We start from the raw sequence: 71,840 nt of genomic DNA, 5'->3' as shown, positions 1-71,840 counted from the left end.
TATGGTCCTTGGTTCCAGCTCAACAGAAATATATGATGGAATTTTTAAAAGTTTTAAATCTGTTTAACGATACGCTATAATAGCAAAGGATAAGAAAAAATAAGTTTCTAATTCAAGTCAATTACAAGATGACAGAGTAGTTATAAAAAGACAAAATTAAAAAAGTTGAAATTGCTGAACATTATATGTAAAGATAAGCTCATACTGACAATCTAATAATTACATCATTATGTTCTTCTAAAATATTTTCACAGTACAGACTAAACTGTCTTTACTTTCTTTACATTTTCAACCATAAACTGGTAAGTGGCAGAGAATTTTAACCACATCTCAGCAAATTTGCTGGCTCCCGTTCTTACACACTGAATGACCTGGAGCATTCTCTAAAATCAGGAATTCTTCAAACAAGGTATCTTGTCTTTGTAATATTTTCCAGCAGTTCCAACTTTTCAAAGATAAAATTATCAGGAGTGCAGACTGAAAAGTTACTGGCTTCTTTGGTTTTGACCGAGGGGAGGAATCTCTGCAGAAATCTGGTTTGTTGAAGGAATCAATGACTGTCTGATCCCACCCTTCTGCTGGGGGAGCGATCCGCTTCCTGGACTTGTCAGCTGTCTCCTCTCTCAGTTTCTAGTTGTTGACAGATCACTTCTATATCTCCCTGAATTGATCCCTATCCAAATATTTTCCAGAATGCCTCTTTCCTCTATCTTCCCTATCCCCTTACCTGTCCTGAATCTTTTGAATATAGGACACCCTATACATCCATCTTCCAGGCATGGTTTTCATCCCACCAAGTCTCTGTGATATCTCTGAGATCAAACCCTAATCCTGATTTCTCACCTTAGGGCCAATCCTGTCTTCTTTGTTTCTTCCAATTACAACCTCAGAGTTCACATTCATTATTTTCTCTCTCTCTCTCTCTCTCTCTCTCTCTCATCCCCTGTATCTACTCAGTGGCCAAGTCTTGACAATCCCTTCCTGTTCTGATCTTCCTATTTCCAAATCTTTTCTCCCTCCTCAAACTATTTTGCACTTTCTTATCTATTATTTCCATGTTATTGCCCTAGGGGAAGAGAAATTCCGGAGGGTCAGTGACTTGTCCCATTTACAGAGTAAATGTTTGCCAAATGTAAGTGAAATGGTTGGTCAGAATAGCCATCTTGGATGAGTGATGCAGATGGACAATGAGCCGGACCCAGAAGGGAACAGGGGGAAGAGAGCAGGTTCTGAAGAATTCTGCATCCTAAGAGTCTCAGTATGCCAAGAGACTTCTAGATACAAGAACTTCCTAGTAACTCAGCCCTAATCACACAAAGGACAGAAGGGGATCACCGAATATACTGGCCTGGGGGTCCAGAGACTCAGTTTCTCCTTCCAATCCTACCATAATTCAAATGCAACTTCCACTTCTTGACTCTGATTTCTTGATTAAGTGAAGATGTTTGATTAAATGACCTTCTAAAGATGCCCTTCCCACTCCCCAGTATAAAATTCTCCAACTTGGAGTGTCCTATGTTGATTAAACACTTCCTCCCCTTTGAATCTATAGTCATTATGGGAGCACAGCAACTGTCTGTAAAAGACCAGACAGTGACACTTTGGTTTTAGCTAACCTGACATCTCTGTTTATGTGGGTAATGCTAAATTAAACATATTAAGACTCTCCATCTGAATTTGCCAAGGGTGACGTGAGGATCCCATGAACACTTTGGTGGATTGGTTCTCCATAGTCCTATACAGGCTTCATGGCCTTCTGCCCAGAAACCTCAGTGTAAATCATTTGGAAAATCTTGTTTGTCAACAGTAAATTAAAATGCTCTTAATGGCAGCTGACTAAACACAGTCTCTTGCACTCGCCATGACCGCTTTTCCTGTGGAGAAATGCTCAAATTTGTCATTATTATCCTCTCTCTGAAGTGGCTTAAGACAGTTGTTGTATGAAACATAAGCCATAACACAACAATAAACTTTCAAATCGTATGTGAAATGTTTGTAAATGGAAGCAGCATGTAAACCACACTGGGAGAAAAACTAGAAACAGAATTGTCCGCTCCCAGATACAAACCTCATTATCTAGATTCCCATGACCATGTCCACACGGAGCAGACTCCATCTTTTCCAAACTGTTATGCCTCCCTCCCCCCCCCCCCCCCAGCTGTCTGGCGTGGTGAACTGCCCTCTACATTCCCCTTCAAAGCCTGGCGTGGCAGGACCAGAGATCGTTGTTCCCTCAGAGGAGCTGGGCTTGGGGAGAACCAGGTAAAGCCAGTGCCTGAGTGAGGATGGATGCCAGGATCCCAGACATATGGGGATCGGATTCAGGTTATTCAGAAATCTTAATGTTTTTTTTTAAGGTGGTCTTTGAAACAGATGGATTTAGATGAATGACTTCTGGGCTTTTCATTGGGAGTCCTGGGTTCAAATTCCATCTCAGACACTAGCTATGTAGTCATAGGAAAGTCACCTAATATCTCAGAGACTCACTCAGTTTCCTCATCTGTAAAATGGAGCTAATAGTACCTGTAGAACATACTCCATAGGCTTTTTGTGAGGAAAGTACTTTGCAAAAATTCAAGCGCCCTCAGAAATTCATCTTATTATCACTTCTGTTCAATTCACGTCTCGTCTCTTCCTAAGAAGAATCGATCACTTTGTTTAATAGATGTACATCCTGGACTCTCACACATGAACAACTCCTAAAAGTTAGTCCCAAGTTTAAGACACACTCAAAGTCATAGTTCACAAGCCCCCAACCATAAGCTTCTCTCGCCTTGGAAGACCTGCATGCCCCTGCAGCCTCTTTCTCTCATTGGTGAGCTCCTCCTAGAGCCTCCATTCTGAGGAAGGACTCAAGTCAGCCTACCTTTACTGCTCTACTTCTGACTCTCCTTGCCCTGCCTCCTTGCCTCAAGTGTCTTCTCATCCTCCTGTGGCCTCCTTCTCTCATTGGTGAGCTCCTCCTAGAGCCTCCATTTTTGAGGAAGGGAACAGACCAGCTTCTCCCCTTACTCTCCAGACTTTATTAACATGCCCTTGCAATTGTACCTTCCCTCCTCAAACCCTGACACACCCCTCCACACACACACACACACACACACACACACACACACGCTCTACGACTCCACATTAGAAGCTAAGTTCCTTTAGGGCGGACATTGTCTTTCTCTCCTTTTGTATTCCTATTCCTAAGGATTAGCAAAGTGCTTGGCGTTTGGTAAGAGTTCAAGAGATGCCTGTTGATTTGACTTGACCAGCTTCCATTTTATGAGAACAACTAGTGAACAAGTTAGTTAGGAAGACTTTCCCATGTGTTTGGGGAATAGCAGCTAATCCCCACACAGTTCCTGGGAGGGAGACACCTGGCCTGGCTGTCCTTGTGACCTGAGAGAGCATGGCCAGGGCTATGTAGATTCCTGTAGAGGCACCTCTCTGCCTTCACATGGCCTCCACAAAGTATTGGCATCATTGGCCGGTTTAGTGATGGCATCAGTATTGCATTTATTGATGTCCTTGAGCTGGGAAGTGCAGGACTACAAGCCCATCATGTCATCCTTGAGGGTGCTTTTTCCTCTTGGCCTCAGCTCCTCAGGTCCTTTCAGGGGCTTTGCTCCCTTCCTCTGTCATCTTCTGGCCTCCCTTTGGAGTCAGGGATCTTGTGTGCAGCTTCTGGACATGTCAGCTCTTTCTGTGACTTCAGTTCCACAGCCACACCCAGCCAGCACAAGTCCTTAACCTTAAATCACCTATCTTTGGATCCCCTTTGTTTCTGCCCCAATTGCTACTCCACTACCCCAGGCTCTATTTGACTTGGGATGAGAAATTTCAACTCTTTTCAACCTTGATCATGCCTCTCACGATTCATGCAAATTGCCCCAGGAGTTTCACTGGCATGAGTTAAAGAGTTGGGGGTGGGGTGGGGGAGAGCTCCTGCATGTGGTTCAACAGGATAGGACTACAGTGGTGGTTGGGTCCTGTCTCAAAAGGACCAAAAGGTGGCCACCAAAGGTAAGAAGAAAACATGCCTCTTCCAGATGTTGGTACCTGAACCAAAACTACAGTCACCCAGTGATAGTTACAAGTGCCAATTGTTGATAGACATTGAGGTTAGCACTATTGTCTGCTTCTCACTTGGAAATTGGGGCAGGGAGGTGGTATGGTAGATAGAGTGCTCAGCTTGGAATCAGACAGACTCAGCTTCCTGAATTCAAATCTGGCCTCAGATACGTAGTAGCTGGGTGACCCTGGGCAAATCGCTTCACCCTGTGCATCTCAGCTTCCTCATCTGTAAAATGAGCTGGAAAAGGAAATGGCAAACCACTCCAAAATCTCTGCCAAGAAAAGCCCAAATAGAGTCATGAAGAGTCAGCCACAACTAAAAATGATTGAACAACACTTGGAAATTGCCCCAGTGTGAGTGGGGCTCCATGTACCTTCCTCATTGTTCTAACTGTCAAGAAGGCAACTGGAGGTTCCTTGGTGCCATGCATCTGCCAGTTCCATTCCTACATATAACATCTGCTTATCCACATGTGTTAGGACTGGCTGAACTATTTTCTCATGCTCTATCCTGTGCCACAGAACGTATGGCCTCAGCTGGCCATCTGCCCCATTGTTTCTCAGCTTGCTCACAAGGTAGCCCTTGAAGGGAATGTCACATGCCATCAATGTCTGCACAGCACTCTGTTCTGTTGGGCTTCTCTCTGCCAGAAAGCATGAACCACAAGGAAGGAGGGGAAGGTTCCCCAGCACCCTGGGGAACAGGGACTTCAGTTGTGGTCTCTCAAGCAAGAATGCTTGTTAGAAGGAGGAAGGAGCTCTCATTGGTGCTGTTGAGGCTGTATGGGACTCAGGAAGAGACCATCAGATGCCTCACAGTGGCTATCTACCACCCTCCTTTTTGTCCTTTGGTGGGGAAACAGAAGCAGTAGCAGCCTCCTACTGTAAAACAGGCTCCTGGCAAAATAGCATAATGTTCCCTGGCCCCATGTTTATCTTCTAGTAGTCCCAAAAGTACAGTTCTATAGATTGGTGAAGCCTTAACTTGGAGAAGCTAGAAGCCTGCCCCAGGGGTGACAGTAAGAAAGAATTTCCTCCTCAGTCTTGCTTTGGCTGCAGGCCAGTTCCCCTTCTCGAGGACTTCTCTGGTGATGGCCCCTCCTTTTGCTCAGGTGTCTTTTCTTCCCCCATCGATAGTAGGGCCCCTGAGGACAGGAATTGGTTTGATTTTTCTTTGTTGTATGTCTCCTGCTCTTAGCCCAGTGCCTGGTAAAGTAGTCAAGTGAGTAGACAGAGCTGCCTAAATGGGGACTGAGCCAGCTGGGTAACTCTGCTTATCCTCTCAACCTAGCCCTCTCCTCTTCTTTCTCCTCTCCAAAAGAAGGTAAAACTTGGGGTACATTGCTAGATTCCTTTCCTTTCTTTTCCTTTCCTTCCTTTCTTTCTTTTTCTTCCTTCCTTCCTTCCTTCCTTCCTTCCTTCCTTCCTTCCTTCCTTCCTTCCTTCCTTCCTTCCTTCTTTCCTTCCTTCTTTCCTTCCTTCCTTCCTTCCTTCCTTCCTTCCTTCCTTCCTTCCTTCCTTCCTTCCTTCCTTCCTTCCTTCTTTCATTTCTTCCTTTCTTTCTTTTCTCCCCTAAAACCTTAGACCCCATGCACTCTGAAGCCCATGGATTGAGTGACAATGGTCCCTCCCCAACCTCCACTCAGTGGTTGGTTTTTGACGCTCCTCACTCACAGTGAATGTCAATAGTAACAGTTTCTCTTCTAAACAATAGCCCTGAGACTCCTGCCCCTCCCAGCATGATTTATCTATTTTTTTTCTTTTCCATTAAAGGGGTAATTCTCCAACTACTTTTTAAAGTAGCCTATCCACTGACTAGGCATTACCTCACTTTACGTGAGTACCTGAAAAGGCCTTAGCCTAAAAGGCTAAGGTCTCCCATTGCATCCTGGGTCATCTCCAGTCATCCTGATGAAAATCTGGTCACTGGATCCAGATGACTCAGGAGGAGAAAGTGAGACTGGTGATCTTGCATAGCCTTCCCTCACTCAAAATAGTCAAGTGCAAGTTATGTCATCATTTCTCGGATGTCACGGTCTTCTTCAAAAACAATGTACAAACACAATTGTCCTTCAAAGGGAAGCAAAAGAAATAGTCGGAAGGTCCTAGAAAGCCCTTTGGGCAGGACTCAAGGCCAGAGGGCTGTTTTCATCCCTGCTACCAGTCAAAGATGAGGGTTTCTGAAGAGAAAGGCTGCTGAGTTTAATGGCGTTTGAGAACAGGGCTTGAGTTGGTGCAGCAGAACCTAAGGAATAAGAAGGAAGTGCTTCAGCATAGGAGGAGTGCCTTGAATGTCATCCTTCTTATTGCTCTGGGACTCCAAATAATGGAGCTTTACACTTTAAAGCAGAGAAGAGAGAGAAAACACAAAATGCCACCTCACCCATCGAAGTGGGGGGAATATCAATAATAGAGACCCCCAGATGATCCAAGGGACCAAATCTAAGGGAGGGGCTGGCAGTCCAGCAACTAGTCTCAGATGTCTGCAAGAGGGCATGATGCTCATAACAAGGGGGAAATCCTAATAAAAGGAGATGACACTGACCTCACTGACACTAGCTGGGAGGAGACCTAGGACTGCAATATGGATCCAGGAGAGTTCACCTCATTCAAGAAGAGGGGAAGGGCTGAGAAAGAAGGAGCCCTACATGTGTAAGGAAATAGGTGGCCCAGAGAAGGAAGCAGCTCAGCAAACAAGCATTTATCAGCTTGTCAAAATTGACCAATTGACTATGTATCCAATGCTGGGTATAGACAAGGGCCCTTGATGCAAAGCACAAAGTGAAACTCCTTGGCCTCAAGAAGCTTCCATTCTAACAGAGACAGCCTGAAGAGCTAGATGAATGTATACATGATGAATACAAGGTGTTTGAGGAAGCCTGATGAAAACAGTTGAGGGGCACATAAGGCTTCCTGGAGGAGGTGGCAGGTGAATCAGTTCAGGAAGGGAACTAGGAATTCCAAGAGGGGCAAGGGGAGGGCTGCATCCCAAACACTGGGAGCACACAGTGGTGGCAGCAGGCAGAGATGGGAGACAGAATCAGAAGAGATGCTGCTGTCCAAGAACACTAGAGATGGTATGAACAGGAAAGGGAAGTAGATGAGGAATCCAGGAAGCAAATCACAAAGCTGGCCCAGAGGCCGAATACAGGAGGGACTGGAGACTTCAGTTATGCAGAAACCTTGATGCTCCTGCTGAAAGCAGAGCAGTTAATCATTTCTTCAATTACTTTAATCATAATTTCATCCTTCAGAACAAAGAGGAATCAACCAGGAAGAAGCAAAAGAAAGACAAATTCCTTTCAAAAGAACCACATATGAAAACCACAAAATAACCACAAAATACTCAACACATCTGGGAGTTAACCCATCAACACCCACATAAGATTTTTTTTTTATTATTTATTTTAAATATTTTTAGTTTATTTTAATCTTTTTTTTTTCAATTTTGAATTCCAAATTCTCTCCCTCCCCCATCCCTCCCTTACCTACTGAGAAGGCAAGCAATATGATATTGATTATACATGTGAAATAATGCAAAACATATTTCTATATTAGCCCTATTTTTAAAAAAAACAAGAAAAATAAAGTGAAAAAGTCTGCTTCAATCTGCACTCAGTCCCTCAGTTCTCTCTCTGGAGGTGGCAGCATTTTGTCATCATGAGGCCTTTGGAATGTCTTGGATCATTGTCTTGATCAGAGGAGCCAAGTCTTTCACAGCTGATCATCATTACAACATTGCTGCTACTGTGCACAATGACCTCCCACTTCTCACTTCATTTTGCATCCCACACAAATGTTAGACAAATGTAGGTACAAAACACAAGAAAGAAAGAAAGAAAAAAAGAAAGAAAGGAAGGAAGGAAGGAAGGAAGGAAGGAAGGAAGGAAGGAAGGAAGGAAGGAAGAGGGACAACTCATTGCAAGACTATCCAATAGCTATGGTCAGGCTATGCAAAAATGGCATGAGTAGTTAAATTAATTTACAAATTTAAAGCTATAGAAATTAAGTTACAATGGGCAGTTTGTGGTGCTGTGGATAGACTGCTGGGCCTGGAGTCAGGAAAACTCATCTACCTGAGTTCAAATCTGGCCTCAGACACTAGCTGAGTGACCCTAGACATGTCACTTAAGTCTGTTTGCTTCAGTTTCCTTATCTGTAAAATGTGCTGGAGAAGGAAATGGTAAACTGCTCCAGTATCTTTGACAAGAAAACCCCATGTGGGCTCACAAAGAATTGGATATGACTGAAATGACTGTACACCAACAGAAAGGGAGATCAGTGGAACAAAAGTGATAACTAAGAAACAGAAGTTATAAAAAAAAAAAACCATCACCCAGTTTTGGATAAATCTAAGAACCCAAATTAACAAGGAAGAGGTTCTCTCATAAGAACTGAAGGAAAACTGGAAAGTAGTTTAGCAGAAATTAGGGTTAGACCAACATTTTACACCATATCCCACAAAAAGCTCACCATGGTCATGTGACCAAAATATAAATGATCCAACCATCTACAAAAAGGAAGGTGGGGAGGAGCTCCAGTACTCTTCATAGCTGTGGAGAGACGGGGCATGATTAACTAAATCATAGATAGAAGGGATCATAAAAAATCAAATGGCCTATTTTAATTACATAACATCAAATAAAATCAATGAATCCATATCGTCAATAAAAACCTGATCTCTGAGATGACAGAAACAAATCCAGGAAGCCTTTCCCAACTCCTTTTCATTCTGTGCCTTCCCTCTAGCCAGGATTTCCTGTTTGTCCCACCCAGGGCTTCTTTGCACAAAATTGTCTGCTTGCTGTCTCCCCTTGAACACAGAGGCTGCCTCCTTTTTGTATCCCCAGTACAGATGCCTGATAAATGCTTATTGGCTGACAAGGTGCATATCAGAAAGAGATGTTTCCAAAGGATGTGAACGAGTCATTTTCTCCCCCCAAAAATTTGCAAGCTATAAATGACTCTACGAAATTACAATTCACATCACAAATAGGAAGAGGATTATAGCTTACAAAATTTATGAAATTTTGCCTAACACCATGCAGATCAGCATCGATGACATGATAGGAGAGTGGTCTGTTGGAGAGGACGTGGGGAGGCAGGCACCCTACTACCCTTGTGGTGGGCCTGGGGATGGGGTCACCTGTTCTGGATATTAAAGTGGAAATATGCAAGCAACGTGACAAAACCATCCCTACCCTCTGACCCAGGGATCTCACCAGCCCCAAGGAAGTCAGAGTTGGAAAGAAAGCTCTGAGACATGCGTAAACGTCCATACCCCAGTCCGCATGGCGGCAAAGAACCCACCAAGCAGGGGTCCACATGTTATTGTGCTGTAAGGAATTCAGAGAAAAGGGGGAAGAGTTGTATGAACTGAGACAAAGTGGAAGGAGCAGAAGTAAAGGGCAAGAAATAAGGAAACGAAAAGGTCACTTAAAGGGAATAGTGTGGCAGCAGCAACAACAGCTGTGTAGCAGCTGTGGCAGCAACAATAGTGGTAGTAATAACAAAAACAGCAACAGTAGCAATAGGAGAAGCAGCAGCAGGAAGAGTAGTAACAGTAGCAATATCAGCAACAATGTAGTAGCATAGCAGTCACAATGTGGCTATGGTATTAGCAGTAACAATGTAGCGGCAGTGTTAGTAGTAACAATGTAACAGCAGTGTTGGTGGTAACAATGTGGCAGCAGTGTTGGTGGTAACAATGTGGCAGCAGTGTTGGTGGTAACAATGTGGCAGCAGTGTTGGTGGTAACAATGTGGTAGCAGCAGAGCAGTCACAATGTGGCTGTAGTATTAGCAGTAACAATGTAGCGGCAGTGTTAGTAGTAACAATGTAGCGGCAATGTTGGTGGTAACAATGTAGCAGCGGTGTTGGACGTAATTGTAGCAGCAGTCCCAGTAACAGTAGTAACAACTAGCATTCTTATCTTGCTTTCTCTGTGCTAAGAACTTTTGACAAATATTCTCTCTTGATTTTCAATCTGTGAGGTAGGTGCTGTGATGATCTCCATTTTACAATTTAGGAAACTGAGGCAAAAAGAGGTTAAGCAACTTATTCAGAGTCCCACAGTTAGTGAATATCTGCATTTAGATTTGAGCTCAGGCCTTCCTGACTCAAGACCCAGTGCTCTATACACTATGCCACTTGGCTGCCTCTAAAGCGCTAAATAACTTTGGGGAAACCTAATGAAGGATCCTCAAGACAGAGAATGGCATACTAAGGGCAGAGATGGGGATAATACCTAACTTTACCCTACTCATGATCACACCTGCTCACTTCAATGGATTTTTTTTTGTCTAATTATCTTTCTTTGTCACAAGGGAGGCTTTCATTGGGAATGGAAAGTTATTGTGCTTTCCCCAGAAATGACCACAATTTTAAAATAGAAAGGATCAAGGGCGAACTGTTCTCTGGGGTCCAGCAGGGAGAAGGAGCTAGTGTCGGAACTGGAGGAATTTGAGAGTGATAAGAGCCAAACCCAAGTGCAATTCATGGTTCCAGGTCTGATTAGAAGAAGGTCCCAAGTGAGGGGTCCCTGGGCTCTGCGTTCTTTCACATTTTTTTGCCCAGTGACTTGGATGCCAATAGAGGTGGCACTTCTCTCAAGTACGTGACTAAGACATGAGGGAGGATGGAGCCACAGGGTGACAGCATCAGCACCCAAAAAGGTCTTAAGTGCAAGAACCCTCATCTTCATTGAATAGGTTGAAAATGAGTGGGGAAGATAGTAATATGTATTTTTCAAAATCAGCAAGGTTCCCAAATCTAAGAAGGGAGGTCTAAGAAGTATAAGAAGGTCTAGAATGTAGTTTGAAAAGTGCTTGGGGCTGTACTGTAGTGGGTCAGTCAGGCTGAGACATTGGTGTGATGAGATGCCCCCCAAAACTAGTCCAGTCACAGACTGTGGCCAGGAATGGGTGACTGTACTGGAGGAGGTCCTGATAGGACTTCTGGTTAGTTTGGGGTGTTTCACCTTAAGAAGGATACTGGAAAGTGTCTAGAGGGGCCCCCAGGGAAGTGAGGTATCTTGAACTCATGCCAAATAAACACTTGTTTGTGAGGTGTTCCCAGCCCTTTCTATCTCACCTGCTTCAGCCTTTCCGGTCTTCTTACATTTTACTTCCTGACTTGTCTTCTTCCTTCTCATGACACCGGCCTCCTAGCTGGTGCTCCATCTTCTGTCTCCAGGCATTTTCTCTGAATGTCTTGGCCTATGTCTGGAACTCTTTTCCTCCTCATCCCTGCCTCCTGGCATTCCTGACTTCCTTCAAGTTCCACCTAAAACCTCACCTTCCCAACTACTCAATACTGAGGCCTTCCCTTTCTCAGTGATTTCCTCTTTATTCTGTTATCACTTGTTTGTACATATGGGTTTGCTCTTCTTTCCCCCATTAAATGAGGAGATAGATCCTTGAGATCAACACCATCTTTTGCCTCTCTTTGCATCTCCTTCTCTTGGCCTGGCCCATGGCAGGTTCTCATAAATATTTTTTGACTGACTGACCAACTGATCAGTTCAAAGAATTGTGGGTTTGTTTCCTTAGCTCAAGAAGGGAAGGCTCAGGTAGGCAGAGGATAGGGCCTGGTCTTCAAGAATCCTGAGAGTAAAGGGGTTAGATTGGTTCTGGTTGACCCCAGAGGTTGGAGCAATCAAGACAAAGCCTCTTCTTGAACCTATGAGGGTGTGTTAATAACTTGCATTGTATTCAAATATAGCCCAGGCAAATAGAGGATATTACATGGGGATGCACTAGAAAATGCACCTAATTTTGTGTGACTTTCACTTAATGGGATGATATACAAATAGAATTCTGCAAAACCCTGTCTCTATGGACAAGGCACAGAAGTACCTTGGCATTCCCATGTGAATGCAGGGTATTGGTCACAACGGGTGAGATCCAGGAAAGAGGCCCCAGTTCTGCCTTTCAATGGGAACATGGTCTGTGAAGTTTGGATTCAGTCAAAGGGCTGTACTTGAGGACTTAGAGGGCCACATGTGGCCTTGAGGCTGAAGGTTCCCAACCCCTGGTTCTAGGCTGCCATCACACATACACACACACACACACACACACACACACACACACACACACACACACACACACCCATCAAGTACAGCTCTTTGATAAGCTATGGGATATTCTCCACCTGTGTACCCTGTGACTTAGTGAGTGACACATCATTAAAGATGAGGGATTGAGTTTCAGCATTTGGGAGACAGAAAGGAGGATTAATTAGATTAGGATGCTTGGAGCCTGGTTTATAAAAGGGAGTGGACATCTCTGGGAAGGGGAAGCAGATGAGAGATCCAGAGTCCTTAGACCAGCAGGCAGATCTGGGTCCCTGAGGAAAGTCCATTCATCTGTGCTATATCTCCCAGGAAACCCAGACCAAGCAGCCTTATGGGATAGTGATAAAGCAATAAAGAGACTTGGAGGGGCCCCAAGAGAAAAGGGAGCTCCACAGCCCCAGATCTGACCAAGAGAGAGCAGTAGAAAGGTCAAGAGTCTTTGATCTGGGCTCTAGGAGAGAGGAGGTCAGCCAACACCAATCTCTAGAAGGAAGAGGAGGCTTGCAGGGCACAGTCTTTTAAAGAGAAGAGGAGTCGACCTGTGAGCCTAGAGGAATAGGAGCGACTGTGCCATGTTGTGAAAAAGCCTTGGCCTGAGTTCTGCTCTATGGCTGTGGGTTACATGGATGACAAAGGTCAACTTTAGAGAGAAGGGGACTTTCTCAAAACCCTGCCTGCCAAATTCCTTTCCTGGGGAGCCTTGGACAGCACCATGAACCTGAAGGACTGGAGAAGTCTTCGGGCAGGAGGATAGGTGCAGATGATAAAGGATCACATCTGTCCATCTCCAGTCAGAGAATCACAATTGCAGGCTTGCACTGTTATGTCAGAAGGGGCATTTCAGTTCTTGGCAAGGAGAGGAAGCACTGGGACTTACTACAGAGGAAAACGGAGGTGTTGTATTTTTATTGGGGGATAAAGTAAAGGCTGTCCTGTATCTGATATGTGTATTGTTGGTTTGAGGGCATCCATTAGTCCTGAGGGTCTTTTTTTTTACCCCAAAGTATAGAGATCCAGAAATGAACTCCATGGTAGCACTTCCAGGGCATACCTCCTCCTAGCCTCAAGTCTGAGGCAACTCTGAGGCTCCTGGGAGGTGGAAAACCCCAATCTGACACTAGACTCATGGAAAGATTACTGCCAAGACTCAGGGCATCAAAGAGAAGGCTGGAGTCATGGGCTCCACTAACGGATGCTCATACAGGTGTCTCTTGTGTCACTGACAGTTATAGCCATATGACAAATCCAGGCTCAATTCATCCCTCATTTGAAATCTCTGGTGAATTCCTTAGCTGCAAGGTCTCTGAAAGATGTTTGGGGCTTGACTGGGACATGACCAGAGTGTGGGCCATTCTCCATCTATATCTGAGATGGAGAAAAGGAACAGTATCTCACTATGGGCCATTCCTGACTAATGGAAAGCTCAGTGCCAGAGCCTATGGCCTGCAAGACCCCCTGGTCCCAGTACCCAGAGTTTGGCCACTCAGAAAAGCAACCTAACAAAGAGAGAATAAGGCCTTGGCAGCTATAAAGCATCATGCACCTGGAAGTTTGCAAGAGGCCCCCCTGGAAGAGCCACATAGTCAGTAGGTAAAGGCTAGACCTGTGACCAGGAGAGACCCAGCTCTGACTATCAGCCCAGGAACTTCCTGCCTGCCTGGCAAGTCTTGGATGGAGATTATGCTTCTGTTCACCTGACCTGCTTGACTCACAGGTTCCTCCCCACCTCAAATGCCCACTGAGCAGGTGCCAGCCATGTGCTCAGTCTGGGTCCCCCAGAACCTAGACCTCCTCCTCAGGGAAGCCCACCAGGCTTAAGTGGAGCTTCAGGGACCTTGTTCTCCTTTCCTCCTCCCAGCATCTCCCTGATAAACTGCTGCCTTTCCACCTTGCTTCATCCTGGATCCTCTTCCATATATAGTCCTCACTCCTGGTACATTTATTTCAGAAAGCAACTTGACTCACACCTACCTGCCTCACTTGATGTTTGCATCGCAAGGCCCCTAAGCTGTCACGACAGTTTGTGAGTCAAGGCTCTCAGCCAATCAAAATCCCCAGGTCTTCAGAAAAGTCTCTTCTCCCACAAACTTCGGCACAAGCTTCATGTCACTATTCTAGAAGAGAATCCTGTCTCCTTGGGATTCTGTCCTTGAACAGGATGCTCGAAAAACAAAGAAAGAAAAAGAAACCCCCACTTCCACTCCTGCCATAGCTTCCACAATAGACCTGGATCCTTCTGGGTCATGCAGGAGATATCCCCAGCCCCAGGCCCTGGGCCCCTACCCCAGGTCCTGTTTTGGGGGCTCTTGGGTCAAGCTGGAACTCCCAAAAGAATAAGTGACTTCTCCCCATCTTCAGTGGCCAGCTCTCTCTCTCTTTCTCTTCTTTCCTCTCTTCTGGTCCCATATTTGGTCCTGTATCTGGTGAAAACCAGCCTTTCTCCCAAGGGAGTCAGTCCTGAGCTGTCTGTGTCCATGTATCTGAACTGAAGGGTCAGGGTCTCAGGGCCTGCTGTTCTTCAAGATAATAACCAAAAATGCTGCAGATCCACCATGGGATGTCTACTTGAATTAAGAAAAGGAAACCTGTGGGGAACTTGGTTAATCAATGTCCAGCCATCATGATTGCTGGTGTAACTGCTAATGCCAGGATTGTGTGCTGGAATGAAATGGGCGTTCTTGAGATATCAGCCTGCCTGTCTATCAACATAGACATCTGGAGCAGTGGGGGCAGTGGGGTACACATGTTTGTGGCATGTATGTGCATTGATGGGGGTGGTTTCTCTGTATGTGGGGGGGTAAGCATGTGTTTGGGGTGTGCATGTGTATGGGGGTGGGTGTCCATGTGTGTACAAGGTCAACTGTAGCAGATTTTTTAACCCATTCCTATTACTCCCATATCTCCCTGGGACCTGGACTCAAAATGCTCTAATTGCCTCAATGCCAAGCAATGAGGAAGAAAAGAGGGGGCCTCTCAGCCTCATTTATTATTTCCAAATCACTTAGACCTGTATCTGCATTAAGTAAAACAGTGAAACTGAATTTTAAATATCTGGGAATATTAAAGAGTGACAGCCTCCAGTGGCAGGTTATAGCAGCCACAGTCTGCTTCCACAGTCAAGGCTCTCTTCCCAGTCTCTACAAGATGGCAAGGCTAGATGCTGTCTGATGCCAGCCTGCTGCCATGCTCACACTAGCACATGTCATGTAGGATATTCCCCTAGTACTCTATACCCAGTCTGCCAGCAGAATTCATTGCCCTCTTAGGCCTTGGATGCCCCCAAGGTTTCTAAGAGAGAGATTTTTAAATACTAAATAGAGAATGAAATGTAACTGGCAAAGGTTCCAAAGGAAAGTGGAAACACTTTCTTTAAAGCCAGCAGGAGCAAAAAAAGAAAAACATTTCGGTTGCTAATTTCTTCCTGGTGCAGGACAGCTCCTTGGTGCTTCAGGGACTGGGCTGATCACTCTGCCCAGGCCACCTGGGAGCAAGGAACAGACATCTGTCAGTGGGGTGGGGGGGCGCAAAGAAGAAAATGGGGACCTTGGGGATAGCCCTGCAAGTAGCTGAAGGTGCCAAATGGGAGGCTGTTATCTGGGCTAGCAGAGTGATGAAGCTACAGATGACCTGTGAGAGGGCAGGACTCTAAAAGTAAGGCTTATCTGCCCACCCTCATAAGCCATTTAACTAGAAAGGATCCCTCTCCAGGCCCCAGGATCAGACACCTTCTTGAGGATTTTCCATCAGGATGCCAATTCAGTCGTCAGCCGGGTCCAATGAAGGCCAAACCTTCTCTTCATTCTGAAGCCCTCAGATAGCTGCTCCGACCAAGCTTTGCAAGGTCTCAGGACCAGTGGGGCCCGCAGCGGTAAGTCTAGGTTTCTCTGATGGTGATGTCCCCAGCTCAGTCCTCACCCTTTGTCACTTTAGAACTGTCACGGACCCAACCCCACTCCACCATTCCTCCCTGACGATGTCACCAAATCTCCGTGTCTGTCGGGACATCTCTGGCAGAACAGAGCTGGAGAGGAGTGGATGGCACTCGCCCCTGAACTGAGCAGCAATTAACCCAGAAACAAGTGTGGAACCGGAGAAGCAGCAGGATGCGGCAGATGAGAGTCTACAGCCCAGACAGGATCGGATCATTATGTGATCAGAGCACTCGCAGCCAGCAGAGAAGCTCTGGTACGGAGGACGCACCAGGGGATCCTAGAAAGTTCAGGAGACTCAGCATCTGGGGATCCAGCTGTGCTCCCCCAGGGCCACCGCGGACGGCGTCATCACTCCCCGATTCATGGGCCGCTGGCACAGAGACTCTGAGTGCCGACAGACTCAGCCGACATCGCCAAGTGTCAGGTTGGCTATTGAATGTGGGAGACATATGGATACAATTTCTAAACCGAAAATTCCTCCGGTTGTGGAAATAAATGGTGGGAAGCTGCTTCCGCCAGGCTGAGCTGCCCATCCCCCAGGGGCTAAGGCTCCAGGGTATAGACCACTGGTGTCCAAGACACTCTGGGAGGGCTGTGGCATCTGCTCCCTTCCTGACCCTCTTTAGGGCCCACTAGGACCCAAGACAAAATGGAAACCTTCCCCTGGTCCCCACTCAAATTGACTGACCCAAAGAGACACATCTTGTACCTAGCCCAGTGCCCTATACATAGGAGATACTAAGGCAGTTAGGAGATGCCACAGTGTATAGCCATGTGACCCTGGACAAATCACTCTTCCCCTATCTGTTTCAACTTCCTCATCTGCAAAATGGTGGTAATCCCATCTGCTTCCCAGGGTTGTTGTGGGGCTGGAGTGAGATAGATAATATTTGTAAAAGCTCTTTGCAAACCTAAAAAACAAAAGTCTAATACAAACGCTGCCAAAGGAACACCCGAACAAAGACTGGAACCCCCTCTCCCTCCTCCACTTTGAGAGAACAGAAGACAGTCATCCCTTCTAGGTGAAGGGAAGGGAAGGAAAGGGAAGGGAAGGGAAACAAGAAACTGGCTAGAATGAGGTCTACCCCATGGAGAAGGAAGAAAAATGTGTGTGTGTGTGTGTGTGTGTGTGTGTGTGTGTATGTGTGTGAGCAATGTGATTGAGTGTATTGTATGGGTATGGGTATGTGTATATGTGTAAAAGTATGTATGTGTATGCGTGTACAAATATGTTTGTGCATGATTATGTACATATATGGGTATGTATGTATAAATGTGTATGAGTGTATATGTGTGAGCAAGTGGATAATTGTATGTGTATGTGAAAATGTGTGTATGAATGTGTGTTAATGAATGTGTACAATTGAGTGTGTGAATATATGTGTTTATGTATGTGACTGTGGGTGAGTGAGTATGAGTGTTTGTGTGGGAGGGTATGAGAATGCGTATTTGTGAATGTGGATCCCTCTCCTCATTTGGAAATAAGAGACTAGCGCTAAATTGTCACCATGGTTCCTTTGTGTCTATTCTGGGGCATCACCTTAGGATGTGGAATGTCATGGATTGAAAGGCACTGGTAGACCAGATATCTCCAGGCATCCAGGTGGGCTCTTGAGACAACCTGAACCCAGCTCATAGGGCCGCACTAAGCCAGGCCTGCACCGCAGTGTTGAAATCAGTTTCTTTTTGCTGTTTCTTTTGCAGCCAGTGTCTTGGAGGCATCCTACTTCCCAAACCTGAGGACTGGCCCTCTGTAGGCGCTAGCTAATGGAAGTGACACCATACTTGTCTGTGGATTAGCCTGCCTTTGTACTATGAAGTTCCTCTGTACCTAATCACTGGTTCCATCAGCTTCATCAAGGCAAGGAATGCAAGGCTCTTGTGATCAGTTTACCAAAGTTTGTCCAGTCCACGGATGTCAGTTAGCCAAAATTCCTGATTGCAATGTTCTTGTGAAAGGAGGGTCACATTCTGGGTCACCTGCTGACTAACCACTTCCAGGGTTCCCCACTCAGTTCTTGGGAATCTGCCCAGCAATGACGAGGAGATGCAAGGGCAGGGGCCCAGATCTCTGGGCTGGGGGAGGGAGAGGGAGGAGGTGTGTCTCCCACCATATTCCCTAGGACCACTGCCCATGCTAGCCCATGCAACTGAAGGACTGGGAGCCCCAGTATGCATGCGTGTGAATAACAAACTGCCCACCATATGATCCTGTAGACACCTGTACTCTTCATAGCAAGGCAGCCCATGGCAGTTCTGTTAGCATCTAGCTTCAACTTGCCTCCCTGTACCCCCTCCCCTCTTGACCCTGCCCTCTGGGGCCGGTAAGAACAAGGCTAAGCCCTCCTCCCCAGGACTGACTGTCAAACATTTGAAGAAAGCTATTCTGATCTCTACACACACACATGCACACATGTACACACACATGTTTGCACACACCTTCTCTTTTTCACAGCAAGCATCCTCATCACTTCAACTGCTGCTCATAGTGCCTGAACTCCCAGACTTTAGCCAGTCTGGCTGCCCTTCTTTGGACTTTTCCTGGATAATCAATGCCCTTGACTCACATTAACTAGTGAAGTAGAGATAGTGCTAGGGTCTAGAAGACCTGTATTCAAATCCAACTTGAGGTACTTACTAGCTGTGGGAACCTGGGCAAGTCCATTGATCTCTCCCAGACTTAGATTTCTAGTTTATAAAACAGGGATCATCATACACCCATCTCCTAGGGTTGTTGGGAGGATCAGCTTAGAGTGCTTCATAAAGCACTTTGTGCACCTGTGTCTGTTATTCCCAAATGATTGGAGATGGGTTTCTCCAGGAGTTTAGCTGAAAAGAGGAAGACAGGGAAGAATAGTTACAGGGATAGATAGATGGATGGATGAAGTTGGGGGGTTGTTTTGGGTGGGAGGGAAGGAGCCAAGGAGCAAACGAGGAGAGATGAAGACCAGAGGCAAAGACAACGTACTGAGGGAGCAATCTGCCTGGGAAGATGGGGATGTTGGGGATTAGGTCTGTCTGGGTGGAGGCCTTTTATGAACTTATTTTATGTCTTGCTGTTTACCGGAGTTATAAATTGTCTAATTAATTTATTGGTTAAATCTCCAGGCCTCTCTAAGCAAACCAGCATATCATCTACCAAAAACTGATCATTTTGTTTCCTCTTTGCCTACACATATTCCCTTATTTTTTCTTGTCTCAATACTAAAGCTAGTATTTCTAGAGCTATATGAAATAATAATGTTGACAACAGATATCTTTATTTTACCCCTGATCTAAAGGAAAAGGTCTCCAGAATTTTTCTGTTAAAGATATTGCTGGCTCAAAGTATTAGACAGATGCTATAAACTACACAAAGACAAAGTTTATTTATTCTTTAATTTTTAATTTTTGACACATGAGTATTGCATTTTGTCAAAAATGTTCTGCATCTGTTGATATAATAGTACAATTTTTATCATTTGCATTATTGATATGGTCTATGTATATAATTTTCCTAAAATTGAACCAATCTTGCTTTCCTGGGAGAATTGTTTTCATCTGTTGCTTGGCATCTTTGCTAATATTTTATTCAGAGGCCAATATCCATTCTTCTCGACATCGGCATATAGTTTTCTTTTTCTGCTTTTTCTCTCACTTATTTAGGCATCAGGGTCATATATTTTTTTTCATACAAGGAGTTTAGTAGGATCACTTCCTTATTTTGCAAGCAGTTTATATGATATTGGAATTAATTGTTCTTGGAATGTTTGATAGGATTCCCATGTAAAGCCATCAGGTCCTGGGGTTTTTTCTTGCTCTTTGAAATTCCTTTATGGCTCACCTAGGTTCTTCTACACTGGGCAGTTTCTTACCAGCCCTACCCCTGTTGTATGCCAATTGATCTTTGCTTCTGTCACACACTGACCCAAGTGCTGGGAGCTTCCAGCTGAAAGGATTGCTGAAGGAATGGACAAATTGAGCGTGGCAAGCTTTTTGCTTAGCTGGTATCCTGATGTGGACCTGGCACCAAAGCCTGCCCATGCTTCAGTGATCACTAGCCCTTTCTCAGACACCATTGGGATTCCCAGTTTTGATGAGGCTCCTGACTCAAATGATGGTACCTCTATCTGGCCCATCAGTTCCCTAATGGGTCTTACAGGTCCTTGACCTTATCTTGCTGGCATTGAGGTTCTGCTTCCAATCTACAATCCATTTAGGAACATTTCAACCAGTCCTGTAGCAAGGTTAATCGCCATGGACCCCACTCAGTTTCAGCCGCCTTGAAGACGAGAATTGCTCAACCCCGAAGGACTGTTTGGATGCTTAAGGCAAGATGACTGACTGACATGATTGGTCCTGGTGATGGATGGTTCTGAGTGGCCCCTAGGGGCCATGATGGAGAGGAGGAGAGCTGATGCCCTGCCCTCAGAGGCAGCTCAGTGGGAAGCAGAGCTCTGTCTGTGCCTCTCCTCCAGCAGAATCAGGGAAAGGGGGGCATGAGTAGCCCCAGTCACAGGCCTGTGCCTCACTTCCTTCTCAAGGTTCTTCCAGCCTAGCCCTGACTTTGGGTTCTGGAGACATGTGCTCTCTTTCTCACTTCACTTTTAAATGGAATTCTGCCCTGAGCACTCCATCGACAGTGGTGACAGGAGAGGTTTTCCACATGTGATTTCTGACAGGGGCCAGTCTCTTCACAATGCTTTCATTGTGAATGCTGCCAAACCCTCCATCCGATGCTTCCCTTCAGTGTCCCACTCTCAGGGCACCCTAGGAAAGAGAAATGGTTGTCAGATGCAAGATAAGTCCCCTTCACTGTGTCTGTCAGATATCATTCACTAGGGGACAGTAATTTACCTTCTGGAAGCACAGTGAATGACCTGTTTCCTGGTATTAATCTGAAAGCATCCTTGAAGCCCATTTACCATTCTGCCAGCCAGACGCCTCAGGGGCCCATGAGGGATTCTTATCCGCAAGCGGAAGTGCTGCAGACATGCCCATGCCCTGCTGTTGAGCTGCCTGCTTGGCTGCCGGACAACTGACTGCACTTGAACCTGATAACCAGAAGCAGGTACCTCAGGAGAGAAAGGATGGGGGCCAGCACCTGTCTGAAAGGTGGTGCTGCTTCCCAAGGTTTCTCACAACCAACTGAGCTTGTTTATTCAATTATAGTCTTTCTTGCAGCCCCTTTCCCTCCTCAGTGGGGTTCTTTCCTTCTTCTTCCAAACTTCCAGGGTCCTCACATTCCATCCAGCCTTCCCCAATAAGATGAGTGTTTCCTGAGAGAATCAGAAACTCCTTCACATTTGGATACACACACACACATACACACACACACACACACACACACACACACACACACACTCCAACAGCCCACACTGATGTTGCCCCACTGAGGTTTGTAAAGCGCTTTGTTCCCAACCGACATATGGGGTAATTAGACAAATTTTATTGCCCCCACTTTACAAACGATGAAATTAGTCATTACCATGATTACTTCAAGTAAGTATGTGGGTTAGGGTCTGAACATGGTTCTCCTGAAGCCAGGACCAGAACTTGACCACTGCCATCAGGCATACCTCTTTATCTCATATTCTGAAAGTATCGGCCTTTTCAAACAGGAAAAACCCTACAAAATAAATAAAATTTCTATGTGACATTCCCAGCATCAAGGAGCTCTCTTGGGGTACCAGGAGAGGACTGTCTCCCCTTCCTTGAAATCACTCCAGGGAAGGCAAAGGAGCTAGGGTCACAACCAAGAATCACCTACCCAGAAAAATTGAATATAGTCTTTCAGGGGAATCAACTGATATTTAATGAAATAGAGGACTTTTGAACATTTATAATTAAAAGACCAGAACTAAAAAAAAAAAATCTGACCTCCAAATACAAGACTCAAGGGAAACAAAGAGGTAAAAAAGAAAGAAGAGAAAATATAAGACATTCAATAAGGTTAAACTGTTCATGTTTCTATATGGAAAGATAAAATTTGTAATTCAACAATTTTATTATTCTAAAAGCAATTGGAAGGACTATATATATAGACAGAGGATATGGACATAAGATGACTTTGATGGGGTGATACCCCAAAAACAAAATTAAGGGTTGAGAAACAAAATTGCACTGGAAGAAGATGGGAGGGATTGAATGGGGTTAATTATCCCACATAAAAGAGGTATGAAAAAGCTATTCTAATGGAAGGAAAGATGGGTTGAGGGCAGGTGGTGAGCAAAGCTTAAACTTTTATCAAAATTGGCTCAAAGAAGGAATAACATGTGCCCTCAGTTGGATACAGAAATTTATCTTACCTTATAAGGAAGTAAAAAGGAATGGGGAAAATAGGAGGGGGAGAGGGAACTGATGAAAGGGAGGGTATGTTGGGAGAGGTAGGGATCAGAAGTAAAGCACTTGTGAGGAAGGAAAGAGTGGGGGTCAGAGAGAAGGGGATAAATATTGAAAAATAGCACTGAGGGAAATATATAGTTTTCATAACTATAAATGTGAATGGGATGAACTCACCCATAAAATGGAAGTGGAGAGTAGAATGGATTAAAAACCAGAATCCTACAATATGTTATTTACAAGAAACACATTTGAAGCAGAGAGATGTACACAGGGTAAACGTATGGGCCTGGAGGAGACTCTATTATGCTTCAGCTGGAGCAAAGAAAGCAGGGGTGGTAATCATGATCTCATACAAAGCAAAAGCAAAAATAGATCTAAATAAAAGAGAAAAAGGAGAAAACTACATCTTGTTGAGAGGTACCATAGACAATGAAGTCATATCAATACTAAACACATATGCACCAAATGGTATAGCATCTAAATTTTTGAACAAGTTGAATGAGTTACAGGAGGAAATAGATTATAAAACTATACTAGTGGGGGACCTAAACTTTCCCCTCTCAGATAAATCTAACCAAAAAATAAACAAGAAAGAAGTCAAGGAGGTGAATAAAATTTTGGAAATATTACATATGATAGATCTCTGAAGAAAAATGAAAGGGAATAGAAAGAAATATACCTTTTTCTCAGCAGTATATGGAACCTACACGAAAATTACGACGTATTAAGACATAACAAACTCACAATCAAATGCTGAAAAGCAGAAATAGTAACACATCTTTTTCAGATCATAGTGCAATAAAAACTATATTCAATAATGGACAATGGGAAGAGATTAAAAATTAATTGGAAATTAAATAATCATCCTAAAAAACAGTGAGTCAAAGAACAAATTATAGAAACAACTGATAATTTCACCAAAGGAAATGATAACAGTGAGACCACATACCAGAATTTACGGGATGCAACCAAAGCAGTACTTAGGGGGAAACTTATAACTCTAATTGCATACATCAATAAAATAGGGTAAAAAGCAAACCAATGAACTGAGTATGCAACTAAAAAAGTAGAGAAAGAACAAATTAAAAATCCCCAATGAAATATCAAATTGAAAATTCTGAAAATCAAAGAAAAGATTAATAAAATTGAAAGTAAGAAAACCATTGGACCAATGAATAAAACTAGAAGCTGGCCTTATGGGCGGGGGGAGGGGGGGAAGAGACAATAAAATAGATAAATCATTGCTTAATTTGATTTTAAAAAAAGGAAAGAAGAAAACCAAATTACTAGTATCAAAAATGAAAAGGGTGAACTCATCACCAAAGAAGACAAAATTAAGACAGTTGTTAGGAGATATTTTACCCAAATATATACGAGTAAATTTAACAATCTAAATGCAGTGGATATGTCTACAAAAATATAAATTACCCAGATTAAAAGAAGAAAAAAAATACTTAAATAACCCAATCTTAGAAAAAGAAATTGAACAAGACATCAATGAACTTCTTGAGAAAAAATCCCTAGGACCAGATATATTCACAAGTGAATTCTACCAAATATTTAAAGAACGATTAATCCCAATACCATATAGAAAGACTTAGCTAGAAAGATTTACATGAACTTATGCATGGTGAAGTGAACAGAACCAGGAGAATACTGTACACTAATAACAATATTGTACAAATGATCGACTACGAATGACTTAGCTATTCTCAGCAAGACAATGACCCAAGATGATCCCAAAGGACTCATGATAGAGCAGACTAGCCACCTCCAGAGAAAGAACTGATATTGATTGATATTGAAACAGGCTATTTTTCACTTTCTTTCTTTCATTTTTAAATTTGATTTGAGTCTTCTTGTACAAAATGACTAATATGGAAATGTTGACCCAGGAGAGCAAAACAAAGAGCAATGGATGGAAATTTCAGAGAAATGTGTTTTAGAAAGGATTTCTGTTCAGGCCTTGGTTAGACTTCACAGGTGAGGCTCCATCCAGTTCCAAACTGATTTGCTTCTAGGGTCAGCTCTTTGTCACTTTAGTCCTGAAATGGACAAAATGTGTCTGGTTGAGTTGAATTTAAGGCTCACCTATGTACAGGTCCTGTGAACTCTGTTTTTGTAATCTGTCCCTCATTATCATCACTCACCAGCCAGCTAGTCTGAAAGTGGAGTTGCACGAGACTGGAGAGATTGTCACTAAGAAAAGGAAGTTCCATGGCGTTGTCAAGCTATTACAAGGTGACAACTGGCTGTAAAATTGTAAACGGGAGCTGAGGTTAGGTGCAAGTACCCACAAGACCTAAAAAAAAACCCCTAAAAACAGACCAAAAATCTCAACTATTATGGAGCAATAGGAAAATTCTGCAGTGACTGGCATTGACCACATGATGTTGGCATTTCTGCTCCAGGGAAGGGACTATTTTCTGTGTTCCAAGTGAAGGCTGATCTCCCTCCTAGACCAGGACTGCAAGGGTACCTCTTCTCCCTTCCAGTCCCTAGGAGGAATGAAGACTTCTAAAGGAAGCAAGTGAGGCTTGATGGTGTAAGGGGGGGCTATGAAGTAATGGAGGGGAAACATGTCCCTTCTCAAGATGGTGGAGAGTAGGAGGGTGATACACAGAGAAATGAGAGAGAAAGGGCTGTAAATGAGACTTCCAAAAAGAGATCTGAGACTTGTCCTGGAGAGGAGTGAGTAGAACAGCCTGAAGAGGAGGAGGAGGAAGAGTCCTCCCAAAAATGATTTAGTCAAGCCTCAGACATGATCATTTGAGAGGTCCTCAGTAAGAGTCAGAGGAAAAAAAGCAGAGAGTGGGGGTGGGTGCTTCCTTGTACAGGGCAATGAGGCAGTTATTTGCTGAGTTGATAACAAAACTAGAGAAACAGGTGCGTACATACCCAAGCTATAACAGCCTAATCTGTGCAAGGCTGGAGAAGAGAGGCACAATGGAGTCAAGATCAAAGGAGGAAGAAAGAAGAGTGACTTGGTCCTTGGGATCCACCGCAGACAACCTGAAAAGGAAGAAGTAGATAGGGCATTTGGGAAATAAAGAACAACATGATAGAATAGTGATGGGAAACTTCATGTCTGTTGAAATGCTCTCTTCCTCTCTACCAAAAGCAGAGAGATAGGGGAAGAGGCATTTATACAGTGCCTACTATGTGTCAGGAACTGCTGTGCTAAGCACTTTTTACAAGTATTGCCCCATTTGACAAACATAATCTCAGGGCAGCTGATAACTTCTTGAGTTGCCTTAGGGATAATTTTGCCCTTCAAAAGGTACAGGAAACGACAAGGGGAAATTCGATTCTGGGTCTGATTCTCACCAACAATGGGTTGAAACCAAGGGGAACTGTTGGGGATGTGATCACTCTTTCCTAGAGATCATGCTAGAGAATGAGAGGAAATCTATACTTAGTCCAACATGCACCTTTGATTTTGGGAAAGCAGATTCTCAAAGTTTTAAAGGAAATAAAGGTAGGATATCATGGACTAAAATGCTATGGAGAAAGTCAGATGAGAAAGCTTGGGAGATGCACTGTTATGAAAATTCTGAAGACACGAAATAGTTCCAAAGAAGAGACAAATGGGTAGTTCTGAAAAGATTGATGTGGATGCATAGGGAACTCACCAACCAACTCAGACTGTATAGAGAAATGCACAGAAGATGGAAGCCAGGCTGGGTCACAGAAGACAAGTGCAAGGGTATGCTATGGTCCTGTAAAAATTGTTAATTAAATGGGAATGCTAAGCATTAGAGTTAGAATTAGATACAGTTGGACAGGGAAATGAGGGACAAGTAAAAGGGTCTCCTTAAAAAAAACCTACCAGCAGAGAAAAGGAATCCAAAAAGGAATAGGACATTTCCTTGGGGTGAATGGGATGATACCTGACAATGAGAAGGCAGAGCTGTTTACCTCTAGTTTTGCTTTGTTTTCCCTCCCAAGGAATTACAGAAAACCAGTGACCAGATTATCTCAATAGATGCAGAAAAAGCTTTTGACAAAATACAACACCCATTCCTACTAAAAACACTGGAGAACGTAGGAATAAAGGGAACTTTCCATAAAATAATAAGCAGTATCTATCTAAAACCTTCAGCAAGCATTATATGCAATGGGGATAAGCTAGATGCATTACCAATAAGATCAGGGGTGAAACAAGGATGTCCATTATCACCACTATTATTCAATATGGTACTAGAAATGTTAGCTGCAGCAATTAGACAAGATAAAGATATTGAAGGAATAAGAATAGCCAAAGAAGAAACTAAGTTATCACTCTTTGCAGATGATATGATGATTTACTTAGAGAATCCCAGAGATTCAAGTGAAAAACTACTTGAAATAATAAACAACTTTGGCAAAGTTGCAGGTTACAAAATAAACCCACACAAATCTTCTGCATTCCTATATGTTAGCAACAAAGTCCAACAGCAAGAGATAGAAAGAGAAATCCCATTTAAAGCTAGGGTAGACAGTATAAAATACTTAGGAGTCTACCTGCCAAAACAAACCCAGGGATTATATGAACACAATTACAAGACACTTTTTGCACAAATAAAGTCAGATTTAAGTAAGTAGAAAGATATTAGTTGCTCATGGGTAGGCCGTGCTAATATAATAAAAATGACAATTCTACCTAAATTAATTTACTTATTTAGTGCCATACCAATTAAACTATCAGACAATTATTTTCTAGAGCTGGATAAAATAATATCAAAATTCATTTGGAAAAACAAAAGGTCCAGAATATCAAAGGGACTAATGAAAAGAAATGCTTGGGAAGGTGGCCTAGCGCTACCAGATCTCAAATTGTACTATAAAGCAGCAATTATCAAAACCACTTGGTATTGGCTAAGAAACAGAGAGGTAGACAAGTGGAATAGACTTGGCACTCAAGACACAGTAGGTAAGGAACCTTCTGTTTGATAAACCCAAGGACCCCAGCTTCTGGGATAAGAACTCACTGTTTGACAAAAATTGCTGGGAAAACTGGATAACAGTGTGGCGGAAATTAGGCATAGACCCATACCTGACACCGTACACAAGAAGAAAGTCCAAATGGGTGCATGATTTAGGTATAAAGATTGATACCATGAATAAACTGGAGAAGCAAGGAATAGTGTATTTATCAGATTTATGGAGAAAGGAAGAATTTTTTACTAAAGAAGAGATAGAAAGCATTATGAAATGCAAAATGGATAATTTTGATTACATTAAACTGAGAAGTTTTTGCACAACCAAACCCAATACAACCAAAATCTGGAGGGATGTAGTAAATTGGGAAAGAATTTTTACAGCTAAGCTCGGGGATAAAGGCCTCATTTCTAGAATATATAGAGAACTGACTCAAATGTATAATCATACAAGTCATTCCCCAATTGATAAATGGTCAAAGGATATGAACAGGCAATTTTCAGAAGAAGAAATTAGAGATATCTATAATCATATGAAAAAATGCTCTAAATCACTATTGATTAGAGAGATGCAAATCAAAACAACTCTGAGGTACCACATCACACCTATAAGATTGGCAAACATGACAGAACAAGAAAATGATAAATGCTGGAGAGGATGTGGGAGAGTTGGAACACTAATTCATTGTTGGTGGAGCTATGAGCACATCCACCCATTCTGGAGAGCAATTTGGAACTATGCCCAAAGGGCTACAAAAATGTGCATACCCTTTGACCCAGCAATATCGCTACTAGGACTGTATCCCCAAAAGATCATAAAAATGGGAAAGGGTCCCACATGTACAAAAATATTTGTAGCAACACTCTTTGTAGTTGCCCAAAACTGGAAGTCAAGGGGATGTCCATCAATTGGGGAATGGCTGAATAAATTATGGTATATGAATGTAATGGAGTACTATTGTGCCATAAGAAATGATGAACAAGAAGACTTCAGAGAGGCCTGGAAGGACTTATATGACCTGATGCTGAGTGAAAGGAGCAGAACCAGGAGAACTTTGTGCACAGCAACGACCACAGTGTGCGAAAGTTTTTTCTGGTAGACTTGGAATTTCGTAATAACGCAAGAACTTCTCAAAAAAAAAATCCCAATGGTGGTTTTCTAAGGCAAAATGCCTTCCACACTCAGAGAAAGAAATATGGAAGTCATTCACAGAATGTAGCAGATCATGTTTGTGTATGTGTACATTTTTGTGTATCATGTTTTGATTTGTTATATGATTTTTTCCATTTCTTTTAGTCCGACTACATAGTATGACTATAGTGAAAATGTACTCAATAGGAAAGTATTTGTAGAATCTATACAGAATTGTATGCAGTCATGGGGAGGGAGGGGGTAGTGGGAGGTAGGTGTGGGGGGGATAAAATCTCAGTTGTATGGCAGTGATTGTTAAACATTAAAAAAAAAAAAAAACCAGTGACCAAGGTGGGAGTTGGAGGTGCTGGTTGATGCCCAAGCCAGTAAGGAGATGGTGAGAAAGGATGTAGCTGTTAGTTCACTCAGGTTTCCTGAGCCCAGTGAACTTATCTACTTAACAAGTAAGAAGAGCTGGCAGATATCACGGCTGAGCTCTGGTCAGAAACATTTGGAAGCCCATGGGAAAGGAGAGAGATCACATGATTGTGCAAGTGGAACTGCCCCAATTTTCAAAACCAATGGAGCTGTGAGCTTACCTGCAATGCCTGAGAGAGTACTAGAATAGATCATTAAAGAGAGATACTCCATGGAGATTCTCACCCAGGACTTCTCACTCTGGGACATTCCTCTGCCCCATAAGCCCTCTCCTCTCATTGGGGAGTTCTTACCAAAACCTCCATTTTGAGCATGGTCTCAGGTGGCCATTCTTCAATCTCTATAATGTTAATGAGAGCTACTTGATTAAAGGAGGCTTATTATGTAAGAGTTGAAGATCTTCCCTGTCCATTAATAGTCCTCACCTGAAGTCCATTAAGGAAAGCTTGATTAGGGGAGGCTTGTTTTGTAGGAAGCCCACACCTTTTGTTAATTAATGAGGCATTGGGTCACAAGGGTCGTGCCCTCCAGCTCTGAAAAAGGTCAGGTTTTGATTTGGGGGCTTACTCTTTGGAATAATGTTCTTGTGGTATGACCAGCTGAGACTCTGAGCAGCCCCTTTTCTCTTTGGTAACTCTGTATGTATGTATGTATGTATGTACGTGTGGATGGATGGATGTACATGTGTATGTATGCATGTATGTAATGGTCAGACAGTGGGAAGCCCTGTCTGTTGGTCTTTATTTCTCTGCTTGTATTTTCTCTGTTGGTAAATGTGATTAAAGTCGATTGTTGACCCCTCAAAGGTTGTCTTCCTTTTAGAAAAGCAGATGTAAGAGCCTGTGCCAGTGGACCCTCCTGGATGTGGCAGCAGGCTTGCTACTCAGTCTCACCCAGCTCTGCTTCTGACTGTTCAGACTTCTCCTCCATCCCCCACACAAGGCACTTGCCTCCCCCCCTCCATTGCCTCCTCCTCAGCTCCTCAGCTCCCTCCTATGCATTGTCTTCCCCCATTAGAACGAGAGCTTTCTGAGGGCAGGGACTGTCTTGGCACAGTGCCTGGCACACAATAGGCCCTGAAATGCTAGTTGACTAGTTGCTAAAAAGAACAACACAATGACTGCAATGGCGTCACCAAGAGCTGGTCATGGCTGTTTAACTTGTGATTTCCTTTTTTGATGGAAGCCAGCAGATGAGGGGAATATTGTAGGGATTGTTACTGAGGAAGGAAGAGGTAGGGAAATGTGTCCTAGCAATACTCTAGGATTCAGACGTGAGCGGGGAGACTGAAGCAGCCTGAAGAAGGACATGGTCCAATCTGCCCTTCTCTGGAGGTCGCAGGAAGTCTCAAAGGTCATAGGGAACAAGTGGTGTCCCCCCATTCTTGACTCAGGCTTCTGGTGGCATGCCACCAATTCTTGGAAGTCTCTGCTTGCTGGTCAGCTTATCTCACCCTGACGGGGTGACCTAGCTTTCTAGGAATCTGCAGCCACTTAAGCAGAGGGAGCCAACCCTGAGCTCCTGTCCCCTGACTCTCTGGCTCCCTTTCCACTAGTCCAGGTGGCCTTGTGAACCAATGGCTATTTCCTGAAACATTTCTACAATTATCATTTCTCCTGTTTCTTCAGCCTTACTGGGCTCTTCACCAGGTCTCCTGAATGTCCAATAAATCCCAGAGCAGGAATGAAATTGTTCTGCCAGTTCTGGCCCCCAGTTCGAAGTCATGGGTTTGGAGCTGAGACTGAATTCAAGCCTTTTGGTGTGGAAATGCCTTTACCCTTGGCAGACGAAGGCTTCCTAGTTTTAAGAAGAAAAGTTTCTTTAAAAAACTCCAACCTCTTCTCCAATAGCAACTAGGCCATTTATTTTTTTTAAAACATCATTTTAGTGATTTAGATACAAATGAATCCAAAACACATGGGTTAAATTTCCCCCAAAATACATATGGTTTTTTTAATGAAAGGAAAAGGTGCTTGGCAAAATTCAGTTTGGGTTTTATTGAATCCAAACTTTGGAAAAATAGCTTAAGGGATTTGATGGACCATGGTAACTTCAGATGGTTATTTTTTTCCTAAAAAAAAAACAGTGAAAGCCCAAATGACCTTATTTACTTAAATATAACTTAATAAGAATATTCACATTTGAACTTCTTCATAGAAATATGATTGCTAGAAGACCCTGGCTCTTCCACACTTCGGAGATAGCCAGCAGGATCTGTACAAGACAGATGAGGGACCTGCATGTAGTAGGACACCCCTGGGTGTAGGGGTGGTACCAAGGCAGAGCTCCCAGCCTTCATGGGTTCACATCACTGTTCAAGCCTCTCCAGTTAACCCTGCTACTACTGTCTGTGACAAACTGGAGTATCTGATGGTCTCACATCAAGTTTGGGAAGCTATGTGATGGATCTTTAAAATTTCATCAATAGCTATAGAGAACTATCCCATCCTTCTCTTGACCAAAGAGAATCTTCAGAATGTTTCCTGCATGAAGGCATGAGCTGCACCCTCCCGATTTAGGGAAGCTGGGGAGGGAATAAAGATGAGAGATGGGTGGAGAGACAGATAGACAGACAGAGGCAGGGAGAGGGGTAGGAAGTAGGTATTTCAGACCATTTCAGACCATTACTGAGAGGATATTTAATGGGCCTCTGCCTTATGGAGTAAGCTGGAGTAGTCTTCATTCAGGTAACAAACATTTCTGGACAATCTGGAGAACCAAGATATTGAGCTGCTAGGGCAAAGCCCCACCTTCAAAGCCCCACCTGACTTCATCCTCCAGGTAAAGGGGCAAAAATATGACTCCTAGGAGCTTTAGAGATTTCAGGAGTTCTTTTAACCTTTGGTTCTAGCAGGTTTTGTGACTATGCCCAAAGAGCCCTCTCTCCCTACCTGTCCCCACCCAGCTTGTCAAGTACTTTGGTGGACCAGTCCCTCTTCTGAGACTGACTCATGGCCTTGAGAGTCCAGAAATGGTTATTTCCAAATCTTAATTCTCCAATCCCCTGAACACTCTGAGGGCAAAGAATAAAAGAATAGCCTGGGACCCCTTTCTAGATGGACTCAGAATCCTAAGCTGAAACTCCTAAAGTAGATCTGGTTGTCAAGACTTTGGCCAAATGTGCATTTACAAAGCATGAGATCATTCCTTCCTATGAGGGGGGAAGTCAGGCTTATCTTGGTGACTCTCAAGTCAAACATCTCCTAGGTGAACAAGGCAGCTCCCTAATGTCCCATGAGAGTGTCTTTTGTCGGAGAAAGTTCATCCTTGGCTTTGTAGAGTAGTTTCTCTTTGGAATGATTTTCCTCCACTTCCCCGTACCCGTATGACCCAGCAGCAAGATTCAACTGAATTGATTTAGCATCGACAATATTGTGGGCCTTTACAAAGATTTAACTTCTCAAACTTGGCTAAGATGTTTTTCTTCCTGGAGGATTTTATTCATGTGCCAAGACTGAAGTTATGTTGTTTTGCTATTTTAAAGATATTTCTATGAGGTTCTCTTTCTAAAGCAATGAAAAATGTTCCCTTTTTTTCTTTTCCCATAACTCAACAAAATTTAACTGATTTTGTTCATATGGTTTAAAAAAACACGCCATCTTTTGGCTTATACCATGTATGGAAAATTTTAGTCCCAAAGGAAAATTTTGGAAGAAACTTATATAAACAAAAAAAGGAGGGTTTGGATTAGAATGGTTTTCTCCCATTTAGCTACAATGTTTGCTAACCCAGAACGCTGGCATCAATTTAGAGAAAAGATTGGTTGCGTCTTCCGGAGCTGGCCCCAGGATTTTTACTAGCCTTCTTTCTCTGGCATGGTAGAGACTCCCAGGCTAGGTAAGCTTGAGCTAGCTGTGATGAAAGGAGAAGTCTTTTGTGACTAAGCCAGTATCCCTAAGACAAGACAGACCAAGCTGCCTTTGTGGAGGGAAGGGCAGCTGCTTAGCCTTCTCTCCTCCAAGGTAGGCAGTGTAGTGGCGACTGTTGTCCCTCTGTTACTTTCAAAGAGGACCAGTGACACTTCAGGACGATGTCTTGATTTGTGTGTGAATTGGATTGAAGTGAGGCTGAGCTGCACAAAGCCATTGGCCTCACCCTTTTTTCCAAAGCAGCCAGATCACAGTCAGGGTGACTGGCGATGGCCTGGGATGCAGCAAATGACTCTGGGGCCTTTGATTCTGACCAATAAGAAGCAAAAACAGAAGAAAAAAGTACCAAATGCTCATTGAATGAATTAATGAGGTAGATGGGGTTCCAGTGGATAGATAGACATGCTCAGGAATTCAAGGCATTGTGTTGTTAGACTTTTTTTTGCCATGTTTCTTGCATAAAAAAAAACATGATCCTGGATTCCAGACTGAACTAAACTCTCTTTTTACAAACATTGATATAAACTAAGTGCATTTGTGAGACTGGTTCTCTGTAGCTCTGAGTAGCCATGGTCACTGTTGGTATTGTCTGACCTGTTTTCATCTCCCATATGCTCTGAAAGTGGTGTCTTTGTGACCTCGTAAAGAGGCAGATTGGTGTCTTGTCCAGGATGACTGGTGGTAGTGCCCAGACACACCACCTTGGAGCAGTGACAATACAGCAGCTGGGTCCCAAGCAGGGCCTGATATGTAGTAGATGCTTCATAAATGTTTATCAGTTGGCTAACTCTTGCCCCAGGGTTGCCCTGGTGAGGGACTCACCAATCTTCCCCATGGCCTGTGCCTTGTACAGGCAGCTGTAGCTGTCTTTCTAAAGTCTGCATTTGATTTTCCTTGTGAGTCAGTTTGCTGTGGCTCAGCCCCCAAATGAGTCTCTCTGTCCATCATGCTGGAAACCGCACTCTTGTTAGCTGGTAAAGACACAAAGGGTTCGATCTTGCAGCTTAGGAAAGCTGTTTTTAAGTACTGTCAATTTCTTTCGCTTGGTTTGAGTTGCAAGGCTGAGATTAGGGAGAAAAATAGATTTTTTCCCTTCCAAAGTTTTCTCTTTAATTGAACATGTTGCTTGAAGGCTTTTGCCCAAGTCTCTGGGGTTAAGAGCAGAAGATGGAGAATACTTTTGGATTTTTTGTGTCTTGTCAGGATTTGGAAAGTACTTCAGACAGTAACTCAATTCATTTCATTTCAACAAGACGTCACTAAGCATCTCCTTTGATGCTTACTGGGCATACTGGGCACTATGCTGGGGCCACTATGCCAAGTGGCAGCCCCTGCCCTGGAGGTGCTTAGATTGTCTTGGAGGGATGCAAGATGTGCACAGGCAAGGATAGACAAAGGGAAGACAAGGTCATTTGGGGAGGGAAGGAATGGCCAACAGCTAGTGGAGACAGCCCACCTGAGTGGAGCTTGAGGGGAGCCTGGGATTCTGGACTGGTGAGGTCAGAGGGAAAGGGTTCTGAGCACAGCAGGAGCTTCACCTTCTCACCCTAAATTCACCCTAAAGGCTGCTCCGGTACCGAATATCAGGTTTACAAAAGCAGTTTCACAAATGCAGTCACATGCCAGGTCGCCAACACTCTCAGAAGGAACAACAAAGGTCCGCTTCATTCACTTTACTATCTGGATGCTTTGTGGGAAAACTCAAATCCAAGCATTGATTAAGCACCTACTGTGTGTCAGGCCCTGTGCTAAGTTCTGGGGACACAAAGAAAGGCAAAAACAGCCCCTGTCCTGAGCGCTCAGTCTAGCAGCGAAGTCAACGGTCAAACAACAGTGGACAAATGAACTATAGCCTGTCCAGAGACCAAATCCAAGCCTCCAGCATATGGCTCACCCAGCACTTGATGGGGCGAGGCGGGACGAGCATGGGATCTGGGGCAGCCTGGAGCCAGCCAGAGAGGAGAAGAGAAACTTTGGCAAGGGCCTTGGGGAGGGGGCAGGGGGGAGCAAGGAGGCCAAGTCTTCTGTCCTCCCTGGGAGGGAGCTGATCCTGTGGAGAAGCTTGAATTGTTTTGACTGTAATGGTTCCACGAACAGAAGGCCCTTGGCAGGGCCAGTCCAACGTCAGACAGTCACGCCTCAGCCTCTTCTGATTTCAGTGTCACCTCTGATTTTGGCTAAGGGGGTGGTTTTTGCCAGAAGCAGGATTGATAATTGAATACAAACAGCCAAATGGATCACTTGAAATTATCTTGAGCCTGGAAAAGAAAAAAAATCAGAAAACTAAACTCCAGTCAGTTTTTATTTTCTCCCAGAGTGAAAATGTGCAGGGTACTATAGAAACTGTGACTGTATTTGTGCTGCACACTTATGGAAATCACCCATCACAAATGGCTTTCCAAAGCATGAGCCTCCCTCCTTTGCAAACAGGTAATTAACTGGCTGGTTCTCTCTCCAACAGAAGGATTTCACCAAGGAGGGGTTTGGGGAATGCTAATGTAACACACACACACACACACACACACACACACACAGCATGGAAAAAGACAATTGACCCTCAAAGAACAGGATGATGGCTGAGAAGCAGATCTTTGGAAGCCATAATGTTACTTGTTCATGAAAGGTGTTCTTGTGCAGTGACTCCCAATTTATCCAATAAAGGAAGATGATTTATGGCTCTCAGTGTGACTAATGCACTGGAATCCTGAGGAAACATTGGCAGTCTCTCCTGCTGACCCTCTCATGTCTCTGTCTCATCTCCTGAGTCACCTGCATGTGAGGGGGGGACTGGTCAGACCCTCAGTGGACATCTCACCAAACCACAAAAGGCTCCCAAGGGAAGTCTCATTTTAGGTGTAGATGGACTAAGTGATGCAATAAAATGAAAAAGAGTGGCAGACCAGATAAGAAAACAAAGCCCCACAATCCATTGCTTACAAGGAACATATTTGAAAAACAAAACATATACAAAAAAAACCTGAAAGGATAGAAAAAATTTACTTTACATCAAGAAAATCCAAAAAGGCAGGAGTTGTCATCATGCTATCTGCCAAAGTAATGGCTCCAGTGGAGAAAATCACTGCCACCATCCATGGGAATCTCAGTGACTCCAGGAAGAGACACAAATTGTTACCATGATACATGTACCTATTGCTTTGACTTTTCAGCTGGTAAAACAGGAGGCAGCATGTGAGAAACAAGGCTGGATCTGAAAAGACTCAGCAAGGCTGGAGGAAGGAGCTGAGATGTGAGGAGCTTATGATGATAAAGGCCTTCTCCTGGGTATAGAATCCTGGAAGCCACAGACACGGGTGGAACACTGGTCAGTCAGTTAACAAGCACTCAGAACTAGATTAAGAGGGGCGGCTTAAAAAGGCAGAAATATGGTCTGGTTCTTCAAGTAGTTTCCATTCTCATGAGGCAGACTACATGTAAGTCATGGGTACATACATGATACATCTGAAGAAGATGGAGAGGTTTCTATGGAAATGAGCATTTTTTTATGTTTATCAAACTTAGAAAAAAATTGTTAATTAAATTTAAAAAAAAACCCTGTAAAGACTCCTAAGTGTGCATGGACAGAGACTTTAATGTGCAGCAGTAACTTCTAAGTGCTATTCAATTCTCTCACAAGGTGCATTCTGAACTGATCACTGTAGGAAACACTTGTCAGGACTAAGGACTGGGCATCTCACCTGCTCTCTGCAGCATCTTCCTTTGAAGGTCTGTGTCTTCCAGCAAGCCAGGCTGACCACTTCACTTAGCCTCCAGACAATGGTTGCTTTCTCCTCCAAGAAACACCATAGCTAAGATGGAGGGACACCTCCCCTAGTGCACCCAGCACTAAATAAGAGTCCCAGGAGCTTCTGAATTCTCCAATTCATACAATTGCCCTCAAACTTGGAAAGCTCATCTCCAGAATTACTTTTCAGACAAGTGTGCTCAGAGATACAAAGCAGAAGACATAGCCAGGCCCTTGAAATCCCAACTCAGACTCACCTGAATGGGCACCTGCTCTCTTAGCCACAGGTGAGCAGCCACCATTTCTTCCCTCATGGGAAGTCCCAGAGAGAGGCGCCCACTCCAGAGAAAGGAAGCAAAAAGACAGCCAGCATGCCTCATCTGTCCTTTTCAGAAGGCTTAGTGGGTAGCTCTTCTTGTCATGCTGGCCAATCCTGTGACAGAGCTTTGATTGGCCACCTCTTATCCCCTAAAGTCAACACCTAGGGCCCTATGGTAGCATCTGACTTTTCTTAAGGGGCACACAGGAAAGAGTGTGTGCAAAACTGAAGGGCTCCATGAGGGTCCTCGAGCCAGAGCCCACGGTGGGGCAGGAGGTACTGTTTCCCCGATTCCATGCTTTATAGAAGTAGGATTAGTAAACAGACTTAACAGGGAATTAGAGCCATAAGTCTTGAGACAAAAGTTGTAACTTCATTAGTAAAACTAAACAAGACAACAACAAAAGTATTATCTAGGCTTTTGGAAGGTATGCTGGCCTAAAATAATCCAGACATGTTAGAGACCAGCTCTAAATAAAAGGTTAACTATACAGCCTCACTCTTGATTCAGGGCCTGACCACTTCTCCTCTGGAATTAGCCTTTCCTTGCGGCAATCCCCCTCACCCCAAAGTGAGTGGAAGGGATACCCCTGGGAGTCCTGGGAACCTATTGGAGTAGGGTAGATAGCTAGGACGTTGGTATAACCCATGTCCTTGCCATGCTGTCCTGCCTGTCCACTTCATCATTTGAACTCCTGAGAGTGGAAATTGTGATAAGTGCTTTGGATGAGATCACAGAGGGGAGCTATGCCTTTGTCTGCTGATGGGATGAGCCTTAGCTGTTGGCACCACATGGCCTGGCTGGGATCCATCTCTATGCAGTAGGAACGAGGAATTAGTGAATGTCTGCTTGTGTGGACCAACTTCTGCCCTTCTTCAGGTCTTTCATTATTAATTATTCTTAATTAGTCAATTAGAAATGAGTCAGTTAATACTGTGACCTTCTAAGGTATTTGGTTTCTGAGAATCAATTTCTTTTTCCTTTATACATTATCTGGGGCATGGCTCCCAGTTCCCCTTAAATTCAACCCTCAGAGTCCAAGAGGCAACCCTAGTATGGGAGAAATACAGATCTATATTCATGACTGTAACCCCTGAGCCCCCACCAGTGTGTTTCCATTTACATAAACCAGTGCCAATAACACTATTAACTCTTCTATTGTTAAGTTTTTAGAAAAAGATAGTTCCTATGAAGATCTAGCAAGAAGATAGAATGCATTTCTTTTCATATCTGAGAGTAAACTCTTATAGCAACCCAGCCCCTGGGTAAAGTACATTCACATTCAAAGTGATTGCGAAGGGGCATTCACATCACCAAGTTCATTCTGAATATGGCACACCTGATGAATGAGTCACTCTAGCACTTTCTTAACTGCCTGCTATTTATATTTGGTGGAACCAGTCACTGGTTGGCTGCAAAATCTGGCACAGACTCTAACTCTTGGACCTCTAGTAACTCACCATTCCAACTTTTCAAAGTTCTCAAGGATGTGGCTATGCCTAATACTTCTTCCCCTAAAAGCAGGAACAACAAACACAGAGGTGAAGAACAGAGACTGATTTTCATGGGCCATATGTTGGCTCCTAACATGAGGAGATAAAGATCTCTCCCCATTCACTGATTCAAACTATGTCTCCCTCACACAAACAAAAACCAAGCAGGAAAAGCAAACAAGGAGATCATTAACTCTAGAACATGAAATATGTTCTAGATGAAAAGGCAAACACAAAAATAATCACATCATATTTGCTGAGACAGCTCCATGGCACCATACTGCACAGGGCACCAGACCTGGAGTCCAGAAGACTCATGTTCAACACTTACTAGCTGGGCAAGTCACTTAACCCTGTTTGCCTCAGTTTCCTCATCTGTAGAATGATCTAGAGAAGGAAATGGCAAACTACTGCAATATCTTTGACAAGAAGACCTCAGATGGGGTCACCAAGAGTCAGACATGACTAAAGCAACTTAACAAGAAACATTTGCTAAATAGATGGCAATAGAAGAAATAATCAAAATACAGTTGTTCACTCAGATGCCTGAGTCACACTCTGTCACCAATGCTCAAAATGTTCAGGGGGACTGAGGAAGGGAGAGAGGGCACAAACTTATAGAAACCTAGAAGGGAGGTACATGAGTAGGGAATCCCATGTGCTCACTACATCTCATGACTCTGGACCACATACATCCCTTTTATCATCAGGGAAGAGTTTGTACTGCATGGCACCTCCTGGCTGGAACAGCTGTTCTTCTGGACCTCTCCATTTTCTTGTTGAACAATGCCAGTTTTTGGCTACTCTTGGGCCAGTGAAGCAGTGGTAAGGTTTTTTAGCAAATAACAATCCTGAGCCTGGGAGCTGCAGAGTCTCTTGGATCTTTCCCTATGATTAAAAGTAGCTCTCTATAAGCCTGAGCTCTGCAAAGCAACTCAGGTCTGCTCTCTTTGGGCTTTGAGGGCAGATCTCTGAGGGCTTTCTCAGAAAGCTTCCTTCTCAAGCTATGGATGTTCCTAAAAAGCACGGCAGCTTTTTCCCAGCCAGCTGATCAAACTCTCTAGGACTCAGTTTTCTTCAATAAGCTCTTAGCATAAAAGTTTTTCTCCAATCAGATCAGTTCCCTGCATCAACTACAAAATCTGTCTGTCTCAAGTCAGCTGGAAGAGCTGTCGGTTTCTCCATTGACTTCTGGCTTCTGATACTTACACTTCTGTAAACAGCTTATCTCATTGGTTTCTTTTTGGCAAATCAAGCCAACAAACATGGATTGAGCACCTACTATGTGATTGGCAATGCACCAGATTCTGAGATACAAAGAAAAGAAGGAGAACAGTTCCTTGGATCAGGGCCTCCTAATATGTGGTGACTCCCCACCCCTTCCTCGATTAGGCTGAGAAACCCCCAATCCACATTTCTGCCAGACACAAACAATTCATACATAATAGACTCCTGGTCCCCCCAAAGTTCTTTGATTCAGACTTTCCATGCTGTAAACGGGGCTGTGTGTAAATGAGCTGCTGGGACACAGTGGCATCGTAACAATTGGTCAAAATTTGGCCTGCTTTTCTCTCAGGTTGTCTCAGAATAATTTCTGTTTCTCCTCACATCCTTTTTCTCTGTATTTCATATGAAATGTCCTTTTTCTTCCCTGTTCAACAAATAAAATGTCAAAGAAAAGAACATAGCCATAAGGGACCTCCCATGTTCTATCTGCACAGAGATGTTGGAATAAATGGAAGTGATTGTTATTCACCTCACAACTATTTCCAGTCCAGATATGGGATTGCCTTGGTCTAGGGAACTCAGGTGAAGAAACAGGGATGAGACAACTAGGTGGTGCGGTGGATAAACTGTTGGTCCTGGAGTCAAGAACACCTGAGTTCAAATCTGACTTGGACACTTCCTAGCTATATGACCCTGGGCAAGACATCTCCATCTACTTCAGTTTCCTCATCTGTAAAATAGGGACAATAACAGCATCTACCTTGCAAGGCTGTTGTGAGGGTGTTATCACAAATAAGATAATATTTGTAAAGCACTTAACACAGGGCCCGGCACATAGTCGGTACCTAATAAATACTTCCTCCCTTCCCTCCTCTCTCTCTCCCTTTCTTCTTCTCTGCAACACAAGTCTCAGGGTGCCTGAAGCACTGAGAGATGGAGTGCCTTGCCCAGTATGTATGGAGCAGAGGTAAGACCAGATCTACCTGACTCTACCCACTGGACCACACTATCATTATGCAAATACAGTGTACTGATAAAATGTCAACAGTTATACTTCGAATGACCTTTGGGATTTGCTAGATCAGTTTCTCCTCACCTACATACACAATGTCTCCTTTTATACCATAATGGATCACCAGCTGAGTTTATGTTTGGGTCATTCATGATTTAACTGAAATTTCATCATTTTAACGTGTGGTGATCATACAAGTGCATAACTGTACATGGTGTAGCTGAAAGATGTCAAAAATCGAGTCAGGATTCATAGGTTCCAATTCTGGCTGTGCCAGGTGCTAGCCTTGACCAAATCATTGCCCCTCTGGGCCCGGGTTCTTCACCTGTAAACACAGGAGTTTGGACTCATCCACATCTGAGGTCCCTTCTCACTCTAGATCTGATGATCAAAGGATAAAAAAATTAGGATTTTGCCTTCCAGAAATTGTATAGAATTTGCCTTTGCCTATTGGTGAAGGTAGCATTGTCATACTTGTGAGAGACAACTCCTGAAAGGAAAGGGAAATTTTATTTTTAAAGAAAGGTCAAAGTGAGATAAGACCTATGCCCTGTAATCACAGGCCAGGAGACTACGATTGTTTTCTTAGCTCTATTATGGCTTAACTATGGTCTTGGAGGAAAAAATTCAGCTCACTTCTCTTTTTTCCTGTGTATAAAATATAGAAAATAGTACTGAATAATCATGTTATAAGAGTTAAAGAAGTGAGAGAGAAGAATCAATTAGTCAACCAATTAGTTAAGGATTAGCTTTGGCACCACCCCATTCTGCTGCATTGTTAGTAATTCCTCCCTTGCCCCAGTTGATTCAGAGATGGGACTTTCTAGGGAGAAGGAGCCTGGTAATTAATTGTTCCTAAATACCAAAACATGTTGATGCCGGTTTCCAACAGAACTGCAGAACAAGTCCACGCCCTGATTCCTGGATGACTTTAGACTGCAGGACACAATGTAACCCAGCTCAGAGAGTCATTGTTTCCCTACTGACCCTTCAGGGTTGGGGGGTGAGGGGGTGGATGGGAATAACCTTGGCACCTGGTGATACAGGGAGAAAACCTCCCAACCATTATGGGCTCAGTGCATGATAAACCTGGCCTTCATTGCTTGGCATCAGTACCAGAAGGGAAAATTAAGCTAAAATTAACAGTGTTCTCTTTGATCACAAGAACACTTTGAGGGGTTTTACCATCTCTCCATCCATAACCCCTCCCCAGGGCTTTTGTATGAAAGTTGGCAGCCAAGTCTTTGTAGCTAGAATGGAAGAGTTAAAGAAAGTCATGTCAGGCTGGCTTGGACTTGGAGAGGGAGACATCCATTCAACTTTGAACATGTAACTCACCTCCCTGCTCAGAGCACTGGGTCAGGCACTGGGACCTTGTCCTCATGGCTCTTACACACATGACTCATGACCCTACACTGACTAGGGCCACTGACAACTATCCAGTTGGTCTTACCCCCACCTCTCTCTCTCTCTCTCTCTCTCTCTCTCTCTCTCTCTCTCTCTCTCTCTCTCTCTCTCTCTCTCTTTCTCCAGGCAAATTGACCTTCTGGCTAGTCCTGTTTCCCATGTGTGGCCCTGCATTTTCTGCGTCTGTCCTTATGACATCACCCTCCCTGTCCACAATGCTTCCCATCTTCACCTCAGGTAGAGTTCATAGGCCATCTCCAAGAAGAAGCCTCCGATGATCAGAAGTCAAAATTTCTTGAGATAACTTTGTACAAGTGCTTGGCTTAGCCCAGAGCCTGGTCCACGGTGGGCTCTGTATAAATGCTTCCTCCCTTCGTCCTTCTCCTCCCCTAAACGCTATGCACTTCAGTTCCAATCTGGTCCATCTTGAAATGTGTGATAGACAAGAGGAAAGCAGGTAGGTCGGCCTGCTTGACAGGGACCCTCATTTCTGGGAGAACATATTGCGAAGGGGTCAGAGAAAAGAGAGGTATAATCCCCTGGTGAAAAATGCTACAGGGATCATGCCAGCCTGGGTGGAGTGGGGGAGGTTCAAAGATGAAATTCTGAAGACACAGTTTGGATGAGAAGGGGAAAAAAGGCCTGGTCTAAGCTCCTAATGGGCAAGTGTGGGGAACTTGCCAACCAGCTCAGAAACTTAGATTTTAACAAAGCATGAAAAGAAAATGGAAGCCAGGAAGGTCACTGCAACCCAGCTAAAACCCTGGTATGGACCCTGCCAGTAATAGGAGTGGAAAAAACTGGGAAGGAGCTGAGCCTGGAGAGGAATGCCAACAACAACAGAAGGTGGAGTTGGGTTGGGTTGGTCTTTGGTGTGTTTGTTTGGTTTTCATGTATTGGGAAAACAAGAGGCTCAGAGAACAGAGAGAACTATGACTGGGGGTGACTGGCCATAGGAAGAAGGCAAAACCGCTGCTCAGAGCTCTTCTCTCTTTCTCCGCGGAGAAGAATATATTTCTGGGAATGACTCAAACAGGGAGATGATGCCCATGATAGAATTGGAGATGGAAAGAGAGCACCTCAATGACCTGCCTGGATGAACAGGCAGATTCTGCCCAGTCTTGTTCATGGAGAATGAAAAGGATGTGGCAAGATGGGGGAAAGATAAATGTTCCCATCTTCCAAAAAGATAAGAGTGGAGTTGGCAAACTATAGGTTAAGGAGATTGACTTCAGTCCCTTGCAGACTTCTGGAGGGGCTAGTTAAAGGGTGGGGGAAGATGGGGCAGGGGAGCTATTAAGGAGGCAGCTCAGTGTGGGGCAGTCACAGGATGGAAAGCAGGAGGTCATTTTTGTTTCCATTGGTACTGGCCTGCCTTAGCAGACATAGCAAAAAGTCTAAGATCCACACAGCACAAGGATGAGATGCTCCTTATTTAGACTGACTACATATGGTTCTGGTGCTTGAGGGAAGCCCTGCCTGAGGATACTGGAATGACCCTGAGTCATGGAGTGGCAGAAATAAATACACCAAGGAGTTAGAAGCCTGGCATCATTGGAACCTTCCCAGAACCTCCAGCCATATTCCCCACATCTGTCAAAGGGGATTAAGGAAATCTGCCCACACCGAGCTCACAAGAGATGTAAATGTGATGATATCTGTGAAAGCCTCTGTAAAATGGACCTGTGGGAAGTATGACAGAGAGCCCATCGACATTAGAAATGGGATTTGAGCTGCAGGTTTCTGGAATGAATATTGGAAGCTTTTCAGCTGCTAAGGTAGTCCTCTTGATTTAAAAAGAAAAACAGAAAACACTTTTTGTCTAAAGAGCTTAATCAGAAATCATTGCCCACTCCAAGTTTGCACACAGAGTTTTATGTCATTTACTTTTTAAAATATAACTTTTGGTCATGGAATATGTATCAGAATTCCTAAAACATATTTTTGTTTGATGGGGCAATCCCTTTGCTAAGCCTACCTAGGTCTTTCAGAAGGGTCATGGATCATCACCACCACCCCTTCAACACCCCACCCCCACTGTCCACTGTTCTGTCCCTGTCTACCCACAGCTATTTGTCCCATCATTGTTCACCTTTGGAACAATCTGGTTATTAATAGCTTATAAGTTTCTCAATTTCATATGATATGAATTACTTCTTGTCTTTTGTGATCATCTCTGTCCCTATTGGGTTGAGAATTCTTCCCCTACCCATAACTATGAGAAGTCCCTCATTTTATTCTTTTATAAATGGTTCTAGAGTGATTTTAATATTCAGAGTGCTTGCTCATTTTTAGACCATTGGGGGTGTCTGCTATAAGGTGCTGGTCTAAACCTAATTTTTGCCAGACTGTTTTTCGATTTTCCTAGCACTTCTTGTCAAATAAGGAGTTCTTCTAAATGATTTCATTAAATGCATTTGTTCCTGATTCTTCCTTCTCTAATATGTTCCACGGGTCCACTTCTCTATTTTTTAGCCAGTTCCAAGTAATTCTGACGATAACTGCTTTACAATGTAATCTGACGTCTGGTAGTCTTTTCCCCCTTCATTCCTACAGTCCTGAATCACTTCCCTGGTGCTTCTAGGTCTTTTGTTCCTACTGAATTATAATTATTTTACCTAGTTCTAAAAAACATCCCGTTGGCAGTATGAATGCGTGAATGAATGAATGAAAAAGCATTTATCAAACCCCTATTATGTACCAGGCACTGTGCTGAGCTGTAGGAATGCAAATACCTAAAGAAAAACAGTCCCTAACCTCAGAGTTTATAGAATATACATAGAATATATACATGTGGAAGAATATACATGGAATAATGGTGGCCATCAAGGAGAGGTTCACTCCAGGAGACCCAAGAATGAGACACGGCCTTTCCAGGGGGACCAACATACAAAGTGGCCAAAGGAGGGGAAGATACCAAGGCTGTGGGAGGAAATGTCAATCTTTGTTGATACCCAGAAAAAGCTGACTGAGAGAATGTCAGTCATTAACAGCCTAGATGTCTATTCTCCCCCCTATTCAAAATATTTACGAGGGTCAGTTCTACCCTACTTGATGGAACTCTGGATAAGGGCATGAGTAGGAAACAAGCAGACTTTTACAAGTATCAGTGGACCACATCTTTTCCATCTCACCATCAACTGAGATGGAGAGAATATAAGATCCCATTGTCCACTGACTGTGAAAAAAAGCGTTTGGCTCATGGGCTCTTTTCCAAAGATGTTTCCCATTTATATTCCAACATCATTCAGAATTTCCTGAAAGATGTAACAACAGAAATAACTCTGCTTAATGATAAACAGCAGGGGAGGAATAAAACAGGAAGTATTTGCCCTGGGGATGGAACAAAGTACAGGGTCTAGGTCATGGAAGCATTCCCTGGGGACGGTGAAGTGCTCTTATTTGTAAATGACATGGCATTGGTTGCATAAAGCCCGAAGACATGGCAGAGATTGCTGGGAGAAATCTGTGATCACTCAAAGGAGTTTGGCCTGTCCTTCCACACAAGAAAGACCAAATGGCTAAAGAATGTCCACTGCCTAGATTTCAACCCTCATCGGAGTAAACACCCTATAGACCTCATCTAACTGTATGAATGTCTTTGACAGCCAATGTAAATACACAATGAGATGGGCAAAAGTAGGAAGGGAGGCTGAGGAAATTACAAAACGCTTTCACCGACCTTAAGCTTCCCACAAGAACAAAAGACTGTCTTTCAATATAGATATTTTATTAATGTTTCTATGTGATAGGGAGACCTGAAACATCACTGCCTCCAAAGAGCTAAAGACAAGCAGCACACAGAGGGTGATGGACAGGCATTGGGCTGCTGGTTACACTCAGGCTATACTCTCTAACCAAGAAAGAGCTCCAGAGAAGGCCAGCTGCCACCACTGGCTTTCCTCTCTGAGAGATGGGGAGGAGTGGAACTTACTACCAGCAAAATCTCAGCCAGTGTTCTGCCTTGCCTAGCCATGTGGTTCTCAGATCTGCTTCAGAAACTCTGAACTCTCTTTCTGGTGTCTTTCTCCCAAAATTCTCTTTAAAACAGACCCAGGATTTCCCAGAGTTTGTGGAGTCACATGGCAGCACCAAACTGGCTTTCATTTCTTTCCCTTTTCTTATACCTATCATTTGCTTTCTACAAAGCTAGCTTCAGCAACCTCAGAGAAAGAGGACATCTTTGCTTTATGCCTATATTAGTTAGGAAGACTTCTAATGTTTCTCCATTGCATAGAATATCTTTTCATTTTATACATACATATTAATCACATTTTTAAAAGTCCTCATATCTTTATTTTGTAGGGGTGTTTTATATGTGAGTGTTTTAGTCAAAGGCATTTTATGCATCTATGCATACAATAATAGCTGATCACTTAACCCGCTTTGTCTGGCCAACCCCAGAACAGCTCATGCTTCACAGCCCTTCTGTCTGTCCCCCGGGTCCTCCTGACATCTGTCCTGCCACTACGTGGGTTCTCTTCTTCCCTTTCCATCTCCTGCTCTAGGCATAATAATGGAATCAGTGCTATCATTGTTTCTGGAAATGGCCCAGTGATTCTACTTACCATGTGTATGACTCCCCGGAGTAAAACTCACTTCTGTGGTAGGGACACACACACACACACACACACACACACGCACACACGCATCTATATTTATGCGTTCTCCTGTTCTCAGGGCTCAGACTAGTGCCAAGCACCTAGTAAGTCCTTGGCAGTTTTTTTCCCACTTATTCATTCATCCACCCAACCAGAATCCGAGGTCATGAATTTGATTTTGTCCCAGTTTGTCTGTTGGACTAGTCTTAAAGATCACCTGAAAGTATCAGCTATGGGCAATGTTGCTATCAAAAGGGAATCTCAATGAGATGTGACAAGTGGTAACCACATTTATGTAGTGGATTCCTGCTTGTTTTAAGATGCAAGATGCAATTATTCTTCCTAGAAAACAAGCCTCTTGGAATGGTCTCCCCCCCCCCGCCCCCCCCCCCCCCCCCCCGCCCCATGTCTTGCTCTAGTCGTTAATTTTATTGGGACTACTTATAGTGGTGTCTTAAAAGCTGAACCACCCAAACCTCTTGGCTAGGCATTCTCAGAGAAGGATCTTTGCCTCTGGAATTCATCCCTCTGGGCAGTTTGCCAGGGGCTCAGTTTGGCTTCTCTGGGGCATGATGCAAGAACCAGGATTCATTTTGGTTCAAATTCTGGCTGACTTGGTTGTTTTGTCTAGGGCTTTACTTCTTGGCCATTCTTTTTCTGTGCAGATCAAGCAATTTAACGACTATTCTTCCCAGACCATTGAAAGGTAGAAATTAGAGCTGGTAAAGGCCTAATGGTTAAGCCAGTCCTCTCCCAGCCCCTTGACATCACAGCATTGCTGCCCACAATAAGACGTCGAGGGCTTTGTTCAGTCTGGTTTTATGTATCCCCAGAAAAATGGAACTGCCAGTCTGTTGCTTCAGGTAACTGACTATTCAGTTAAGCTATCTAATAATATCTAATAATCTAATAATTAGCACATTTTTTTCTGATATTTTGCCCAATTTTTTTTCTCCTAAGTTCAATCTATTTTTTCTGTAAGCATTTTTTTCTTTAGAGTTTATGCTTTTCAAAGAGGTATGGAATGCTATCATGTTTGCACTAAGTTCATGCTATGACTATTTCCTCTCCCCTTCTGCACCTTATTTAATCCCTCTTCCTCCAGTTTCCTTAATATATCTTTCTGCTATGGCTCTTCTACCTTGTCTCCACTTTGCTTGCCTGCAAGTGGACCAGTCACATGGAGAGGCTTCATTTTTTAACAACAGCATCCTTCTCTCCCTCATTATAAACTCATCTAGTTAACAACTGTCCAGGATCATTTTTAGGTAGATGTCTGAAGATCATCGCAAGGAATATTAAATAAGCCCCTCACATACAACACCATTAAGTTATTCCCTGGTTTTTGAGAGGCAATATGGTACAATGGCTAGGACACTAGATTTGGAGCCAAGAAGACAGTGGTTCAAATCCCACCTCTGGGTGACTATGGGTCTCAATGTCTTACTATGTAAAATGAAGGGATTGGATGCCCAGGCTTCTAAGACCCCTTCCAGCTCTAAAACAATTCTATAACTGAATTTATTCCTATCAGTAGCCCTGGTAACCATATCAGGATGAAATTCAAAGTTCTGATTTTATCATTGGCTGTGTAACTTAGGGCAATTGCCCCAAACCCTTTATATGTCTCATGCTCCACACTTGAATTTCCTCCAGTCCCCCTCCCAGTGATATCATGAAAATAAGTCATTGGGTTTGAGGACTGAGAAGAGCTCTTGGAGATATTGTCTCTGCCCCAGAGAGTCATGCACAAGCCCAAGGTGATGAGTTAGTTATGTTGAAAATTACTGTTGAAATGCCTCAGTTTGTTATCACCACTTTGGCGATTCAATTAAAAATATTGATTAATTTTTTTTAATTGCTCAGATGATCACACAGATTCAGAGGTCAGCCAATATTTGTTTCTGGGTTTACAACAATCTACTTTTATTTTTCAGTGTTTCTACTCCTTTCTCAAGGTAATTAAAGATTAGATAGGCTAGGACCACAATTAATCATTTTTCCAAAATCTTAGACTGTTTCCCAGGCTTTCCCTTCGTTTAGCTTAAATGCTTAGAAAGTACACAATTCCCTGACCTGCATTAACTATTCATCCAGCAAAATGCAAAGGCACACATCACCCACATGTCGGAAGGAAAATAAAATCGGGGAGGTTCCGGAGGCCCCTTTCTAGTTGGGACGATGGCTCAGGTCACAGCAATGCCAGCAGCTTCATTCTTCATTTCCCGAGCTGACAGCCTTTCTGTCAATGCCTTAGCAAAGAGAAGGGTGATGCAGACGGGGGCCAGGTATCCCCTGACTGGACAAAGGAGAGAAAACCCAAGCTCTTGTTCCCTCTTGTTTGGCACTCAGCCACCAACCCCTAATCTCTGGATTTAAGACAGATTATATGTAAGCAATAGCCTTAGCAGGTATTATATAAGGCACCTCTGGTATGCTGGCCCTCCAACCTCCCTGCTTTACAGTTACTCCTGTTCTGAGAGAACACAAGTTATTTAGGGTTTCATTTGCTCTTACAAAATAATGGGGGACTTACTTTGGGTAAATTGTGCAGCTTTTAGAAATGGAAATAAATAAAAATATACAGCCACGGCATCATATTTTTCCCCCAGGAAATAGTTTCTGAATAATACGGGAAAATGTAGCATGAGAAAATTATTAAATAGAGTAAATAATACAAAGAAATGCCCTAGTTATGTGGGGATCTTTATAGTCTCAAACCTATTCCAAGAAAAAGAAAATGTTAAATTCTAACATTTATGGACTTGCTAAAACAACACAGTAAAAACAGAGGCCCAGTGGATCTGAGAGCATGTATGGGATGCAACATAGCACCAGAAGAAATAATCTTACGGGAGAAAAGTGATTTCTAAATGGGAAAGTTCTATATAAAGGAAAAATCAAATAGAGGGGAAAAAAGAATATGGCTTCTCAGGGATTCGGGCTTCTTCTTTTTCTTGGCTTTCTTTCTTTCTTTTTAAATGCCCTAAAGGCAGTGAAAAGTATTGGGGAATATAATTTCTGAAGTTTTGCTGGGTATAATTTTCCAAGTGTTATCATATTTCCAATATTGATAATTTACAATGAATTCAACGAGACGAGCAAATTATTAGCTCCAGGCAGCAAAGTGTTTCATAAATGTTTTAATGTCTCAAATCTTGTTTTATAAAAATAATTTTATTAGTATTTTTAAATGATTTAGAATTATTTAATGTTACACCTTTGTTTTAAAAGATGAAGATAAACAGGGAAGGAGAACAAACAGCCTCTGCAGCTCGGATTGCAGCCCCTGCAATGCAAAGGGGTTCTTAAAATTCTGCTCCTCACCGCCGTGCCTGTTCCCATAGAAACCAGTGTTATATCCTTGAAAACAAGGTAAGCGCTAAAATAATCACCATTATAAATATCCATTATAGAAATGTAAATACAGGCAATTGAAATGATTTCAGATGATTTTGAAATTGCATATCATTTCCCAAACCATAATGATTCTTTCAGAGCAGTTATCGACTGTCATATAAATACGGCATTTAGAAAATTTTTAAAATTCTTATGATTTGCTTGTAAGACCATAATCGCCTTTTCAAACAAGCCTTGGGCATGCAAATGCTGAGTTTGGAACATCACTGTGGTGCCAAATGGCTTTGCTGGGCTCGACCTATCTATGCATCGGGACAACTTTCCTCTATATTCTTGAGACTGTGCTCAGAAGGCGCCTGTTACATTGTAATAAGGTCCTTGGGATCCTAGGGGATGATTGTGCAAGTAGCATTTTTCACATTTTTTTTATTTACAAAGTAATTGATGAGGATAAAGGAGATAAAAAAGGTTTCTTTGGTGAGATTGTGGTCCTTCTAACCATCTAGAATCAATCATGGGATTCAGAATGTTCTTTTAATAAAGGAGAAATACATGAAGGAACCTTGAAAAGAAGCAGCTTGCAAAGATAGAATATGAACTGAAGATGTTGAGGAAATGTGAATCTGTCTAAGAGAAAATGGAAAAAGCAAACAGGCCAAACGTTTGGTATGTTGCCTGGTTATTACAGGAGACATCACGGTCTCTGATCCAAGTACAGTGTATTGTTCACGGTGGGCATTTTCAGAAGCCCACACGGTTTGTTTTACTTAAACATCTGCATTATATGCTGAAAAAGGAAATGCCAAGCAGGAAGCATAGAAGAGTCTCTGAATTTCTTTTTTTTAAAATATATTTTACTAATGTCTTTTGTTTTCACAAGGCTCATTCCCGGTAAGATTAAACCCTCCCTTGTGACAAAGAAAAACAGTTAAGCAGTGGGAGGTAACAGAGCCCTTTGTCTGACATATACAGCATGTTGTCCAAGGAGTCACCCACCTCTCTACCAGCACCTCTCCAGCACGAGGGAGGAGGTGTCTTTCATTCTCTCTCCTGGCCCTTTGCTGAATTTTCCATCATTCGGAGTTCACTTCCCTTTTACAATCTTTCCATTTATGTGGTTGTCAGCCTCTGTATATTGTTCTCTCGGCTCAGTTTAAACATCTTCCTATATTTCTTTAAATTCCTCACTTGCACCATTTAATACTACATGAGAATATTCTGTTACATTCCTGTACTAGAGTTCTGCAATTGATGGATGCCTACTTTCTTTCCAATTCTTTGTTATCACAAAGAGTGCTGGTAGGAATATTTGGGGATCCTCGGAGGTTTTTTAAAGACTGAAACTGGTCCTGGCACTACTATTACAGGGTGGGGGGTGGAGTCAGGTAACATATGAAGTTAAGTATTTCTTCATCTTACCATCATTTAGCACTTCTCAGTAAAAAGAACAAATGTATAGTCGTAATGATAAGCAATTATTATTTCAGCTGTAGCAATTAAAATATCTTGGGTAGGAATTCCTTATTCAACATATATTCACAGATATAAAAATATGGATTAGCAACTTTTTGTGATGGCAAAGAATTGGAAACTGAGGGGATGTGCTTCCACTGGAGAACAGCTGAACAAGTTATGGTCTATGAATGTGACAGAATACCATGGTACCATAAGAAATTCTGTAGGGGATGGTTTCAGAGAAACTTGGGAAGACCCCTAGGAACTGATGCAGAGTAAAGTGGTCAGAACCAAGAGAATACAATGCAGCAACAACATTATGAAAACAAGCAGCTTTGAAGGACTCAACAGCCACCAACAATCCCAGAAGACCCAGGATGAAACATGAGGCATAGAGGGGACAGAGGCAGGGTCTGGAGAGAGACAAGCATTTGGGGACACGACCAATACATGAATTGATTATGCTTGTTTTTGTTTTCAGTGCAGGGAAGGATGGATAAAAAAGTGAAATCTAATTTTAAAAAGAATGAGGTGGTGAGATAGGAACCAGCCCAACCTGGCCATAAAAGCAGATACCACTGGGAGCTTCACTTCCTGACCTGCTTTGTTATAGACAAAGCCCAATCGTGATGGGAGGAGAGATGAGAAAAACCACCAAAGTCCTCAGATTTCTGTGTCCATTTGCAAACTATGAAAGTCTAATGGGGCTAAAAACTGGCAGTGCCCTCGATCTTCCTGGGATGGCACTCTTGCTCATCCTTCATCCTGATGGGTGCAAACAGAACAAAAAAGCCTACGAGATGGGACTGAAGCTGACAAAATGAAAGTCAAGGGCTTTTAGGTGGAAATGGTCTTGTCTTTTTTTTTATTAAAGGTCCCTGGTTTCTGTGGTCAGTCAGTGCTGGAGGGCCCACCAGGCTCGATCTCCAGGGCAGGTCTCATCCTGGGACTCCTCTTGCATGCATCCCTTCACAACTTCACTCCCAGTGCAGGCAGCATCCTCAAATTCTCTGTGCATTCAATGCTCTCCCAACAGGGTGGGCTTGGGTTGGAGGTTCAACAGAGAGCAGGCCTTTAAATGCCAGGGGGACAACTTTCTGGAGGGCAGGAAAGGCACAGGCATGGCTGGCCTTAAGCTAACAGTGACCTTTGAGATTTGCCAGACATTTTATAAATATTATCTCATTGGATCCCCTCAACAATCCCGTGAGAGATGCCACTGTTATCCTCATTTTACAGATGACAAAACTTATGCAGACAGAAGTTCAATGACTTCCTAGTGACAGGGTCATAGGACAGCTGGGTGGCACAATGGAGAGTGCAGAGTTGGTAGTCAGGAAGACCTGAATTCAAATCTGACCTGAGACACGCGCTAGTTGTGTGACTCTGGGCAAGTCACTGTACCCTGTTTGCCTCAGTTTCTTCATCTGTAAAATGAGTTGGAGAAGGAAATGGTAAATCTCTCTGGGATCCCTAAAGAAAGTCCTAAATGGGGTCACAAAGAGTTAGACATGACCGAGCAACTACAAAAGTGACAGGGTCACATAGTTGACAAGTGTCAGAGGCCATATCTGAATTCAGGTCTTCCTGACTTCAGGCCCTAGGTGCCAGGTAGACTTCTCAGGTGATGGGTTCAAGTACCCCCTCTTCCACACCACACACAACTGAAACAGCAGTATGCTCCTCTAGGACGGCTGGGTGGGTAAGCCTGGTGCCCACCAAATGGTGGGGGGAAATGGATGTCTCATATGAGCGATGGCCCAGACTGCTGTATGGTTCAGGTGCAGCTCCCACAGTGAAAATGAAGTTCAAATACAAGTCAGCAGAATTGGATTGGCAAAGGTTGCAGGGCAGTCATCACTGAAGATGACATGCATAAAAGAGGTCACATTGGAGCAGGCACATGTCAAGTCTCTCCATGTGGTGTGTGTGTGTGCATGCACGTGTGTGGTGTGTGGTGTGTGTGTGATATATATGTGAGGGTATATGGTGTGTGGGGGGTGTGTGTGGGGTGTGTGTTTGTGTGTGTGTGGTATGTGGTATAGGGGGATGTGTGGTGTGTGTGTATGTGTGTGTGTGTGTGTGTGTGTGTGTGTGTGTGGTGTGGGGGGGGGGGTATGTGATGTGTGTGAGGTGCATGGAGTATGTGGGGTGGGGGAGAGTCAGTTTGCTGCTTTCACTGTCCACTTACCACCCAAGTTGTATCTCTGAGCTGCTTCCTGAGTGTGAATGTGAATTGTGTAGTCCTGAAGTTGGACCACCTCCTGCGGGGGAGGAAAATGCACACACCTTTCTTCTATGTCCTCGGCTTCTTCTTTTGGACAAGCACAATTTCACAAATCCGTTTCCCTAAAACCCGGAAAAATCTCAAGAACCACCATCTCTGAAGAGGAGCTTTCTAGAAAGTCATTTGGAATTTTTAACAATTACCTTGAGCTTAATTATCTTACATTTGTGTCCACTGATTTCTTTCCATACGGGGGTTTCTAGGCAGTCTCGGGTCAAAAATTGTCCAAGAGAAAAAATACAAGAGACAGTTTAAATAGCTGGAATAATTTGGAAAGGACAAGCCAAAATCCATCCGTCCATCCAGCTTTCCATCTATCCATCCACACACCCATGGCTGCCCTTCCTGTCTGCACTACAACCTTCGGGTCTTTGAAGACTCTCAGGTGGAACATTCTGCACGTTTCCCATTGGGGCGCCCAGCAGGAGGAGAGAACGAGCCTGGGCAGCCGCTTGGGAGGTGAGTCTGGGGGCTTCCGACAAGCAGCCCCAGAGGTGGGAGCAGGCTCAGGGGGCACGTTCCCATGCTCTCCAAGGACCTTCCAAGGTGGGGGCCTTCCCCGGGGGCTGGCAGGGCTGGCTGTGAGGCCAGCCAGACGCACAGAAGGGCTACTTTGTAACCAACTCCAGCTACTTTGTAACCAGCTCCTGCTACTTTGTAACCAGCTCACGAGGCTTTCTTCGGCCCGACTCTGTCCGGTCCTGGGGCCACATAAAAAAGGGCTGTGTGACCCACAAGACAGAGCCCAACCCCTGAACCTGGGTTCAAATCCAGCTGCTGCCACTTCTCCGCGGTGTGGCCCCGGAAAGTCTTTGTGCCTCAGTTTCCCCCAAGATAAAGGGACACTGATGATCCATGGAAGGTGCTTTTTCAGCCATTCCGGAAGAGTGGGCCTCGGCCCTGCCCCCACGGGGCTGCCATTTCGCCGTGGGGTGGGCACCTCTAGGAACACTTACCTCACAGAATCAGGGAGGGCTTCCGGGAGGAGGAAGGCGGGGGCGGGGGAAGGGACCGCGCTACCTACCGCGCACGCGCACAGCAGCCGCAGCCCTACGGAGCCTCCCCACGGCCCAGGCGCCAGCTCGCCGCATGACGTCACACGGGGGCGGTCTCCTCGAGGCCTGGGCGTCCCGCGCGAGGGACGCCGGGAGGGCGTTCCTCTCTCCCTTCGCCTCTCCCGCGGACTCCGTCCCCGCCTCGCGCTTTCCGAGCCGAGCCTGTCGTGCGTGCGCATGCGCGCTGCCCCCGCGGCTCCGGTCAGGCTCCGCCCCCTCTCCCCGCTCCCGGCCTGCTCCGCGCGGGGCAGGCGCAGGCGCAGTGGGCGCGGCGGCTACAACCATCATGTCGGAAAAGAAGCAGCCGGTGGATCTGGGGCTGCTGGAGGAGGACGACGAGTTCGAGGAGTTCCCGGCCGAAGGTGAGCAGGTTAGCCCTGATCCCTCACCCCTGACCCCTGACCCCGGTCCCCTGGGCGCCCCGCGGGGCCTCCCCTTCTCACGCTTTTAGGGTTAAGGTGTGCCGCGGGGCCCTGGAGGGGGAGGAGGGGAAGCGCCCCCGGCGTGGGCACGGCCGCTGCAAGTGCGCGGAGGCGGGACAGGAGGCGGGAGGGGACCGGGGCACCCCCCGACCACCACCCCCCCCCACGGCAGAGCTTGGAGTCAGCAGGACCTGAGTTCAAAGGCAGCCTGAGACACTCCTCCGCCGGCCTCAGTCTCCCCATCTGTCACTTGCCAGCACTTATTAGGCACCTAGAGCTACACACCCAAGCTTGGGGTGATCTAGATCCTCTAGAACCGAAAAGAGGAGATCAGGCGGGGCTTGGCCCGGGGCGTCCACTTAGGAGGCCCCTGCTGCATGCTGGGCGAGCCTTTATGTAGCGTCACCTGTGTGCCTGGCAAGCACCTATGAAGCGCCTGCTGTGTACCTGGCGAGCACTTATGTACTGCCAGCTATGTGCCGGGCGAGCACCTGGGAAGCGCCTCCTGTGTGCCTGGCAAGCACCTAGGAAGCGCCTGCTGTGTGCCTGGCGAGCACTTATGTAGTGGCTGCTGCGTGCCGGGTGAGCACCTGGGAAGCACCTGCTGCTTGCTGGGTGAGCACTTATGTAGCGCCACCTCTGTGCTGGGTGAGCACCTGGGAAGCCCCCGCTGCATGCTGGCGCTGGGCTCGGAGCCTCCGGAGGCTTCTTCCCGTGGGGCCGACCCTGAAGAAGTTTTAGGACACTGGATGTCCCTGTTGTGCGGGCCTGCCGCAGGTGGAGAGAGCCTCCCTTGTCCTCTGTGGACGGGTCTCGGGCGTCTGTCCTGGCCTGGGCATGGCCCCACGGCAGGGCCGTGGAGGGTCCCAGAGGGGCCGAGCCATGTCCCCTCTGTGAGCGGGGCCAGCTCCACTCCCTAGTGGCCAGACCACAATGTTGGGGGGTGTTCCCCCCAGCTCCAGCGGGGAGCCCCCCCTTCCCCTTAGGGGTGTGCCCAATCCTGCCAGCTTCCCTGTGGCCCTTTGGGAAGTGACCAGAAGTCAGCGGGATCACTGAAAAATAAGCATTTCCCATGTTATGGCTTAGAACATGAGTGTAGATCCCTGTGGGGCAGAGGGTCAGTGTAGATGGGCACAGATCCCAGTGGGCAGAGGGACAGTGTAGAGGGGCATGGGTCCCTTCCTGGGACATTGGACTCCATCCTTTACTGTAAGTGAGAGGGCTGGGGTTGCAGATGAGCTCACGGTTTATTTTAATCAATCTCCAGAAGGGGTTTGGAGGTGGAATTTGTGTTTAGGTTTTATTTGTTTGTTTGCTTTTCCTCCTGGAGGCCGAGCCCAGGGAGCTCATGTCGGTGACAAAGGACTGCTGAGTGCCTGCTCTGGGTTCTGGTGGAGTGTAGCCTGGACTGTCCAGTCCTTTTAGTAAATCAGTGCTGAGAGCCTTCCAAATGTCGAAATTCAAGTCGTTGTGGGCCTTGTAGCTAGACAGAAAGAGATGCCAAATCATGCTTTATCATCATTCGTCATTCTCCTTGTTCTTAACTTTGCTCTTAACTGCTTTGGGGCAGCTGGGTGGTGCAGTGGTTATGGCACCAGTGCAGCAGTCAGGAGGACCTGAGCTCCAATCTCACCTCAGATACTTGACACTCACTAGCTGTGACCTTGGGCAAGTCACTTAACCCCAACTGCCTCATCCTGAGTCATCTCCTCTCATCCTGATGAATATCTGGTCACTGGATTCAGATGGCTCTGGAGAAGTGAGGCTGTTGACCTGCACAGCCCTCCCCCAATCAAAACAAAGTGCAAGTCATGTCATCATTTCTCTGATGGCCTGGTCTTCTTCGGCAACGAAGGACGAATGCACACAACTTTCCTGCCTCACAGTTTGACTAATAGGTTAGTAGGGGAAGCATTCTAACTCATGAATTTTAAAATACTTAAAAGCAAGCTACCGAATGGCATAAATTTGTGGTGGTCTGTTTTTAGTTCAGTTTTATATGTGAAGTTTGTTTTTTAAATGGATTTTCATGACTCCGTTGTCTATATGGTAAGTAAATTTCCCACTCTCTCCCTCCTAGAGAGCCATCCTCTATTAAAAAAAAAAAAAGAATTCTTTTTTTAAAAGAGAAAACATTGAATAAACTCAGCACATCCACAAGAAGTCTGAGGTTGAGGAGGAAAGGTGAAAAGATAAAAACTTTAGATCCGGTAAAGGAAATATGAACTGTTCCTGTGGCCATCCCTGTCAGGAGATTGAAAAGCTAGCCACAAAAGTGGCCTCTGCTTTGTGACTCGGCAGCCCAGGTCTTGAGTGAGCTCCAGGACCAGATCTCCTGTGCTGTGCTGGGTGGCTCCTGAGGCTGCCCCTTCTCCCAGCTTCTGTGTCCTGGTTCAGAGCCTGTGCTGCTCCCCTCCTCTGTGGGCTCTCCTGCTCTCAGAGAGCTGACCTCCTGCCAGGATGGTCCCATCCTTTCCAGAGCCCCTAAAATGATCTGCTCAGGGGCCCAATCAGATCCCCCGCTCCAGGTGTCCTAGGCCTCCCCTTTGGCCCTCTTCTGCCTCAGCATTTTCCTAGGCAGCCTCCCACCCTTGATGTCTCCCCCTGTCCAGAGCCTTCCAGGCCTGGGATGGATGCCCCCAGTGCTCTGAGCCCTCACAGGGGTTTCTGCCACACATCAGCAATGGCCTTCGTGCTTTTCTTCATCATAGGGATTGAACAGACCTTGGCTAGAGAAGCACAAGCCCAGTCTCCAAGTGTCACTCCAGAGGCAGGCTTTCCTCTCAGCCTCTGTGCCCAGGGTCCTGAACTGGCCAGGCTGTTGATGTCTTAACTGCCCTGTGAAGCTGCCTCCTTCAGCTTCATGGTCCCAGGAGCTCACTCCTCTTCTTTCCCCACAATCACTGAAAATCCAAGGGGGATAGTCAGGCAGGTGGAGTGCCAGACAGCCTGGGCTGATGGCCCCACCTCAGACACATAGAAGCCATGGGACCCTGGGCAAGGCACTTCACGTCCCTGGGCCTGTAAAACGGGCACAATAATAACACCTACTGCGCAAGATGGTTTTGAGACTCAGGCAGTGACTTCTAAAGCATTTGCAAACCCTGATGTCGTATATCCATGGCTCTGCCTGTGGGTACCCTTTTTTGCGTTCTGTTCTCCCCTTCTTTCTCAGTGCTGCCCCCACCCTCACGCCCATCCCCAGACAGACTTAGGCATGGTTCCTGCATCAGCTTCCCTGCTAAGTTTCTAATCTCGCTGATTGTGACCCTGGAAATGAGGGGGCTCCCTTGCACTCCTGCCCGGCCTCACCCTTTGTGGCCTCTGCCCAGGGCTGCCTCCGAGCTGTGCCCATGTAAGGCAGCCTTTCAGAAGCCAGGGCACTCTTGCTCCTTTGCATGGTTTCTCTAGTCAGGATATTGTGGTAATAGCAGCCTGAAGTTTCCTTGCACTCTGTCAGCTTCTCAGGTCTCATCTGGTTCTCTTTTCAGACTGGGCTGGTTTAGATGAAGACGAGGATGCACATGTTTGGGAGGATAATTGGGATGATGACAACGTGGAGGACGACTTCTCCAATCAGTTACGGTAATTGGCGCTGCGGGATTCAAATCAAAAGCAGGACGGCTGCCAGGCTCTGCTTCTTGTCAGGGATGTGCCCTGGAATGCTTCCGCTCTCCCCTGTCCAGCAGGGAACCTGGGAGAAGCCGGGCAGCCACATCTGGGCCTCGGCCACCCAGGGTTGGTTTTCTTTGGCTTGGGATGTGGCAGTTTGAGCCTGTCAGTGCTAGTTTTCTGCCAGCAGGGCTTATTGATTTCCTGAAATCCTGTGGGACCAGAGTCTCTTGGCATCTTCAGGAGAACCCTGTTCTCCTTGCCCCTTGCACCAAGCCAGGAAGCTCCCCTCTAGGCGACCCATCACTCAGCCAGTCAGGTCACCATGGCAGGGTTTGGTGCCCTGAGCCGTCTGTCTCCTTGTCATCTTCACCCATTGGGCCTTAGAGCCATGGGGTCAGAGTTAGTAGGGGTGATCTCAGGAGATCACAGATTCTCATTCTCCACATCACCTTGTGCTTCTCTTTACTTTGCTCAGCACTGCCTCAGTTTGCCCCTGGGGCCTTGGGCTGTCCTTCATTACCCAGAAGAGGAGGGAGGGCTTCAGTGACCAAACCAGGACCTGAACCCATGTCCTCCATTTCCCACTCCGGCCCAGCTTGAGCTGCTCCAAAATAACTCCTTATGGGGCAACATCTTGAATTAGGATGGAGACATCTTAGTGTAGGATGTGTGCTGTGTGTAGAACCTTAAGCCACGTAGCTTCTCCTTCATGTTTTAATGAGGTGAGTGTGCTGCGTCCTGCAAAAGCTCATCCCTTGTGCTTCTTCGGTTCCCTGGTTGGTGCGACCAGTGAAGCCTGGCACACGGCTATCGCCAACCAAGGTGTGGCCTCATCTCTCCATTTTTAAGAAGGCTGCCCTACTCTATCATGAGAAACTTCCTGAGGAGTTTTGAAACAGAATTTTAAAGTTGAAATATATTTTTAGTCTTAAAAGCCAACTTAGGAGCAGAGAACTAGTATTGGGATCCCAGCATCTACTCCAGACGAAAAGTCCAAGGCCCAGAGCAGTTGTGCCTTTCCTACAGCTGGCTCATTAGCCAGGATCAGGACCCAGGTCTTCTAACTTGTATTTGGAAGGTATCAGTAAATCCCAAACATTTCAGTAAAATTCCAAGAACTGCCAGGGAAGGATCTTTGAAGGTGAAAGAGACCATTCACTCCACATCCCACCTCTCTGAAGGGTCTTTGACCTTCCTCCATTTTTAGGGTTTCATTGGGTGAACTTCAGGGCCCAGTCCCATCTTTATGTGTTCTCAGACATGTGGCCGACGATGTCCTTTTGGTTTCTATCCAGAGCTGAATTGGAGAAACACGGATACAAGATGGAGACCTCGTAGCGTACGGAGCCAGGGGAGATGGAGGAGTGTTGGATAAACACCTGCAAGAGGAGGGAGGGTTGGAGGGAGGGGACCCAGGCCTGGGATGTACCTGGCAAATAACAATAAATGGTTTGATCTCACCTTGTGGTCCTTTGTTCCGGAGGTGGTGTTTCCAGATCCCTGGTTTGCCATTCCACGATGGCCAATGTTCTTCTCATGCTCGAAGGCCTGGGAAATTACATCTTAAACCAGAGAAATCTTATTTTGGCAGCACCTTAGAAATCGGCTTCTCTGGAGCCGACAGACTTCTGTTAACCCAGGAGCCTTTCCCCAATTTTGCCATGTGGATTCATTCAGTAAGCCGTATTAAAATGCTTTCAAGTGCTTGAGCCTGTTTTGGTCCCTCTGTCTTCATATCTGCAGCCACAGGACTGGGGGAGGCACTGAATAGATGCTGCACCCTCCCCAACATCTCTGGCACCACGAGACATGGGGTCAGCCCCAGCTCTGTTTGATGGCGACAGGCCACCTCTGCTCTGGTCCTCACTTTCCTCATCTGGGCAGTGAGAAGGCTGGACTAGAACCCCCCAGATCTCTTCCAGCCAGGGCCAGAGGTGACAAACTGACGGGGCGGGGGGGCCCACTACACACACACATACACACACTCTTGGGGGGTGGGCCATAGGAGGAGAGATTACTTCAGAAATATTAAACCTTGTCCTCTCCGGGGCAATAGCTGAAGCCCGTTTGCCTCGTTCCAAAAAGATTGTTATGCACTTGCTATTGTATTTTAAAACAAAATGGGGGGTTTTGTAAAACCCCTCCCCCCCAAACATAAGGTAAGTAGCCTTGTGGTGGTAGCACATAGTAGGCACTTCATAAATGTTCCCTTCCTCCTTCCTTTTTCCTAGACCTGGCCAAAAGTCTGTTTCAGGGAAAAACTCAGTCTGGTCTGTTAGGTGAGCACCTTTGATACCCTGGGGACCAGCTGCAGATGCTTTTGAGATGAGCCTGATGGCTGGGTCCTGGCCCCTTTTCCACTACCTGTCGATGCACTGGCCTGAGATCAGGTGGTCACTGGAAGTCGCGTGTTGTATCTGTCCTCTGCCTCTTGAAGCCAGGGCTGAGGGAGCAGTGTTCTTCACTGAGGATCCAGAGTGTTCTAACAGGGCTGGTTTTTACAACCTGAGCCAGAATTCACTGGCTGATAGTAACATCAGCCACTCCGAGACCCTGGTGGAATCGAATCTAATGAACCCAAAGCCATACATTGCTGCCTCCTTTGGTTTTTGGTATTGGGATGTTCCAGCACCCCCGCCATTGATTAAACAACCGATCTGAGCACCCCCAGGGGTGGCTAAAGCAACAGGGATGAAGAAGTTGTGGGCTGAGGCTGTTTTATAAAACTATCGCATTCGAGGGATCCATCTGCAGACACATGTTTGCCCTTTTGGGGTCAGACAAACCTTTCAGCCAGGGCGTTGGGTTCCTGGATAGGAAGTTACCTGGAATTTTGTTTCTGTCTTGGACTCTTTACTGATGTAGGGAGCTCATATAAGTTACATAGAAATATGGGTTAAAGGTCACCAAATACAGCCCTGTTTTACAGATTAGTGAACTGAACAGGTAAGAAATACAGTGGCTTGCCCAGGTCTCGCACAGCTCTACAGTGGCAGAGCTGGGATTGGACCCAAGGCTCCTGACTCTCATCTTTTCATTGCCTTGCCCTGTACCTCCCTTTGATCTCTAAGAATGTGAACCTCTTCCAGTAGAAGGTTTGTGAAAGAAACAGGCTTCCATTGGCAGTAAGTTAGTAGAATGCTAGAGAAGGCTTGTAGGCTGTGAGTTGGCTGGAAAGTCCCGCCTTCCAGTTTTATCTTTGAGAGCCAGAGATGAGTGGTAGGAGAGTCTTCTTCCCACACCCACTGTCTCCTGAAAGGAAACAGATCCCTGAGTGCTGGATAGTTCTTAGGGGAACATGGCTCCCTGCCTACTCCATTTCTCAACCCATCACCACACAATACTTGAATTCCCAAAGGGACTCAGAACCAGCTACACAACCCAGATTTATTGTCTTCAGCACAAAGAACCACCAACATTCTGACTGACTGTCCCTGAAGTTCCCAGACAGAGGGAGTCATGTTGGGACTTGTCTCCTCGAAACTCCTGGGAGTTTTTCTTGTGAGTTTGGGGTCTTTGGGCTTTGTTTTTCCTGATGTCTTGTGTATGCCCTAACACACTCAAAGAGCTCAGTAGTCAGACTACAAAATGGAAATTGAATATTAGAAGGGAATCTATAAATAAAAAGGATAGAGCAATGATATTGCAGTACAGAAGGAGGGAGTTGGGCGGATGCGATTGGATGGAGAAGTGCCTGTGGATTCCAGCATCAGTATTTGCCACGAGAGTGGGAAGTGGGTCAGAAAGAGCAGGATGCCTGGACTCTTGTCCTTGCCTGTGCTGAGTTCAGCCATGTGCCTCAATCTAGTTCTCCATAAAAGGGACATAATGACCCTTGCCTCATTCTCCCCCATATTCTTATGAGCATCCCCTAAGCCAGAGGATATGAAGTGAAGATACGGCGCTCTCTTGGACACTGTCCATTCCTGTCCAGGCAGTGAGGACAGTGTTGCTGCCTGGAACAAGACAGTTATGTGCATGCTCTGAGAGGAGGCCACTCCCCAAAAGCTCCAGCTGGGGTAGACTTTGAGAGTTTAACACCCACCCCAGAAGAGGAACCTCTTTGGAAACTCCTACTTTACTCATGTTTTATGTTCTATGAGTGTTCCATGAATGAGAGCAGTTCCAAAGCGGGCCTCTCATATTCTGGCGAAGATACCATTGGAACCCTTTCTAGAAGAATATCCACTAAGAAGGAAATTCCCGTAGACGCTGAAGTCATTGTTTCGAGCAGCAATCATCCAGACCATCTGTATTCCACAGCAAGGCCAAACAACTTGTCTGTGTAACATGACCTAGAACCAGATACACAAAATAGATAAGAAAGCGTCAAACCCAAGATCTTAGCCCCTGAGCACTCAACTGGAAGGAAGTTTGGTGGAAAATGGGAGTAGCCAGGGTGGAAGGTGGCAGTCAATGATTCTTTGATACCAAATGGGCTGACTGTCCTTCTGGCCTCCACAGAGGATGGTGCTGTAATGTTAGTGGAATGGGAAGACCTTTCCTACCCATTAAGAGGTCTGTGTGACCTGTTTTGAGCTCAGGCTCAGCTGGCTGCTGTGATGGAGCCTGAGTCACATGGCATGGTGGCAGGAGCTTGCCAAGCAGGTGGAGCAGGAAGTAAGAGTGAGGCAGAGCTGGGAGAGAGCAAGGCAGAGCTAAGGCAGAGCAGCTGGTGTGAGTGAGAGGAGACATTTTGCCTAGGGGAGCTTGTTTGTGGGGAGGAAGGCTTGGGGATGTTAATGAAACTTCCTTGTTCATGGTGTAGTTGGCTTTCTGGTATCTGAATAAATACCTTGATTTTGTCTTTGAGGAAGAGATTTATTTATATTTTGTGACTTTGCCCTGGAAATACGTGGGGGATGGCCGGCGTGCCCAAGTGGCTTGGTGAAGCGGTGATGAAGAAAGACACGGGCAGATGGGAGAAGAGAAGACAATGCCATTTATTGATCCGAGGGTCAACATTTTTAAAGACAACAACTACAAGTATACGGGACAAGTTGCTTGTCCTCAATCCTAGTCTTTTTGCTAGTTCATTGTTCTCAGGAATGTTATCCTAGAGGGCATCCCTTGATTTTACATATCTCCTTGTACTCTGTAGTTCTCTGTTTATTTCATGGAGACAGCAACATCCAGGGGGTATGGAGAGCAATACTGGATGATAGTGAGCACAGTCTCAGAGAGCAGGCTTCCCCGAAGTTCTGGCCTGGACTTGATACCACACTCCATCCTTGCCCTCAACAGAAATATGCACATATATTCATGGTGGCTGCTATGGGTATAGCATTGGCATTACACTTGCTTACCCCTGGGGAGCTGTGCCCAAGGCACCTTGGGAGCTAGAGCAGACAGCTGGTGCTTGTCCATCCAAGTCCCTGGAGGAGTGGAATGCCCTCAGTCCCCGAGAAGGGAGGGTCACAGGCATGGGAGGTTTAGGACCTGAGCTGTCTCCAGTTCAACCAGCTGCTTAGGGTTCCGCATGCTGCCCAGGTCAGAAAACAAGGTGGGGGGTTCAGCTGAGCTCCATGACCCCTGAATGACCTGATCTCTTCATGCGGTACATAGCCAGTGCTCTTGGTTTGGCTGCCCCCACCAATGATGCAGGACAAAAACCAATCTATGTCTCCTTGTCCTGGCTGGTTCTTATCCATGTCTTTCGCTAAGCTGGTCCAGCTGAGGGCCTTCCTTTCAGTTTCCCCTGGGGCATGTGTGGGCTGCCCACTATATATCCCTCTCTGTGACTATGTGACTGACCAACTTGGGTGATCTTTCTGCCTCCTGCAGACTTCCTCATGTCTAATGTGGTATCCTGCTCATACTCACCATGCAGATTTCCATTGCCTCTCAAGTGACCTGGACTCATTTCTTTTTTCCCAAAAAAGTTTATTAATTTATTTGTTTTCACTTTTCAACAGTCACTTCCATAAGTTACAAATTTTCTCCCCCTCCCTTTTTCCTCCCTCCCCAAGATAGCATGCAGTCTTATATGGGTTCTACACATACATTCCTATTAAACACATTTTCACATTAGTCATGTTGCATAGAAGAATTAAAACAAATGGGAGAAACCATGAGAAAAACAAAACATAACAAAGGAGAAAATAGTCTACTTTGTTCTGTGTTCTGACTCCACAGTTCTTTCTCTGGATGTGGATGGCATTTTGCATCATGAGTCCTTTGGAAATACTTTAGGTCCTTGCATTGCTGTGAAGGGCCAAGTCTATCAAAAACAGTCCTCACACACTGTGGCCATCATTGTGTATAATGTTCTCCTGGTTCTGCACATTTCACTCATTATCAGTTCATATAAGTCTTTCTAGGTTTTTCTGAAGTCTGCCTATTCATCATTTCTTATAGCACAATAGTATTCCTTTACATTCTTATACCACAACTTGTTCAGCCATTCCCCAATGGATGGGCATCCCCTTGATTTCCAGTTCCTGGCCACCACAAAAAGAGCTGCTAGCAATATTTTTGTACATGTGGGCTGGGCTCCATTTCTTCGGTAGGGTTCTGTGACTCACTGCCACACCATATCACTGGAAGGTCATGGGTCTTAAGAAGATATTCCCCCTTCTTTTACAGGGGAAAATTGGGGTCATTCAAAGAATGGTTCAATTTTCCAAATGTGATTCAGCCAATCCTGCTCGGCTGGGGACCTGGCTTGTTGTCTAAGTGTAGGATCTGTCCAAGATGTATGTCCAGATGGATAAGGTCTCTGGCTTATACTTTTGACTGCATGTCGTATTCTGGACAATAGGTATCCTTTATCTTTCTTCTATGGATAGCTCAAAAAAGTCTTCCTCAGTTTCCTTCAGAAAGCTTTGCAGTGTTCCAGGACAAGATACTTTCAGCACTATGTCAATTAATCCAGAAGGACCATCTGGGAGACCCTATTGCCTTGATTCCATCATCTTTCTTCAGTTTAGATTCTGCAGTGGCCGTTCTCCATTCTGGTGGTGAGCATCTTGGACAAGCAGGCATCTATCCCCTTGGTGGATGCCCTGGTTAGTATTAATAAACAGAAGCTTGTCAAGGAAAAGTGACCTCTACTATTAGAGCTTTCAAAGAACCTTATAGGATTGGGATGCATAGCTGGGAGACTGTGCTGGAGCAGAATCTTTCAGATAAATTGAGAATAGATTCCTCAGCACCCTCAGAATGAGCTCCAGAATCTGTTTCCTCTGTGCATTTTTTCTACAGTCTGTTTTCTTCAGTGTCATCTCCCCTCCCTCATAGAGTACATCTGAGACCACGTTAGTGGTGGGCTTCACTGTTCTTGATGGTGAAAAGTTTGCCATCAAAGTCTTGACAGATCTTCTCCACTTTTTCCCGTCTTTTCTTGTCCTTCCTGTTGCATTCTTAAATGCCCTCAAGATGATTTTCTTAAGTTGGATCTTGCACAAAACTTTCCCTAGACTTTTCCTTCCACTGGTTCTCAGTGATTTGTGAGGTAACAGTGCATGTAATCTCCTACTATCCTTCTCCATGAGATTTAACAAATGAGTTTATATTCTAAATTGGTGTTGCCTTTGGCTGCCATATGTCTCCACTTGGCAAAGAGATCAACTGTTTGCTGGCTAAGGCAGTTATTAGATTCTTTAGTCTTCTCATTATGGGGATTGATTTACATCAGAATGGTTATAATTGGTATGCATGTCCATTCTGCGGCCCATTTCCCATTTTTCATTATTAATAGCTTGTTTAAATTGGTGTTATTTAATTGCAAGCCATATATTTTTCTAAAATTTTTTTGCCATTTTCTATTTCCATTAATTTTGATCTTTCCCCTTAAAAGGCCGTGGTCTGACCATGCACAGGGCTGATTTTAGAATGATTTCCACATAAGTAAAGAATTGTTTCCTGTCTCAAAGTATAATCACTTTCATTTTTGTTGTTCATGTTGTTACGTGGTGCTCACCAGGCCAGTTCCTTTCTTGAAGAAAGCATTAATCACGGCCATGGGAACGAGCTTTTGGCTTCTCTCTTTTCTTATCCCTGAAGCATATTTTTGCAGATCTTTTTCACCCTCCTCCCCTCTGCTCGTTTTTGCACAGAAGTCACTGGGTATCAAAGTGTTTGTTGGTTTCCTTCCTGGAGGTTTACTGGATTCCTCATCGGATGCCACTATCTCTTCCTCTTTCACAGATGATGATGCCTAACTTTCAGTTATTTTCATGGTTTTCTTTTTGTGAATTCTTTTCATGGGCACAACAAGGCAATATGACTGAATGTCCCACAAGGTAAGGTTTCTTGTTGCCTCTCAACAATAATTCTGTTCTGCCACTCACCAGGAGTGGTCTGAGGCTTCCCTTCCAGAAGTTTCCTGAGCTCATGAATGCTTGTACATCTGGACTAAGGGCTGAAATATACTCATGTTTCACATCATGTCCCACAATAAATTCCAAATGTAGCCACCATCTTAATTTTTTCTAAATCATGAAGAATTTGAGAATAATGGAGTGCTACCTATTTCACTGCCATGGAGAAGGGGAATAAGACTCTTTGCCCTTCGTTCTTTAGAAGATATTCTAAAGGAAAAGCTCATTAGTTAAATGAAAATAAAATGGCTTTTGTGTGACAAGAAGTAATGTATCCAAAATGAGGAAAAAAAGCATGCAACTTGAGGGAGGATCTTAAACAAGCCTCGTGCTCACACTAGAAGTTGGCACCACATCATAAAATGACTAAAGGCTACAATGATGTATTTCTTTTTTTTTTTATTAATTTTTAACATTTATTTTCACACAATTTTGGGTTACAAATTTTCTCCCCTTTTCTCCCCTCCCCCCCCAAACCCGAGCTTTCTAATTGCCCCTGTGACCTATCTGCTCTCTCCTCTATCCTCCCTCCCTGCCCTTGTCTCCGTCTTCTCTTTTGTCCTGTAGGACCAGATAGCTTTCTTGACCCCTTAACCTGTATTTCTTGTTACCCAGTGGTAAGAACATTACATTTGGTCCTAACACTTTGAGTTCTAACCTCCTTAGCTCCCTCCCTCTCCACCCCTTCCCCTTGAAAGACAGGCAATTCAATATAGGCCATATCTGTTTAGTTTTGCAAATGATTTCCATACTAGTTGTGTTGTATAGGACTAATTATATTTCCCTCCATCCTATCCTGTCCCCCTTTACTTCTATTTTCTTATGGTCCTTTCCCTCCCCATGAGTGTCGACCTCGTATTGCATTCTCTTCCCCATGCCCTCCCCTCCATCCTCCCCCCCACCCTGCTTGTGCCCCTGTCCCCCACTCTCCTGTATTATGAGATAGGTTTTCCCATCAAAATGAGTGTGCATTATATTCTTTCCTTTAGTGGAATGTGATGAGAGTAGACCTCATGTTTTTCTCTTGCCTCCCCTCTTTATCCCACCACTAATAAGTCTTTTGCTTGCCTCTTTTATGAGAGATAATTTGCCCCATATAACTTCTCCCTTTCTCCTCCCAATATTTCTCTCTCACTGCTTGATTTCATTTTTTTTTTAAATATATGATCCCATCCTCTTCAATTCACTCTGTGCACTCTGTCTCTATGTATGTGTGCGTGTGTGCATATGTGTGTGTGTGTGTACTCCCACCCAGTGCCCAGATACTGAAATGTTTCAAGAGTTATAAATATTGTCTTTCCATGTAGGAATGTAAACAGTTCAACTTTAGTAAGTCCCTTATGATTTCTCTTTGCTGTTCGCCTTTTCATGGTTCTCTTTATTCTTGTGTTAGAAAGTCAAATTTTCTTTCCAGCTCTGGTCTTTTCATCAGGAAAATTTGAAAGTCTTCTATTTCATTGAAAGACCATTTTTTCTCCTGAAGTATTATACTCAGTTTTGCTGGGTAGGTGATTCTTGGCTTCAGTCCTAGTTCCTTTGACTTCTGGAATATCCTATTCCATTCCCTTCTATCCCTTAATGTAGAGGGTGCCAGATCTTGTGCTATCCTGATTGTATTTCCACAATACTTGAATTGTTTCTTTCTAGCTGCTTGCAATATTTTCTCTTTCACCTGGGAATTCTGGAATTTGGCCACAATGCTCCTAGGAGTTTCTCTTTTTGGATCTCTTTCATGTGGTGTTCTGCGGATTCCTTGAATATTTATTTTGCCTTCTGGTTCTAGAATCTCAGGGCAGTTTTCCTTGATAATTTCATGGAAGATGATGTCTAGGCTCTTCTTTTGATCATGGTTTTCAGGTAGTCCCAGAATTTTTACATTGTCTCTCCTGATTCTATTTTCCAGGTCAGTTGTTTTTCCAATAAGATATTTCACATTATCTTCCATTTTTCGAATCTGCGCGGTATGTTCTGAGATATCTGTCTTTCTCGAAAAGTCCTTAGCGTCCATCCGTACCATTCCAGTTTTGAAAGATCTATTTTCTTCAGTGAGCTTTTGAATCTCCTTTTCCATTTGGTTAATTCTGCTTTTGAAAGCATTCTTCTCCTCATTGGCCCCTTGCACCTCCCTTGCCAGCTGAGTTAGGCTAGTTTTCAAGGTGCCAATTTCTTCAAGATTTTTTTGGTTCTCCTTTAGCAGGGAGCTGATCTGCTTTTCATGCTTCTCCCTCATCCCTCTCATTTCCCTTCCCAGTCTTTCCTCCACCTCTCTAACTTGATTTTCAAAATTCCTCTTGAGCTCTTCCATGGCCCGAGCCCATTGGGTGGGCTGGGACACAGAATCCTTGATTTCTGTGTCTTTGCCTGATGGCAAGCATTGTTCCTCCCCATCAGAAAGGAAGGGAGGAAGTGTCTTTTCTCCGGTAAAGTACCCTTCAATAGTTTTATTTCTTTTCCCTTTTCTTGGCATTTTCTCCAACCAGTGGCCTGACCTCTGAATGTTCTCCTCACACCCACCTTGCCTCCTGGTCTTCCCAGCCAGTGTTTGGGGACTGAGATTCAAATGCTGCTTCCCGCCTTAGGATTTTTGGTGGGGGCAGGGCTGCTATTCAGTGTGAGAATTAAGTTCAGGTGGTCAGGTCGGGGCAGGGCTGCCTCTCAGGCATAGTTCCCTCTGGGGGTTTATGCACAGACCTTCCACAATGGATCCAGGCTCCTGCCTGTTTGGGGAGCCCCGTCCGCAGCTGCCTCTCAGCCCCCACCTCCCGGGGGGGGCCCGAGCCTTGGGGGCACCCCACTCCCCCCCTCTCAACCCGCCAAAGAGACTCTCTCACCCACTCCCATCAGTCACCTGTTGGTGGGGGGGCCCATGCCACCGCTGAAGATCCCGCCTCCGGAGCCCTCTCAGATCTGTACCTCTCGGAGCCGTGGCCACCGCTGCCGCCGCCGCAGGTCTGGGCTGGGCTCCGCGTCTGCAGCGCGACGGACCTTTTGCGAGAGGTTTGCAGGTCCCTCTGTGGGTGGGGGGACCCGCGTGGCCGCTGGAGATCCCGTCCCCGTAGCCCTCTCGGATCTCCTCCCCTCAGTGTCGCGCCGCGCTCCGCTCCCCGTCCCGGCGCCCAATCCGCGGCACGAAGGACCCCCCACGAGAGGTCCGCAGGTCTCTCCAGAGCAGGAATCTCCCTCGCTCCAATACTCCGTGGTCTCTGGGTGCAGAATTCGCCCTGGCTTGGTCCCCTCTAGCCGTTCTGTGGTTTGTGTGTTCGGAGCTATGTGTGTCTTTCTACTTCGCCATCTTGGCTCCGCCCCACGATGATGTATTTCTTGAAAGAAAAAAGAAAGCATCCACAGCCACCTGAAAGTCCTCAAGCTTGCCAAAGCTGGAGTGGTGAGAAGTGGGCGCACTCATGCTTTGTTGGGGGAGCTGTGAATCAGGATGACCATTCTGGAAAGCAATTTGGAATTTTACAGAACTGGTGATTAAAAGGCTTATGCCCCAAAGGAGTCAGCTGATAAAAAGAGAATCCCTCTATCCACCTGCCTGAGGACAGTATTCGATTGGATAATGGCTAAATCAGTTGTGATCCCTGTATGTGAGACATCGCCATTACAATAATTAGCACGTACATGGCTTTCAGGTTTGCAAACTGCTTTACAAATGTTATTTCATTTGATCCTTACAATAGCTCTGGGAGGTAGGTGCTCTTATTATCTCCACTTACAGATGAGGAAACTGAGGCAAACCGGGGTACACAGCTAGTAAGGGTCTTGGGGCAGATTTAAATTCCAGTCTTTCTGACTCCAGGCCCCTCATTCTAGACACTGCGGTGGCCCCTAGCTTGCCACTTAGGATGAATACCTAAAATTATGGAAAGACTTTAACAATCTGCTGCAGTGTTGTGGAACCAGAGCCAAGAAAGCAGTACAAACAAGGACTGCAGCGATGTGGGCAGAAGCACAACCATGCATTGGTGATAAGTGAATGTTGTGAAACTGCTTGGAGCAAGCTTGGCCCCAGAGCCAGCAGAAGGGAAGATGCACCTCTGGGCAGAGCTGGGGCACCAGGTCCTGCCCTGGAACACAGTGGCTCTTTTCAGACTCTGACGCCTTGACCCACTTTGCTGGAGTTTTCCCTTTTCCCTTTTCTTCTTTCTTTTCTTTAAAAATGTTATTTCTGATATGAGATGGCTCTCTGGAGGAAGGAGCAAAGGGTGGGTGAAATTCTGATTATGTAAAAAACAAAAGGTACCCAGAAAAATGTACCTTAAAAAAGAAAAAAGTGTTCGAACACCCTACTAAATGGAGAAATGCACGTTAAAACCCTGCCCAGAGACTGTATCACACTGGCAACGATAACAGAAGACAGGCCAAAGTTGGTGTGACTTTGGAAAGCCAGGCTTGTTATTACATAGTGGCTGGAGCACTAAATTGTTTTGAAAAACAATGCAAAATTATGCAGGAATTTTGAGAAATGTTCAGACCCTTTGGCCCAAGTGATCCAGCCTTTCAGACTATATGTTAAAGGGATAACGATGTTGGGGGTGGGGGGTGGAGGGGCAAGATGAAAGTTTTTTTTTTCATTAAAAGTATAGAGGAAAACCAGCAAGGGAGGCCACAAATAGTGCCTCTTGTTGGTCCCTCTTTAAATTCTCACACACACACACGCTTATGGAGTGGTTCTGTTGAGAGACAGAGAGAGAAAGAACATAAAGTAAACCACAAGGAACAGAATCCTTCACTCACTCACTGAGCAAAGGCTAACCCTTAAGGTATACCAGA

The 71,840-nt window shown here is 44.9% G+C and overlaps 1 protein-coding gene and 1 long non-coding RNA gene across 2 annotated transcripts; both read left to right on the top strand.

Annotated features, from left to right (window-relative positions):
• Positions 1 to 37,584: 37,584 nt before the first annotated feature.
• Positions 37,585 to 52,275, top strand: LOC140532351 (uncharacterized). The gene is made up of 3 exons (XR_011976465.1): positions 37,585 to 37,688; positions 49,784 to 49,924; positions 51,846 to 52,275. It is a non-coding gene; the product is annotated as an uncharacterized lncRNA (long non-coding RNA).
• A 2,428-nt stretch (positions 52,276 to 54,703) lies between these two features.
• Positions 54,704 to 60,203, top strand: SEM1 (SEM1 26S proteasome subunit). Its single transcript, XM_072650750.1, has 3 exons — positions 54,704 to 55,068; positions 58,620 to 58,713; positions 60,039 to 60,203. The coding sequence occupies exons 1-3, from the start codon at positions 54,741 to 54,743 to the stop codon at positions 60,079 to 60,081; spliced, it is 465 nt and encodes a 154-aa protein (XP_072506851.1). The 5' UTR covers positions 54,704 to 54,740; the 3' UTR covers positions 60,082 to 60,203.
• The last annotated feature ends 11,637 nt before the right edge of the window (positions 60,204 to 71,840 follow it).

The sequence above is a fragment of the Notamacropus eugenii genome, chromosome 3 (genome assembly GCF_028372415.1).
Source record: "Notamacropus eugenii isolate mMacEug1 chromosome 3, mMacEug1.pri_v2, whole genome shotgun sequence".
Classification (NCBI taxonomy): domain Eukaryota; kingdom Metazoa; phylum Chordata; class Mammalia; order Diprotodontia; family Macropodidae; genus Notamacropus; species Notamacropus eugenii.
Note: the sequence above shows the minus strand (reverse complement) of the source record. Positions and strands in the feature narration are given on the sequence as shown.

Excerpts from the sequence above, each read along its gene's own strand:
- SEM1 (XM_072650750.1), top strand. The coding sequence starts at position 54,741 with ATGACGTCACACGGGGGCGGTCTCCTCGAGGCCTGGGCGTCCCGCGCG. Across the intron at positions 55,069-58,619 it reads CGAGGAGTTCCCGGCCGAAG|ACTGGGCTGGTTTAGATGAA; the intron begins GTGAGCAGGTTA and ends TTCTCTTTTCAG. Across the intron at positions 58,714-60,038 it reads GACTTCTCCAATCAGTTACG|AGCTGAATTGGAGAAACACG; the intron begins GTAATTGGCGCT and ends GTTTCTATCCAG.